The sequence below is a fragment of the Taudactylus pleione genome, unplaced genomic scaffold (genome assembly GCF_031769625.1).
Source record: "Taudactylus pleione unplaced genomic scaffold, aTauple2 ptg000707l, whole genome shotgun sequence".
Lineage (NCBI taxonomy): Eukaryota > Metazoa > Chordata > Amphibia > Anura > Myobatrachidae > Taudactylus > Taudactylus pleione.
In genome coordinates, this window is record NW_028285109.1 from 5,330,292 (window position 1) to 5,402,380 (window position 72,089).

The 72,089-nt window shown below is 42.6% G+C and overlaps 1 pseudogene; it reads left to right on the top strand.

The window, feature by feature from the left end:
• The first annotated feature begins 31,822 nt into the window (after positions 1-31,822).
• LOC148477551 (uncharacterized) lies at positions 31,823-33,587 on the top strand (annotated as a pseudogene).
• The last annotated feature ends 38,502 nt before the right edge of the window (positions 33,588-72,089 follow it).

The window sequence follows — 72,089 nt, forward strand, 5'->3', positions numbered from 1 at the left end:
AAAGTTGATACCTGTCAGTAAGAATTACCTATGGTCAGTAAAAATCATTGCAGTAATAGACAGAAATACATCAGGGATGAATTTGATATATCTGTAGGGTTGTAAACACTTTATTTAAAATTCCAGAGTATAGTTTGATGTAAACATTTCTATTTCCTGTTCAGATCAAACTTTAAACCAGCATATTAAAAAAAATAGCAGTAAACAATGCTGGCAGTCAGTAAAAAAAATATTCAAACTGTCAGTAAAAGAATGTTTTCAAGTGTTTATAGTCTTTACTTGACTGTTTCAAGGTTATTTGTAGTATTGATGCTAATGATTATATGGTTTGCGGCTTACAGTTTACAAGCACTCTAACAGCCATTATCTTATGTATTTGCCTTTATCGCTGTAGATATTAATGTGTTTATCTGTTCGTCTAAATGTTTTTGTCTGCACAGCTCTATGTGCAAGATATCGTTGCTGAATGAACATCACAGTCACTAGTACTAATCATCGTGTACTGCTAATGAGACATATCAGGAAGATGGGCTTATTGCCCGTGCCTGCGAACTCTTTGAACTGTCTCTGCAGGGGGAGGGTATTCTTTAATTAAATAAATATTGAATGAATATTCCTCTCTTTTTTTTGCCATTCAATGAAAGCTGTAAAATTGCTTAATGTGTAGCTTGGTCGGCTTGTTAGATCCAGTCTACCGTCAGCTAGTTAACCACCATGAATAATAAAAAATAAATACAAATAATAGACCTTCATAATGTATTCATAACATATGGAACAAGTTGCTTCCCACTGCATAATGATAGCATATACTACTAATATGTATAGATATGTATGTGTGCAACTTCTATTTATACAAACAAGGCCATATAATCAGACAAGTGCATAAAAAGTATCTAGAACAATTTTATTTGTTGATAAAATGCCCATGTTTTTGCACAGTAGAAGTAATTATAGATATAAAATAGGTACAAATAGTGACACAATTGAAACAAACCCACAGTGTAATAATAGTCAAGGTCTTTGCTTATGTGGGTTACAGTTTGTGTATGACAGCTACAAATATTATTGTAAGGTAATAATGAAAAAAGAACACAATTGCAGTTATCTTTTTTCATATATAAATACATACTGCTGTGTTTTTACGTCAATACAGCTTATTTTTTATTTAATTCTCTACCTAGCTACAATTAAATGAAAAACACCAGCAGAAAGTGATTGCAGGCAGCGGCTTATACTTCCAATATATTTACATAGGAAACGCACAATGCACATTTAAATCCGAGCTATTATAGTTATGTGCATATGAACGGCTGCATTGAAATGTGAAAGTCATCCACCCATAGATTAGGCTCATTAGCTTTTCCAAGCTTGGCCAGTGGCACAACACACACACACTGCAGCAGCCTTGGCACTTAATGGGTTGAAAGAAAATACAGTTTGTTCTTAAAATACATTGTTCATTTGTATTGTACATCCAGCTTCGCCAGGCTTCCAGGATCCAGTTAACTCCTTTTCTTGAATAAGCTGGAAGGGGAGCATATGTCACAGCAGCGAATAAATAGGCAGCTCAGGCGATTTCTCCTTACACGGCCTGGTATGAACAATATTCTCCGAGAAACGGCAAAGTGTATTATCCAGGAGAGAGAGAGTTGCAGCCCTGAGTCCTGCTCTCCCCATGTTGTATCTAAGAGCCGTGAATTTGGTCCCATCTCTCTAATCAGTCTTATATTGATCTCCTAAACTTGCCTCCATTCTAACCTCCTGCCATTTCCTCTGGACACTGTGTAACCAAACTGTGCTAAGTGTTGTTGATTTGCAGGCAAAAGTAGAGGGGTAAATATATATTAACAGGCCATAAACATTTTGCAAGTGGGGAGTCAATAAAAGCCAGCCTATGTCGTTCTTTAGAGGGAAATAAATGATTGCAGACGGCTTGCTAACAGCGCAGCCACTGTAATCGGAGAATAATTCTTTTCTCCTCTGTGATTAAGAATTGATCAAGCTTCAAGCCTTCAATGCCAATGAATTGGTTGTGCGCTGCTGGAGTTAAAAAAAACTCTGCAGGGCTCTGCTATTTGTTTGTGAAACTCCTATGAATCCGAGTGCATAATTGGGCTTGGGAAGTTAGTGAATAAAAAAAGGGAAAATTTGCTTTCTTTCTTCCCAGCTGGCTGAGTCCTGGCTTACAGACTTCTGTGTACAAATGTAGCCAGCAGCAGACCTCACCTCCCTAATGTAAAAAGGTGTTTTGTTACGTTTTTTTTTTTCTGTTGCTGAGAATGAAAAGCCTGCGTCCCAGACGCTCATTAAAAAGAAAAAAAAAAGTCACATTACAATAAAGGTGTATTTCTGTCACCGCATTTCTAAAAACAGTGACATGGATTAATATGTTCCTTAGGTACAGGGGAGAGAGAGCAAATAAAGCATAGCTAGACGCAATTCCCCTGTGTATATTATCATCTATGTCAGACCTGCACACAGCTCAACCTAAAATTATTTCCTGAGGTTACTGCTGCAAGGCAGAGCTGATTATTCTAGGAGCCTTGGGCGAGATAATTGTTTTATTAAACAGCAGCTCATTTATTACTAATTTATTTTACCAGGCTTTCTGCCTCTGAAAGCCTACAGTGTGTGGAGTCGCCTACAAGTTGCGGCTTAGTGACTGATGCCTGTTTATTTTGGCTGATTTATGCTCTACCTGGACACATGTTGGAATAAAAGCCATGTTTTGTTACAGCAAACACTACAACGTTTAAACAGCTTAGCGTACAATACATCGGAACACAATGTATCATGACTTTAATATTACACTATACACATGTAATTATTCTGTTTAATTCTATTGTATTTATCATCTTACAGTGTTACCTCAATAAATAAAAAAATATATATAGTATATATAAAGTTTTCAAAAAAAGGTTATCAGATTTTCAGAAATGCACACATACTGATATGATGTGCTTATTAAATCTCTGGAGTTATGCTTGTTTATAGCAAGAATATAAAGCAACAGAGAAGGTAACATGTCTCAGAATTAGTATCTGAGAAAACGGATAGAGAGGCTGCAAATGCAGATAAAAACCAGGTCATGTACATGATTAACAATCTTAGTTTGAACCTGTTCTGAGGGGAGTGCACAACGTGCCAATATGGAAATCATAACTGCATAATTAGGAATTGACAGGTAGGATACACTGTATGTTGCAAGAATGTGTAAATTGATTCTGCGTGGTGTAGTCTGGTAGATTAATGTAAGAATTTTCAATACAACAATGGTTGTTAATATTACAAACATTTTGAAAGCATTCCGCAGAAAAGGTCAGCCAGGGTCATCAGTCACAGCTTTTCACAGGATTTTGATGCTACTTGTTTTTACAACTGTTTAAATCAAGGTAGTTTTTTTTAAATCTATTATTATTATCATCATTATTAATGTATTATTATCAGTCACTGCTGCAGTTTACGGTGTAAATTCTCTAGCTTACACATGCTGAGCCACTGTGCTAAGCATATTCCATTAACAGGTTCTTAAAAGAAACCCTTCTAATTCCTAGGTTATCCTTTAAAGTCCATGGTCCGTGTTTTTGAAATGGAGGAAAGCCCTTTGCCCAATAAAAATGGAGTCTCCTCTTACCGCTGCCTGCCAGTATCGCTAGGGAGCGGAGTATCACTTAGCTGTCTGGCAAAATTTATTATTATAAGATCATAAAATACAAGATTTTCGATAAGCGCCAACAGAAAATCTTTGTAATCAATGCTTCTAGTATAAAGAGCCTCATATCATAATCCTAAAATATAGAAGAATGTTCTCAGCGTGACAATATAATACCATAGAACACCATGATTCTTACTGATGTTTTCATGTAATGATTCATTACACACAACTTAGGGTTTATAGCTGTGTCCGAAACAGAATACGCCTATCATTGAAAAATACCATATTGTTGTAATAAAGCATCAACTTCATATCACAAAGGAGACAAATCAATGATCTGATATGTCGGTGGCTGCGCACATCACAGATAATTACGGCACAGCAACATTGCTCCTTTAACTGCGCACCCCTATGGGTTTCCGTGCCATTCCAATGGCACATGGGGGCTTCACTTAAATCAGTCCCTATATGTGTGAAGGTAGCTATTCCAATTTTGGTTTATTTTTTTATCCCAACATACACCATTCTTGTAAATGTGTTTCATACATTATCACCTTAGGGGGCAGATGTACTAAGGTCTGGAAGTGATAAATTGGAGAGTGATAAACAACCAACCAATCAGCTCCTGTCATTTTTCAAATACGGCCTGTAACATGAGTTAGGAGCTGAATGGCTGGTAGTTTATAACTTTCCAATTTATCACTTTCTTAGTACGTCTCCCCCATTGTATTACATTGACAATTTATTAATAAATATTGCTTTTCTTATAGCTTTAGCATTTTGTTTTCACCAATTTTTAATCTCTCTTAGGTTGACATTTTGATCTTTGTTGTCACCACAAGAAATAGCAGGGTTTATTTCTCAAAATCACAGATTTTTTGTCATTTTCCCAGCGTTTTTTAAAACAGCAATTTTTATTCAGTTCAAAACTCGGAGTGGGATGGAAAATATAAACAACTTCTTGTAAATAATTCCCATCATCTCAGTATATGTTAGTGGACTAGTCCTTTTACATATTCATTTAATTATAGTATTATTTATTGTCTGGCACATTCTTCCTTATTATATTCATTTTTACGATGTGTTGGCAATTCGGTGTCACACATGAAAACAATTGTGGGACCTAACCGAGCAAATACCCTGTAATGTGTTTATCATTTCCTGTATTATAAATAGCATGCTAGAACTTAGAAGTAAACTAACTGGTCAGCCTTAGGCTATAGACAGCTAGGACAGTGTACTGTAAGGGCCCGACCTGTGCTGTACAACAGCTGCATAATAATCTAGGTCTTAGAGCAATGCGAGGATGAAGAAATAGTCGTTATTTTTAAGACGGATTGCAGACATTTTTACCATTGCTACTCAGAAATTGATATATACTGTGCGGCTTCAGAGTGATGTGCTCAGGATGGAAAGAAAAGGCAATTTGTGTTTTTTTGGAGGTGTACGTGGGACTCTGGCTTTGCAGAATCATTACACTTTTAGATGAGCGATGCCAAGTGAGGCCTGCCGTTACCATGGCAATTGCTCATTTCTGAATAAATGAGGCAAAGCCTAGTAGATGCAGAGACACAGCGTGGTGAAATTTATTGGAGTTAGTAGATGGAGTCCGTCTGTGATTTGAGGCTTCAGGCTCGGCTGAGAGGAAGAAGAATTAGTGAAGATTTAGCACTACATAGCAGAAGGGATGGAATGTACTCTGAGGGGCTAGTGTATCACGCAGGGTGTGCAGAGCATTGTGGGATAGGCAATGGAAGACCATATAATGGAATTTAGGGTATACTAGTGGGAGCTAAAGCAGATTTGAAATGTTCTTATTGTAAGCGCAAGACAGAAGGAGGATAGATATGAGCAGCACAGAGCAGCGTTCAGCAGCAGAATAAATGGTACTATTACAAAATGTCCTTCCAAACACCTCATTGTGCTATAAGCTGTCACCACCATGTCACTTCCATTAGGTCTTTTGTTCCTTTCTTATGTTGTAGATAAAATGCTGTTCTGTTGGTTGAGAAATAAGCAGTTTTGTCTTACAAGAAAAAATAATTCATAATAATTTTATAATGTACAATACCTGATGATAATAATACAATTAAAAGATATGATCCTCTCAAGACATGTCCCTTTAATTTACTTGGCCATGCTTCTATGTAACTAAACCTCATAGCTGTGTGGCAAAGGCACAAGGTAACTATATAGATGTCAGTTGCTTTGGCATCGTAGCCAAGTTATAGTTTTGAAATGCCCGGTGCTCTACTTTCACAATGTCCTTAAGTGATGGGTAATAGTAGAACCTCTAGATTTAGTTGACAGTCTTTATGGACAAGTGGGCTGCATGCTTCAACACATCTGCCTGGACCAACAGTCTGATTTCCAGTCCTCATGGGGTTCAGTTTATGGGAGAGATGCATCCACAGTACAACACTTTTGGAACATACCCAGTCTATCCCACTGAAGCAGCAGTCACTATGCGCCAAAAAGATTTCACTCTGCATTGCTCAGCTCTGCCCAGTCTGGATTTATCTTTTAAGAACGCCACCTGTACACCCTTTTCTTACACCCAACCTTTTGTCATTAGGGCGTTGTCCCACTAACACTCCTTGGTTGCCCCTGAGACTGCTGGTGAAGGTCTCGCTTCTCCTCGTTCTGATCATCTTCGGGGCTGCAAAGGCATTCCACTGGTTAGTGAGATAACACCTAGGCATTGGGATTTCTCCCTATCTCCATTGTGTCCAAGTAAGTAAGGTGATTATTATTGTCTGCCACAATGTCAAAGGTGACAAATAAGTTTCCAGTTACAACCAATGTAGATGTTCTTGGAACATGGTAGTTAACACAGTCGTATTGTCAAAGTGGTTTAATATGACCTGAAAATGTATTAATGCTTCGTGAAGAACTTGATCATCCCAAACAGGCTTTGCTGGAAGCTGCAGAGGCCCACTGCTATGGTGTTTTCAGTTGGCCGCATATGGCTAATGGGACATGGCAATATCCACTAACCAAATCTAATGAAGAAAAGTACTGATTGCCCAGCTACAGTATATCATTGACCTCCTAATACAACAAGGGGCAAAGTCTGTTCTGCTCCCTGACAAGTGACGCATCCCTCATAGCTTTTCATGTTTATTGTTGTTGGCGCACCATAAGTCATCTTTGTTCCATCAGAATGTGCTCTGGTTCTTCCACAACATTGATAGCAGCATTTTGTTCACAACAATCTCTCCAGGTTAGCATGTATCTGCTGGAGAATCACCCAATCATTCCAGCAGGTGGGATCAGTGTATTGCTGGGCCTTTCATCTCCATCCCAGTTTCTGCAGCAGTGTCACCCAATTTGTGTCAATAACATAGAGATAATATATCTCACTACAGAACACTGGGCCTGATTTAGCATGGATCGCTATTCTGCTTATACGCACGCAACTGCATTGCTAATATCAGCGGTGCTATGTAAATGTTTGCATCCGCATTGCAGACGCAGCCTGACATAAGAACGCCCACTTTCCCTTACATCCGTATACTTGCCCAACATAGCGAAACAATCGGTAACATCGGACCCAGACGCACAGTTAAGGAAGCCAAAACGTCACTCAGAAATTGCTAACTTCTGCACACGCTATGAGACCTCAGGAGGCGTCTGGTAGCGCAGTGGATAATTTATGCACACCCATGTAACAGTGTTAAAATGCACAGGCATGTTTGCATTCGCACGACCACCCCCCCCCGTCACCACCCACAAATGACACTTCCTGTCAATCACTCTGTCATTTGTCTGTGTGCCTCTGCGTACTCAGGGGGTCATTCAGACCCGCTCGCGAGCGCAGGACGCTCGCAAGCGGATCGATGTTCCCCCACTGCGCATGCGCACGATGGAGGGAGCTCCGTCGTGCGCATGCGCGAGACCCGGCGAGCGACGGGCTCTCCATCGCTCCGGGTCTCGCACCAAAAGGGGCGTGCTGTCGATGTTGTCTGGCGTGCCTGCCAGATGGAGGCATTCCTATGGGAACGCCTACCGTCTGAAGCCGGCCCCACTGACATCACTAGTGATGTCAGTGGGAGTGATTTTGGCTCTGATAGAGCCAAAATCACTCCAGGGCTTGCGGCAGCGAGACCCTACCGCAGGGTCTCCGTCGCAAGCCCGATGGTCGCGATGGTCAAGATCATCGCGACCATCATCATGGACGCTCGCATATGCTGTGGGTGGTCACCCACAGCTATGCGAGCGGCCAGGGGGCCGCTCCATTTTCATGAAGGAGGGCACTGATTCAGAGCGAGCGCTCTGCTCAGAGCGTTCGGCTCTGAATCAGGCCCTCAGTTCTGACCGCAGCGTCTGGTTCGCACACCTGCACTGTGATGCATACGCATTCGCAAATTAATCGACCAATTGCGTGTGCGTATACGAAACTGCATCCCTTGCTGAATTAGGCCCTCTGTGACACTGCTTCCATTGAAGGTTTGACTGATACCTGAGTAGGTCAGAATCACTTCACTGTAACAACTTCTAGCCACACTGTCCACTACGGCTACCAATAATGCCAGCTTCCAGTCCGGTCTTCTGCTCCAGAGATAGTACATTGTCTTCTGCATCACTCCATGTAACTTCTCACTGGCAGTGTATCCCAATATGACACTCTCTACTCCCTTATATCATAATAATTTATTTCACCCTTCTAAACTATGCCCACATGCTTTATACACACCTCATGCCTTCCCATGGCCTTCCCTTCTGTTTGCATGGCTTGTATTATGAAGAGGATACTAATCATAATAATTAGATGTCAACTGCAAAATAGTAATTCAAATCTAAATGTAAATAACCTACAGTAAACATTTCACATGTTCTTTAAAGCAATCCTTTCACTGCATATATATGTATCGCTGCAGGTATATTAATCTATAATGCGCTGTCTGAATATCATATCTGTATGTATGCAGACCTTTTCTGCACCATAACTCAGGTCTACAATAGGAGGTATTTACAATTGTGGATTCTGAACACGATCATCTTCTGTTTAGTACGATAATGTCAGTAGAGTGTCCATGACTGAAGGTCTCTGACAGAGTTCGATTATTAGCCCTGTGAAGAAAAGAGAGAAACAGGTTTAATAGAGGAAGTTAAGATTAATGATTTAATTGATCCTAAATCTTTTGCCTTGATAATCAAGCCATCCTGGTTTTGAGGCCAATTGCACTACAACACAGATCCTACCTTCCCCGATGCGGTGACACACTGACTCATCTGTCTCCTTCCTCTGTACGACGGGGCTCCTCCCCTACCTCTGTCTAGTGGTTCAGTACCTCCCCCCATTCCTCTGCAGGGCGGGATGTTATTCTTCCTCTAACAGCTCCCATGTGGCAGTGGAAGAGGTGTGCCAGTAAAGTGCTGGCTGGATTGACATAAGGTAATTATCTGTGGGTAGTGGGTCTGATATGTAATATGTATATATAATATAACTGAGGGAATTTAATGTTGAGGGGATCAGGTATGATCATGAAGATGAGGGGGTTAAAAATCTTAGTTATGATTATGCATGCCTGGCACTGTGTGCATTATATCCAACCCCTACAATACCTTTATTAGGTATGGCTCTGTCTCGTTATGATATACCGGCAGACAGCATGCCGGCCGTCAGAAGACCGACAACGTCATCCCGATAGTGAAGATCCCGACAGGGGCAGGTAAGTAACTTAACCCTCCCCCTATCCCTGTATAACCTTAACCCTCCCCCAGCGGTGCCTAACCCTAACCTCCCCCTGGTGGTGGAAGAAATGGAGTGTATGCGCTTGACTAATTAGCTGCTTAAAATTAAAATAGTAATAGTGCAAAAAGTGTTTAAGCGCTTGTGGTGATCTGAGCGGACAAACAAAACAAACATACAAATAACACATATATGTTTATGCTCTTTTGTTACTAATGAGAGTGGCAGCTTGCTGGTATCTTATCAGCGTTGCTGTGGGTGGGAGTCCGTATGCCCGTTCCTCTCCTAACTGTCCCTTACTATACCTCAGAATGTCCGGTGATAGTGGCGGTCTTCTCCCTTGCACGGGGTGCCTTCTCACTCCGGAACACGACTCTGCTTGCAGCGCTGTAAGTGCGACCGCGGCAGCCGGGTATCTGCAGGCTCTAGCGGTGAGGACTGTTCCACGTGACTCCAAACTCTCCTGCTCCAACGCGTTTCGGACCTCGCTGGGTCCTTTGTCAAGGATAGGGATTGGGCTGCCCTCCAGATATTAGACACCATAGAATGGAAAAACAATTACATATTATGCACGAGCGACATTAAATCTCTATATACAGTCATCAATCATAAAGATGGATGCAACGCAACCCGGCACTATTTATCAACACTAACACAAATTTCAAACAGACAAATTAACTTCATTATGGACAATATAGATTTCATATTAACAAAAAATTATTTTTGGTATGAGGACACCTACTTCCTGCAAGTGAAAGGTACCGCCATGGGCACATCATTCGCACCAAGCTATGCCAATTTATTTGTAGCTTGGTGGGAGGACAGTCATATATGGCAGAACAACCCGTTTCTAGACAAGATAAAAATATGGCGAAGATACATAGACGACCTTTTTTTCATATGGGACGGGACGGAGGAAGAACTAACGGAATTCTTCAAAATGATGAACACCAATACCCTTAACCTAGAATTCACATCGACCCACAGCAAAGAACTGGTTATCTTTTTAGATCTAGAAATTTTTGTCAAAAACGACCACCTACAAACAAGAAACCATTTGAAAGAGGTAAATGGAAATAACATTCTACCAGCCCAAAGCAACCACCACAAGAAGTGGATTAATAACATTCCGGGGGGGCAATTTCGCCGTCTTAGAAGAAACTGTACGGAAGACACAACCTTTAGACAACAAAGTACAGAAATGAAGAGTAATTTTGTTCAAAAAGGGTATAAAGAAGAATATCTGGAATCTGAAATCAACAAAGTGTCCAAACTCAATAGAAAAGATCTAATAAAGTACAAACCAAAGAAACAAGAAGATTACGGACCATTATCATTCATCACACAATATAACAGTAATCACACAATCTTTGAAAAGATTTTGCATAAACACTGGAATATTTTACTTCTGGACGAAGAGGTGAAGAAAATACTTCCGGAAAAACCAAAAATAATATATACCAAAGCAAAAAATCTAAAACAACAACTGACCAGAAGTTTTCTACCTACAAACACTTTGAATAATGGAAATAAAGAAAAAAATGGATTCTACTATTGCACAAAATGTGTAGGTTGTAGAAATCAAACAACAGGTACAAAACCTATTCTGGAATTTACTTCAAAAACAACAAAGAAACAACACAAAATTCTGAATGCAATTTCCTGTGAAACAGAGGGTGCCATATACTTACTGGAATGTCCATGCGGCATACAGTATGTGGGACAAACAAAGAGAAAAATCAAAACACGAATTTACGAACACATCAATAACATCAAGAAAGGTTTAATGACTCACAGTGTATCAGCCCATTTCCACCAACATCATAGAAGAAACCCAGAAGGCTTGAAATTTATGGGCATTCAAAAAGTGACCCCCAATTGGAGGGGTGAGGACATAATCACTTTATTGAAAAAAACTGAAACAAAATGGATCTATATGTTGAGAACTTTGGACCCATATGGGTTGAATATAGACATTGAACTAAAAGCTTTTTTATAAATTTTTAAAAATGACATAGAATTCCTAGTATATATCTTCATACATGACAATATCCTTTTAATAATTTTACACACACATAGTATTTATAGAATGAGCGGCGAAAAGGCAAGAAATACAAATGACTAATATATGGATTTTAAAGTGGATTTTATTTAAAAAAAAAAAAAAAAAGTTGACAACACATGGTTGCCACCAAAAAAAGAAGGAAGTCACAAGGTACAGACTTCCTGTTTTAACTTAGCACTTAATAAAGAACAGTATAAATAGAGGCAATGAGCAGCCCAATCCCTATCCTTGACAAAGGACCCAGCGAGGTCCGAAACGCGTTGGAGCAGGAGAGTTTGGAGTCACGTGGAACAGTCCTCACCGCTAGAGCCTGCAGATACCCGGCTGCCGCGGCCGCACTTACAGCGCTGCAAGCAGAGTCGTGTTCCGGAGTGAGAAGGCACCCCGTGCAAGGGAGAAGACCGCCGCTATCACCGGACATTCTGAGGTATAGTAAGGGACAGTTAGGAGAGGAACGGGCATACGGACTCCCACCCACAGCAACGCTGATAAGATACCAGCAAGCTGCCACTCTCATTAGTAACAAAAGAGCATAAACATATATGTGTTATTTGTATGTTTGTTTTGTTTGTCCGCTCAGATCACCACAAGCGCTTAAACACTTTTTGCACTCCCCCTGGTGGTACCTAACCCTAAACCCCCTCCCTGCAGCCTAAACCTAACCCTCCCCAGTCGGTGTCTAACCCTAAACCCCCTCGGGAGGTCCCTAAACCTAACCACCCCATCCTTGGCTTAACCGTAAGCCTAACCCGCATACTTGCCTTTGGGATGCCGGCGGTCGGGATGGTAATGATGGTTGCTGACATTGGCATTCTGATGGCCGCCGGCATGCATTCTGATGGGAGTCGGGATTCCGGCAACAGTAACCTGACGTCTGGCATACCGACTGCTGGCATCTTGAACGGATCCTTAGTATCTTCCCTCTGTATGAAGCTTGCTTCTGTCTCACTGTCCCTTTCTTATGTCTGTCTTCCATTTGTTAGTCTCTTCCCTCTGTCTGTCTGTTTCCTGTCTGTCTGTCTCTTCTTCCTGTCTGTCTCTTTCCTCTGTCTCTTCCTTCTGCCTGTCTGTTGTTTCCCTCTGTGTCTCTCTTCTTACTGTCCTCTCACATCCTATCTGTCTCTTCCTTCTGTCTCTTCCTCCCATCTGTGTGTCTCTGCCAGTATTGTGTTTCTGTTGGATACATGTATGTATTGGAGTTTTTGAGGTACTCTATCTGTGGGGTTCATGCATTTATTTACAACAAAAGATGCAAGGAAGGACGCAACTGCGTCCAACTCAGAGTCAGGCCCTCTGAGGGGGTTCCCACCCCCCTCAACAGACCCCACCCGCTCAGCAGATCCTGCCTCAATTGGGGCTGCATCCAGATGTTTCCCAGGCTGGTTTTCCATCTCAATCTGCCCCTGCTGTCAGTGCTGATTACACCCTATAATCCATGGCGATAATTTACAAATATCATAATCAGCTACATTTTACAAATATTGTAAACAATATTGATCTATGGGCTGGATTCAGAGGTTTTCGCTATTCCGAAGTTTACGGAGTTGGTCAATCGCAATACGAATGTGTCAAGGTACATTACCGTAGTCATACGCAGCCACGTTTTACTCACAGTATGATTGACAGTCAGGGGGAGGTAACGGGGAGTGGCGACAAAGAAGGCAGACATGTCCCGACCATTTCGGGGGCATGCCACACCCTGCATTTGTGATCCCTACACAATAAATATGGCTCCAACTTCTCAATTCCAACCGCCATTCTGTGGGACCTAACTATGGTAACTGAATGATCTGTGACTGATCCTGCATCTTTATAAGCAGATGCTGGGATTTGAAAAGCCGCAGGTGGGTGTCTCAAAACATATCCTGGCGGCTGTGAAATTTGCATATTTTTGCATAGCAACTGGGTGCACAGACACAGCAGTGGCAGCATTAGTGTACAACTCTAAATCAGGTCCTATGGTGTATCCCTGCATCCATACTACCATACAACATCCCTGACTTGCAGCTCTATGATTCTGGAGTGACGGAACAAAGAAGGGAAGGGGCCAAGGGCCTAATTCAGACCCGCTCGGGAGCGCATAGCACGTGGGATGATGTTTGGCCCCTGCACATGCGCCGTCTCCGGCATACTCATGCGTGAGCCCCAGCAAGCGCCGGCAGCTCCATCGCTCCGGGGCTCACTACAAGATGGGGCGGCTGTCGATGTTGATTGACAGCTCGCCTCATTTTGTAGGCGGGGACGGGGGGTGGCTGCACAAACGCAGGCGTTCCCTTAGGAACGCCTGCCGTTTGTGGGCGGCCCTACTGACATCACTCGTGATGTCAGTAGTGGACTTCCTGCTCTATTAGAGCAGGAAGTCCACTCGGGCTTGCGGGAGCCGAGACCCTCCCGCAGGGTCTTGCCACAAGCCTGATGGTCGCGATAATTGCAACCATCGCCAGGCCGCTCGCACAAGCTGTGGGTGGTCATAGCTGTGCGAGCGGCCTGGAGGCCGTAAAAAAAAGAAAAAAGAACGCCCTGATTCAGAGCGAGTGCACGCAAACAGCGTGCGCCTCTGAATCAGGCCCCAAGTACGACGAAGGCATGTTCACACACATGCTGTCTATTTAGAAATCGAGATAGTTGCAGATACACCTGTCAGGAGACATACCAGTTGTGGGTGCTGGAGCAAAGGTCCATGCTGAGGATAATGTTCAGTATACAGAGCTTATACATCTATGGCGCTGATTTCCCATTCTGTCAATCCAAGATATTCTGTGGATCTGATCCAACTAACGCTCCAGGTGGCACTACAGCAACGATACTGGATACAGGGTGCTGTTGCAGGCACCTTGCTAGCCAGAAGCAGGGGCCGTGGGGCAGCTCCGTGCGATGGCGCTACTCACACATCCCTAGTTACAGCCCTGCCTCGGACTGACTTGTGTTTAACTGTGCATCAGCCCCTTAGTCTCATTATAGACTTTCAGCTGTAAAAGTTCTATTCTCTGTGTACAGTATAATCAAAATTATGTTGCTGTAATGCTGCGAGATAGCATTAAACTCTGTTTTTTCTTGTCATCTTCATTTTACAATTGATAGTCATATTTCATATTGACCAGTGATTGAGCCACGCATTTTGCCACAGCTTTTCACAGGTCATGACATCCATGATAACATTTAGTCATTTTTCTACTAGAGAAAACATAAAATAGTTGTGATAGTTGTTTGCTTTCCACAGCTTTCATATAGCAAACAACTAGATATGAGAGAAATCTGATGCATTTTGCTGAGAAATAGGTCATTTTGTAGATGTGCTAGGTATTGGCGACATAATCTTTATATTCAGCCTTTGCCTCATCATGCCACTCTATGGAGGGGAGTTGTACCAAACCTTCGATAGAGATAACATTGACACTTTACTTTAGCAACTAATCAGCTTCTAGCCACCAGTTATCTACCACTGTCTATAAAATGACAGAAGCTGATTGGTTGCTCTGGGTAACTTCTCCATCTTCCTTGAGGTGTGATACATCTCCCCCTATGTCTGATGAAGAGGTGAACATAAGCATGTTGGCAGCACATGTCATGGGTTCTTTTTGCAAACTGTGCATGCTCCAGAACCAAGCGTACACAAGAGTCTTATGCATTTCAGTCATATTTCCACTTGTAAATGAGGGATGTAACTGGGCAGTAATGTGTGCATTTTCACATAGGCAAAGTTCAGAGCGGGCGACTTGATGGAATTGTGGGCTACAAAGAGCTGGATGAAAGCATAAATATGACTGTTTCCAGGTGTATCATTTACTACGTATAGGCTGGTAATGATGATGGCAGCTATTAATCTAAGCGTACAGCTTAATGGCCCACATCTAATGTTGTGTACAACTTTGCATATGGGAGAATATACACTTTTAGTTCCATGCACACAATGCAGTTATATGCAACTAGCATTCAACTCTGGATCAGGCATTATAGCTGTAGAATGTCATATGGAACTTTTCTCAACAATACAGATGAAAATTCTCCTTTTGACACAATTCCTTTCCTCTTTAAGGGTCTATTCATCATCACTTAATTTATACAAAAGCATGTGAAATATAACATTGCCACCAACTTTTATATAGATTTAGCACTGGGGTTCAAATATACAAAGAATAAACAAAACAGACTCCCAAGGCACAAACAATACCTATGCTGCTGCCTACAAAAGCAAGGGCCATTTTACCCTCTTACATAAATCGTACAATTCAATTTTACAGGTAACGGCACACGGTAAAGTCTATACAGGTATCAATAAATCCTGAAAAAAGGGAAACAATACTTAAATGTCCCAAATTAAGTAGATAATAGTATGTCCAATTTGAAGTGTTCAGTAATCTGTCCTGACGTCCTCTAGTGGATAGTCATAGTCATCTCATATTGTTGTTGTAAGGAAAAAACATAAAAACATATAATTGTATAGTATATCTACAACTGCCAATAGTGAACACCACCTATCAGTGATGAGGTTTAGCTCATATCTGTGATGATAGAACACTGTTTACCCAACTCACAGGAAAATAATGAAGATTCCACAAATAAAGGTTTCTTTACTTAGGTATTGTAGCATCCAACATGACACAAGCATGGAGCGTACCATACCCACTCTGCATAGAGCTGTAACCCTCCTATCTGGGTTTTTTGGGGAGTAGGGTTTCCTGCTCCCAAATACTTGAATATCCTGCTTAGCTTTCAGCCCCAATCTGGCCCACTGTCCCTATACACTAGCATGGGGACCTAAATTCATAAAGCTCCAAAATACTAAATTTTTGCAGCTTAACTGCGGGAACAGATGACATTTGTTCCCGCACCCTGCTCTTTCACTATGGGAAGGATTCCCAGGTTGCAAAAAGGGTTCCATTGGGAATTGGCAGTGCTAATTAAATGTTGATTTGCCTGCGGCAAGACAAATCGGGGGCCACCTGGTCCCTGATAATTAATATAATGAATAGGCCCCTTAGTAATGCTATATCCACATTTATGAATCATCACCATTTACTGGCTAGTATGTAAAATGTGGCTGTATTTATCTTTGTTTATAATGTGTCTTTTATGATAGTTTGGTCAGTGCCTTCTTTTCATTTCACCCTGAGATATAGAGCCTGATTCAGAGCCACTCGCTAGATGCGGCTGCTCGCTCCCTGCGTATGTAAATTAATCCAAGTGACGTCAAGGCAGGCACTCGCACAGCAAAACATAAGCACGCCCACTATGTCTTGGCGAGCGATCACTTTGTGTTTCCAGACGCCCACCAGCCTGTCTTTTGCCGCCACTAGCGTACATCATCTCCAGGAAGTATATACAACCATCGGTACATCGGGAACCATCGGAACAGACCGCAGCACTTGCGGTTGACTGTACCCTACCGCAAGCACTGCAAGCAGTTCAGTGTAAAAATCAACCAGGTGACATGTACTATGATGCTGCCTGTTAATTATGCACACCTCTGAAACGACGTTGAAACACTCAGGCACGCCTGGGTCCGCAACTCCACTCCCCCGTTACTACTGGCCTGCCCCTGTTACCACCCACAAACGGCCTCTCCTGTCACTCATTCCACTGGGCTGTCTTGAAAGGGCGAGCGAGCACATTCCGATCGCTCGTACTAGTTTTGCAAACACGCGCACTGCGAACTACATGCATGCGCACATAGCCGAACATCGTCTGCAACGAGCGGCCGCTTGCTAGCGAGCAGTTCTGAATCAGGCCCATAGTCTCAAACCTTCCTTGGGTTCTTTTACCGTCAAGGGGTGATTCAGCAAGAATTGCAATTGTAAAGTGCACGCAGGCAGCTTTGCAATTACGTCCTTGCTATTATGCAAATGCAGCAGGAGGTGTATGACACCCCCTGCTGCATTTGCAATCCCAGCACTGCGACGGAGGTTGAACACTGGGATCACCTTTGCGACCATCAGTGATCGATGCTCACGATGGTGGACGGTGCTGGGCCGCCAGCCAGCTTACTCAGTAAGCTGGCTGGCGCAGTCCCTGGGCTTGTCACTCCAGGAAAACGGGGCGGACTCGCCCCCGTTTCCGGGAACACCGGCTGACCTTGCCCCCGCACCGCCCTTTAAATGCCTCTGCCTGTCAATCAAGCAAGGGCATAGAAGGGTCTGCGTGCGACTACACAGGACCCATTCTGCACACTCGCAGAATGGGTCCTGTGCAGACGTGCACTGCTGAATCAGGCCCTCGGTCCACACTATGACGTTAAACTTGGTGCCTAAATAGTGACAGAGTAAAAATATAAATTTAGCTTCTTCAGGAGCATTTAAATGCGCCTTATTATTTCCTTCAATCATGCTTTAAAAGCACTTTCTTCTGCAAACAGACGTCAGTAAATACACACTTGCAACTGCATCCAGTTTTAACACAAATAACACTTTATAATCCCTTCTTGCCACCCGCACTTAAGGCAAAGTACAATACACTGTTTTCACGAGTTGCATTTATAAATACCACTTTTACTTTCAGAAGCATTTAGCTCAAACAACAGTTGTTGTTTCCCATTGAATATGTCTCACCGTGTGAACTTTGGCCAAAGTATAGGTTTGTAGCAGCTCAAAAAGGAACAATGAGTCATGGGGAATCTGGTGAAACAGATGCCTATGCTGCCAGGCTTTTCAGTTAGTGGATGCTACAGCAGAAATTAACCCCTTTATAATATAGAAACAGGGCTCCTATTTGGCCACAACAATTAACCTTCGCTGGTGTATTTAACACCGAAATAAAATTAAACAAACAATATAGTACTAACAAAACATCTATCTATCTATCTATCTATCTATCTATCTATCTATCTATCTATCTATCTATCTATCTATCTATCTATCTATCTATCTATCTATCTCAGTCTGATTATCTATCTATCTATCTATCTATCTATCTATCTATCTATTTATCTATCTCAGTCTATCTATCTATCTATCTATCTATCTATCTATCTATCTATCTATCTATCTATCTATCTATCTCAGTCTGACTAATTATTTATCTATCTATCTATCTATCTCAGTCTGACTATCTATCTATCTATCTATCTATCTATCTATCTATCTATCTATCTATCTATCTATCTATCTATCTATCTATCTATCTATCTATCTATCTTTCTATCTATCTAGTAAATTTACCATGTTGCGTTTTGTTAAAGTCATCTATCATCTGCAACTTTGACCAATAGTTTAAAAATGGCAATAAACCAGGCTTGTTTAGCATTCATTCCTATTGCAGTTTTAAAATTATCAGTCGTGACGCTAATGATTGGCGGCTTTGACAAATCGCGGCATAGTAAATCTACAGTATAACTATGTGTTTGTTCTGTTTTTAAGTATGATTTATTTTTTGAATGATGTGTTAAACCCACTGTCTGGTGCAGCAGAGGTTTGTGACTTCTTATAAGTAAACCATGATGATGACAATGGATGAAAAGGCAGTCAGACTCTTGTTGGCCTGAAATGACAGAGAAAAGTAACTTGCAATCAGCTGCACATCAAGTGTAAATAAAATGTAAAATATCTCATGTTCTATCTATATATGATACTGACATATAGGCTTGTAAATATTAATAACGTAGCAGCTCTCTAATATATGTCTTAATCAGTTGGACGTAAACACGACTTGTAGTTTTTTTTGTCACAAATAATTTTTTTATACTAATTTTTTTATTATTATTATTAACAGTTACTTATATAGCGTCAGCAAATTTAGTTGCGCTTTATAACTTGCACTGTTTCTTTTGCTCACTTTCGTCTTTTAACTCTGCGCATCTTTTTTAAACTTAAACGACTTTTGTCCTGGTCAAAATACAGTAATGGTGTGGTGTGAGCGTGCAGTTGTGAATTGTAACTAAAATGGGCGCCAAACATATGGGAATACATTTGTCTGAAGGGGCACGACTTGCAGGTGCACACTGATGATGATGATCACAGATGCAGCCTGCGTCTTATTGGATGAAAACGTCTCATGCACTCCTATTTAGGCAAATACAATACAATTGCTACAGCACTGTTAAAAAAGCCAAAATACAGAGCACTGAACACTTGCTTTACACAAGTAAAGTATGCTGTATACCTACGTTGGGAAGGGGAAGGCCTCTACGTAGACTTAAAAGTTTTGTAATTTAAAAAATGTGTATTTGGGTCTGGTTTACATAGTGATTCAGATGCTTCAAGTCACTTGGGTACTTATTATCTCTCTATACCACCATTAAATGGAACGTGTATGCATTGTGTACTGTGATTTTGTACCTTCTCTATACTCACAGTGAAGCTACACCTCCAGTCGCATTCCAGCTGCGTATGAACCAGATACATGAAGGGGAGGAAGCAGTTGCAAGCTTGCGAAAGTTACTTTTTCTTAATAGGTCACTAAAATGTGACTTTTTCCATTTGCATTTTGTGCCTCCATTTGTATCCAACTATGAATAAGGCAAATTACTACTTAGATATGAAGCTACTGTACCCAAGAGTATTATTTATAAATCAAGAAAATCTGTAGAAATGATGTACGCTGCAAATACAAATATTCTTTTAGTTTTGTCTCATTTATTAATTATATTTTGAATTAACCCTATAGTAGGGCAGATGAGAGTACTGTTTTACAAAATTATGATATACACTGAGATGCCAAATGGTTATGGTAACCCCTGGGATGATTAAAGATTATGCTGGGGGTGGATAGAATGACCATCCAAGGTCCTGGTTCAGGCCCCATGGTGCTATCCAATAGCTTCCTATTTGTCCTCACGGTCCCAGGACCGACTTTTGCGTAGGCTGCTCCACTTCTGCAGCCTGAGAGGCCCTAATATGCTGAAACAAAAGAATTAACATCTAATGTTGGTCTTTCTAGATTCCAGAGAACAAAAGCTTTAATTTCCAGTGATAAAGCACAATAAAAACAGTTCCACTTGGTGTAGCAGTTATCTTCAGCACTTGATAGTATCAATAGCTCACTCCCAAAGTGCACTTTAATCAGCTTATAATTCTCTCATGGCATCATCTTTTTATACTCATAGACTCAGTCACTAGCTCAATAGTAACTCAAACAGGACATATATATAACACTGTCAGCATATTCAGATCCAGGGTTACTTAGTACTTTCAATATACTTTTAATGTTCACTAGGATGTCTCGCTTTATCAGTTTTAACTCACACAGCCTCAACGGATCCCTGCTGCGGCTCCCAACATGATCACATTGTCTCCGGATCTCATACTCACTATGCTGCGGCTTCTGCTGTGGTACCCAAAAGACCATCAGTGGGTACTCAGTGGCCCTTGGCCCCACTTCAGCGTCGTTGCTGGCTCATGGTCCTCTGGTACCTCACCCTGCTCTCCTGCTCCACTCTTTTGCATTTTTCAGTCTCTACTGTGCATGTGCAATAACTGAATTCTTTCCTTTTTGCAGGCTAATCCATTTTATGCACTTTGCAGCTCCACCTAGTTTCAACCCTCTATTCCACCACAAATCTAACGACAAATAGCTGTCATTATGCAGTGGATTTAAAGCACTGAACATATCTACTGCACAGATCACTATGATCTGTGCAGGCTTAATTTTTCTAATAAGTGTTAAAAGTAGAATTTAAAAAAAAAAAAAAAACAGTGTGGGTTGTTCCCCCTAAAATCATTATCCAGCCTTGGGCCTCTGTGCCTAGGCTAGAATAAAAGGGAAGGCAAGAAGAAAGGTGTGTGGACCCCTTATTTTAAAAAAACTAGTACTAGGCTGATGCTTTAGCCTTCCAGAAGCATATGTATTATTTAGGAAGGCTTGGCTTCGGCGGGTTTGGTATAATGTCTCTAGATAGAACCCAAATGTTAGACAGCCAATAGGTAGACAGGGACAAAAGATTGACACACAAAAGGTCAACATGGATGAAGATAGACAGGTACAAAAGGCCAAAAATGTTGACACAAAAATGGTCGACACGTTTTTCTTTGTTTTCTAACCCTTATCTTGACCCCCAACCCTATCCTCCCTTTGGTGCCTAACTCTAAACCTCCCTCCTGGTGCCTAACCCTAACCATCGGGGTAAGTGCCTAACCCTAACAGTCCCACCTAGTGCCTAACCCTAACCCCCCGGTAAGTGCCTAACCCAAAAATAATATGTGGACCATTTTTGTGTCAACAATTTCAATGTCGACCTTTTGACCCTGTCAACCTTTTGTACCTGTCTATCTTCATCCATGTTGACCTTTTGTGTGTCGACCCTTTGTAATTGTCGACCTTTTGTCCATGTCTATCTATTGACTCTCTACCTTTTGGTGTTTATCTAGATACTGTCAACCTTTTTAGTGTAGATCTATTGACTGGAATCCGCAGTCAGCTTTGCAGTGGGTTCTAAACTTGCCGCATAGTAAATATGGGGTTTCCATTCTTCTAACAAAAAAAATTTGATAATAAGCCATCATTCTATTGTGTTCTAAAGTTTACATTGTTTGCAGATTCCCCTTGGGTTTGGTTTTAGTAAATTGGCGGAGAAAATAAACTGCAAGACTAATCTGGTATTTAAAAATAAATTAAATCTTGATTTCATACAGTTAAAAAATCATGTATCTGCAGTCAGTCTTTAAGCTCTTCACGAATAAGCTCTACTCCTAAACTCGCATTTCCCATGAATCTGTATGCAGTCAAGCACTGCAATTGATGGACAGCATGCTTATTTATGTTTGTTATAGGTTATAAATCTTTAACCTTTCACCTGTTTTACTTCGTCATGGGTAAGCGCCATCCCACCACCTAATACTTGTTTTCCCAGCAATGTGCAATATCTATATTCATTATAATACAGAATCCAAGGGTTGACAGAGCAGACACTGTGGGTTATTAGAGCTTTAAACTTCTATGCCTAAATCATATAAATCATATAGTGTATATTTATGCATTTATTTGATGTTGCTTTTATAAAACGTTGCTTAGTCCAATTGTAAATACTGTATTAAACTCTCTATTGACACATGATAGATGTGAACCATAAACTTAAACTATTCTTAACTAAAATAACCACACAAGACCAAAATATGCCGTTCAAAATAAATGGTCAGCTTTATTTATTGAACAATGAAAAGTATGGTGGCAGAAGAAAGAACGGCAAGCAATTAGTATCCACTTATCAAGTGTGATATTAAAACATAAAAGGGCCAACTCTGCCTTTTTAAGCAAGAGAAGTGGTATCCGAAACCCATACCAATGCACTATTCATACCCACTCGGTTAAGAGGTGCCATTGATCCCAGTAGGGTGAAATCAGCCTAACCAGTGCATTGAAAGGGAGTGCACCGCTCATACTGCCTCAAGCTGGACATTTTCATTTGCCGGTCTTTCTCGCCACATATGGTTCTCAGTAAAGAACCGTCTCACCACCATACTAACTAACTAAACCCCCAACACTGAAATAATACTCTCTAAGATCAAAAGGTTACCCTCCTCTGTAAGGTAAACCCCATCCCTACGAAAAAGATGGGCATCCTAGATTCAAATTAAAGGATGATGCACCACCAGCCCACCCAGTTCCAAAATGTGTCTAGCCACCCGCCTGTTGAAATTCTTCCTGGACCTGTCAATCACCACACCACTAGACCTATAGTGCCAGGAGCACCCGGCGACAATACAGAACCAGACCACCGAACAACTAGGCCACAACTGCACAATCTCCCTCAAGTCATGAACCATAGCGTGACGCAGTTCCAGAGAAGTCCGTTGGCACAAATCATTTCCCCCAAGATGAATGACTAAAACCAAAGGGGCCCCAAAGTCAGCTACTGATCTATGCAATCTGGGCAACAATGCCTCCCACAATATACCACTATGACCTAACCACCCAACACTGTCCCACCGTGGGAATATAGAGGTATCAGATTCGAAACACGATTGTCCTGCCCAAAAAGGTGACCAATGAACCAAATGGGCTTAGAATCCAGGAAACCACCTGCAATATACAGAAATAACAGGTGAGTAAAATAATATAACTATAGTAAACAATAAGAAGAGGGAGTACTTAACCCGAGGTAAAAAAATATAAAAAACACCTGCTGGATCTTTTAAGTTTGGAAATTTTCTTTTTGTTGTTATTTAAAACCAATTGTTGTCCTGAGCAGGGCAAAAAAAAAACAACAGGAAAAAACCCCTCGAGACCCCCACCAAAATGGTGACAAGTGGCAAAAGCTCTGAAGTCAAATGAATAAGGCATAACAAGTCAGGATTCCACATGAATATATCTCTGATAGGTGTTGGACTTCCATCTTCCTAGAGCCTGGAATTCCTCTGAGGAAAGTCGGAGGAGGCCGCAAAAGTCGTGGCACCTATTCTGAAAGAATGGGTGCCATACTCCAAAGGGGAAAGCCCGAGGTGCCAGATGCACTGTTAGAAGACTGATTGAAATTGAAATTTAGTCAGTGGAGACCATCCTCATGCATGAACCCTGCTCCTGGCAGAGAATGACAGCACATAATATACAGGGAGGCCAGGCGTACTGGACAAATCCTGTCCTCAGGACAGAATTTCAGAGAGACCCAACGACCCCTAACCACCTGGTCTATCTTAATTCTCTGTATCGGGCACATCACCATATCACACAGGAGAATATGGGTGTGAAGTAGAGGTGGAGAGGTTGCCTGTGGAAAAATGAAAGCCCCTCCTGGGGTATGACACTTGTAACCCCCTCCTGGGGAACAGCACTGGGAACTCCCTCTTGGGGTGAATGACTGGAAACTTTCATTTGAGTAGAAACACTCGAGGTCCTCTCCTGGCTGACAGACTTGAGATCCCCTCCTGGGGTATGAAAAGCCTGGGGTGCGAAACTTGCAACCTCCTTTCGGGGTGTAAAACTTAAAACACCACCTTGGGATAAGTCACTGACTTTGGAAGGACGACCTATTCCTCCTATTTTCCCTACACGAGGGAAGAAACATCTAGTAGCCGGACCCCAATTATAACCTTCTTTGGCAAGTGTTCTCTCCTTGTCTGAAGTAGAAGGAGTAGTAGTCACTAATGGAGACGGGAACGAACTGGAAGCTCTGTTTTCAGGGGACACCCTTTTATCCCCACCTTTTGAAGGACGAAGAACACAGGACCTAATTCAGAGGCGGTCGCTTGGGAGCGATCGGTCGCACCCAAAGTGACCGAGAATATGCAAAACGAGCGCTCAGTCGCAAAGCACATCGTAAGCGCGGAAACACCCACAACAATGAAAGCACACCTCCTATCTCTACGGCATCATTCAGAGTCGGTCGCAGGCGGCAACCTACGTCAGCACGATTAACACCTGTTACATTGTTAATTGCCTACAAACATCGGTTGAGGCAGTAACCATCGCCAGCACTCACAATGCTTAAGGTAGACCCTGGGCTACCCTTAGCTCTGCGAGCAGTAGCGTCGTTGTTGCAACGAGATGACGTGTGTAATGACTCGCTCAGTAATATATGCACTCCCTTAAAACGCCCTTTTTAAGGTCAACCATGCCTGCGTGCGCACCACCACACCTCCGTTCACAAGCACCTTCCCCTGTAACCACCCACAAACGGCACGAAATGTCAATCACAGCTACGACCTCGTAGTGACTAGCTAGCAAGAGGATTGTGGTCGGGAAGACAGGCTTGCGCACGCGCACTGCCAGGTACACGCATGTGCAGTTGAAAAAAACATCGCTCGCTACGTCCAATCGCTCCGTGCGACCGCCACTGAATGAGGTCCACAGTCTCTAATGAAATGATCACCAGAGCCGCAATATAAACATAACTGTAGTTCTTGGTGGCGCTGGCGTTCGTTCTCCGAACGCTTGGGGCGTAGGAAGCTTTGATGCTTGATTCCAGTCTTCTTAACAGTAATGTTGGACACATCAGTGGTAGCACTAAAAGATTTAGAAGAAACACCTAAAAACTCAGGAATTAACTTAAAAAAATTTGTAAGGGATTCCTGGACTTGTCCTAGTAAATGCTGGAATGTTGTCAGCTGACCGGAAGAAAAAATATTCGTACACTTGCTGGTGTTGAACTGATTTGTCAGCGCCTGAAAATTCTGAGAGAGTTGAAATTGTGCTATTTCCTGGTATCTCAAACGATCAAACTGTCAGGTTCGCAGGGGTGAATCCCCTGCTAAGGGGTATTCCAGGAATAAGGTATTGACACACTTTTGCACAACTGGATAGCACTTGAAAAGACTCAGGGAGTGACGTGTGGATGCCCTCTTGTCACAGGGAATGACAGTAGAAGGATTCACCGGAAATGCCGTGCAGACACACTTTAGCACCACAGGTAAACTCACAAGGAATACACAGGAAGATGGCGTGTGGATGCACTTTTGTACTGCGGGGTGGCACACAAGGGAAACACTAGGGGCTCTATTTATTAACATTATTTTCACTAAAATAAAGTGAAAAAGGGTGTTTTCACACCCTTTTCACATTATTTTAGTATCACCTATAGTTATTACAGGGCAATTGGAGTAGAATTCGTAAAATTCTACTCCAACCCCTAAGTATCACTTATTTTTAGTAAGCAGATCGCATTTCCCATAATTGTTATTATTATATAAGGACATGGAAAGTCTAAACAGTAACTGAGGCCCTAGATCAAATATTCTCATCTATAGCTATAGATACCCATTTGGCTTACCTGCCTTCTGAAGAAATTATATATATATAAAAATGGAGAAATACATCAAGGTTGTCCTTTCCTGACAACTAACTATAAGCATCTAGAATGCCAGTACTTTAAAAACAGCACCATTTTCAAATCAGCTGCTCTGGTTCCTGCAGGATATTGCACAGACACCTTGGAACCGCAAGACCATTGCTTGGAATAGGATTGTTGTATGAGAGCCAATAACTACTATAGAGGCTGTTACTCATGGCACAGCTTACTGATACGGCCGGCTTAAACACTCCTAATTAGTCTTTGGCCTATTGTTTCACTGTTGTGGAGTCTCCCAGACATTCCAGGAGAGCAGAAAATTATTTGTTAAGGTCCAAGAGAGTCCCAAATTTTGGTACTCCCAAAAGAGCAGGCCATCCTACCAAAATCCACCAACAACCCATCTTGGTGAATTGCATTATCAATGCCTGCACCCCACTGCAGGATGACATGAAATGAGACATTAAGCTTTTCATCTAAGCTTTTTAGAGTCTGCAGAGGTATTGCCTCACTATAGGTATGACTGCCCTATTGATTTGATTCCTGATGCTAAGCTGCCTAAGGGAAAACGATTCTCGCTGTCATCACCTAAGTTTAAATAGTCGGAAGAGTACATCCAAGAAAATCTGACCATCCAAGCTATTTAACAGAATTTAAAGCACATATGGGTCATTATGAATATCTTTTGATGCCACTGTGACCCTTTGAGATTTTTTTTTTCTATGGGTGAACTCACAGAAGATGGTATAGCTGTTATACTCCGCAAGGTGGTAGTCACAGGATATCCTGAGATGGTTAACACAGGCAGCACAAAAGCCATAGGTACAGTTGAGTACCCAAAGTGTGGGAATTAGGTTAAGATCCTTACAGGACTTCACCAGAGATCCCCGCAAGAATATATGGACTTTATTCAGTGAGGACCCTGGTCGCACCCCAGTGTAGTTGGTTCCCACTGTAAAAGCAACAGAGTACATAGCTGGTATGAGGACTCTGCTGGAAACACCACCGAAGGAAATGCAGATAGAGATGTGCTGTTGTTGAGAAGTCCAAACACCAGTAATTGAAACAACACTGTATGCAAACTATACTGGAAGTATAGTACTGAAACAGAGGGCCTGATTCAGAGCCGGACGCTCTGAACGAGCGCATGCTCTGAATCAGGGCGTTTTGTTTTTTTTTTGGTGCGTCCTCCTGGATGCTCGCATAGCTGTGGGTTACCACCCACAGCTTATGCGAGCTTATGCGAGCATCCATGATGATGGTCGTGATGGTCAAGACCATCGCGACCATCGGGCTTGCGACGAGACCCTGCGGTAGGGTCTCGCTTCCGCAAGCCCTGGAGTGATTTTGGCTCTCTCAGAGCCAAAATCACTCCCACTCTCACTAGTGATGTCAGTGGGGCCGGACCCAGACGGTAGGCGTTCCCATGGGAATGCCTCCGTCTGGGCAGCCACGCCCCAGCACACCCACCAAAGGGGGCGTGCTTTCACTCACCATTGACAGCACGCCACCTTTGGTGCGAGACCCCGAGCGACGGCTTCCCCGTCGCTCGCCGGGTCTCGCGCATGCGCACAACGGAGCAGCCTCCGTCGTGCGCATGCGCATTTGGGTACCATCGACCCGCTTGCGAGCGTCCTGTGCTCGCAAGCGGGTCTGAATGAGGCCTAGAAGCCTATATGGAAATGAAATTGATACTCAGGCATTGAGTAACTGCATTATGCAGGCTTTTATAGTGGTTGGCTGATAGATAAGTGAAAAAACCTGTGAGAAGTGTTATGGAAACTCTAGCCTGCAGCTTGTTGAGGATTTCTGATTAGGAAGGCCAACAATCAGTGGACTGTTGAGTGTTGAGGGCATGCAAGTGGAGTCCATGATTGCTGGTACTGACAGCCACTTGGACTTAGTAACACTCCGGCAGTCTTTCGAGATTTTATCAATTATATACTCAGAGATTTTCTGAGATGTTTTGTGGTGGTATACTTGGATAATATCCTTATTTTTCCACTTCTGGGGCAGCATTGCCAACAAGTGTGAAAACTCTTACAGAGACTACAGGACAATTGGCTATATGCCAAGCTGGAAAATGTGAATTTGAAGTCCCAATAGTGTCATTCTTGAGTATGAATTCTCTTCCCTAGGTTTTACCACAATCAGTTCTTTCCATGAACCTGAAGGCGCTTCAGAGATTTTTATGGTTTGCTAATTACTACAGGAGCTTCATTAAATCTTCTTCTTCCATTGTGGCACCTCTTACTGTCCTCACCTGGAAGTAGGTTAACCCTAAATGGTGGTCCAAGGAGGCACATCAAGCATTCAAAGCTCATAAGAAAGCTTTCCAGACTGCCCTGGTACTCCATGACCCTAAACATGGATGTAGCAATTCTGTCTCAAGTCAGTCTATCAGACATAAAGCAACATCCACATGCTTTTTTTTCAAGAAAATTATCTTAAACTGAGGTTACTTATGATGTAGTAAAAATCCTTGTGTCTTTTGAAGAATAGAGACAATGGCTGGAAGGGACTTGGCATAAGACTGTCTTCATGGACCATAAAAACCTTCTGTATATTGTAGCCACTAAAAGAATAATTCCCAGGCAGGCCAGGTGGGTTCTGTTTTTCTTTCATTTTGATTTCATCATCACGTTCATGCCTGGATTAAAACATCTTAAGGCTGATGTTCTAACCAGAAGCTTCCTGCACTAGTATAGGAATCTGCCTCCTCTGGTTTTTATTATTCAGACTGAAAAAATTATGCTGGGGCTTACCATGGATTTGGCAATTGGACTAAAGTCAAGCTTATGCAGACACCCAGCCAAAGGTAATGTGTGTCTCAAATTAGAAAGTCGGTCCTGGTATAGGCTCATAATTGTAGGATAATTGTAGGATGGAAGTACTTATGTGAGTTTCCTGCACTGTAACGACACTGCTACGCTCAATCTGCTGGCCCACAATGTGAGAAGACACAATGTGAGAAAACACTCGGAGCTTTGTCATGTCTTGTTTGGCTTGTGCCAAGAATAAGAGCAAAAGAGGTTCAGTATAGGGAAACTGATGAAACCAGTGTCAGCCTGGTGCATGAAAGGACCACCAGGGGAATGCAGTAGTAGGTGCCAATGCTTAAGGAGGTTGGCCATCCACCACAGATGCATGTCTAACTATTAGAAAGTGCATGGTCTAGACTCATTTATAAATATATATAGTAAATACTGATAGTGGATGATTGAAATGTACCAGATTGATAACAGCAATGTACTGTATTGAGTACATCATAGTCCCCGGAATTCAGTACAATGTAACTTATGTATAATAATTAAGCATGTGATGGTGATCCTATCTATATATACCACATTATTGCACTGTACATGTGATTTAGGGGTTTTCAGTACTGACCGGTCAGTGTTTAAATCTTAATAAGATCAGCATTAGGCCTAATTAAGGCAAAATATGTGACATTGTAAAAAAGATTCAACTACCTAAGCATCTACTACTGGGATGACTTAATTGTAGGGTGAATGCATGCATGCAGAGCTACAATGTCAATTACAATCAATGTCAGGAAATGTACTCATTACATTAAAATCTACAGCAAACAAGTGGTTAGGACTGGGTTGTGTAGTGATCACCTACTGTACTTTGATTGGCAGGAGGGCAAATCATGTTGTACAGTAGTTTATATAGAAGTGAACCAAGCACCCATGTTCATCAGTGGTCTAGATCAACCAAGTACTGTAACAGACTCTATAATACAATAACAGTGCATAATTTGAGTGCACAGTCTTAAACCTGACCCCTAGAGGAGAGAATGGGCCCTGAGATAGTAGGGCCCACTGGGAAATGCCTCTGTACCTCAGTGGAGCAGTCCGACCCTACATGCCACAACCCATCCCTGTTAGCCCATGGTTCCATATAGCTATTGTAATACCCCACTATGTGAGGCATTATGTCAGACACTGTGCATCACTCTACAGAGCATGTGGATGCCATTACACAGACAGACAATTTCCAGCAGCCTCTGCAACTGCTGAAGAGGTCAGGAGCTAGTCACATGACCAGTGTCAGGTGGTCAGGCCAGGGACAGTTGGATGTATGTGTCAGTTGGGGAAACTCCTGTAGGTGTCAGTTGGGGAAACTGGCTGGGAGGTTGGAGCTGCGCTGGCTGAGCACTGTCAGCTGTGGCTAATGGAGACAGCTGCTTCTGGACAGTGTCAGTGAGAGAGTAAGGGCCGGTGTTTGCCTACTGCAGGACACCTCTATAGTACTGCGGGAGACCTCTATTGTACTGCAGGAGACCACTATTGTGCTGCAGGAGAGCTGTGTCAGTGAGCTCTGTTGGAAGACAGCTCTGGTGCCACCACTGCAGGCTAGCCTTTCTATGACAGCTGAGGCTCTGCACTGAGGAGGGAGCACTGTATCAGACTCTGGTGGCGCTGAACTGCATCTCCTGCTGACGAGGACCAGCTAACAGCTTCTTTCACTGTGGCCAAGTTAACAAGCCCAGGTTTGCACCCTCCAAGCGACCATTACTGCAACATATTGAGCAGCTGGAACCTTGCCACGACCCCATTCATTCACCAATACATCAGCAAACCATTAACCAGACATATGTGCACCAACGCAAGGGTATCTGGCCAGAAAGCGTACATTTCTTCTGGAAAAATTATTGTGTCTTCATTACAATCTTAAATAGGAATTGTTTATGATAATGTAATGAAAAGTTACTTTGTTGTTAGTATAACATGTAAAATTGATTGCAAATAAAACTTTACTCTGAATGCGACAATTCTTGCATTTTTTTATGAACTGTATATTCTAACTCAATTTACCTTTCAGCCTACTTTGGAATTCCTGCTAAATAAACTGTCATAGCGTGTATTATATTGTATGTATTGTGTGAAGCTGACTTTTATTACCCAAACTGTCTAAAACATAATTTCTTTGAACAAAAGAAGTTCATTTGAAAGGAAGGATACAATCACTTATGTCTAGAATAATCCTCCTTACCTCTCTGGTGGAATAAGAAGATAACAGGAAGTGAAACCACATAGAGGAATTTCTTTCCCAAACAGCTAAGGGGGTCATTCAGACCCGTTCGCGAGCAAAGGACGCTCGCAAACGGGTCGATGTTGCCCCACTGCGCATGTGCACGACGGAGGGAGATCCGTCGTGCGCATGCGCGAGACCCGGATAGCGACGGGCTCTCCGTCACTCCGGGTCTCGCACCAAAGGGGGCATGCTGTAGATGTTGATTGACAGCACGCCCCCTTTGGTGGGCATGCCGGGGGCGTGACTGCCAGATGCAGGCGTTCCCATGGGAACGCCTACCGTCTGAGTCCGGCCCCACTGACATCAGTAATGATGTCAGTGGGAGTGATTTTGGCTCTGATAGAGCCAAAATCACTCCTGGGCTTGCGGAAGCGAGACCCTACCAAAGGGTCTCATCGCAAGCTCGATGGTCGCGATGGTCTTTGACCATCGCGACCATCTTTTTGGCCGCTCGCATAAGCTGTGGGTGGTCACCCACAGCTATGCGAGCGGCCAGGAGGCCGCTCCAAATTTAGCTGGGACGGCCCTGATTCAGAGCGAACGCTCTGGTCAGAGCGTTCAGCTCTGAATCAGGCCCTAAGTACACAAAAACTCAACTTAACACACCTATACACCGCCTGGCGAGGCAACACATTGGAGTCACGAAAAACCGAACCCAGAGTCCAAAGTAAGGAGGTATCCAGAATAAATAAGATGTCCTGTGAGCAGCAAACAATGGGGGATTCACCTGATGTAGGTGCCAGTGGCATGAGACAAAGGGCTACAATGATTACCCAATTCAACCCGATTACATTACCATACTATTTTGACATCCCTTGGCTACCCATCTATTCTGGGGATGCTTGTGATTTAGAACATAATACTTTAAGAGAATGTAAGAATTAAATGTGGCCTGTACTTTCAGAGCAGCAGCAAGTGGAGAACCTGATAGGACAACTGAAAGGAACAGCGCTGAGGGAAGTGACTTCATGGCTGGCAGAAGAAAGAAAAACAGTAGGTGTCATCCTGGACCGACTAGCTGCCACATTTAACACAAGAATATTGTCTAAGCTTAAAGTGGACTTTTATACAAGAAAGCAGCAGCCAGGAGAGACTCTGCGTGACGTTGCCCTCAGTCTACAGGCGGCCCTTCAGGAACTGCAGGTTTTTGATCCAACAGATGAAGTATTGATTCATCAGTTTATAGAGGGATCCCATGGTGAGATTTTGAAGGCACAGTTACACGTACTTCAGCTACAGTCCCCAAATACTTCATTCTTGAACTTCAAAGAAGCTGCCATTAAAGTGGTAGGGAGTTTCAGGTTCAGTAAATGTCTTTTCCTGAGATGCCAGGGTAGCTAGAATATAAATACTCCCCAGAGACTGTGCAGCAGGGAATCATGGGACCGCACACACTGCGAGAAGTTGTACAGGGTGCACAAGCACCTAGAACTGATCCACTCAGTGCTATAAAAGAACAAGTTGCTATGCTGACCCATGGGGTAACTGATATTTGCACAATTTCATGAAGCAACAAGCCCAGTGCCGAGAAGACACAGACTGGTATTTTCAGAGATGGCATAAAAATGCTTGTTCATGGGACTACCCACAGAGAACCAGAAGACGCCTCTTAGACCATGGCCAGCCTATATATAGGCATTGCAATAACAGTGGCCATATTGTAAATGCTTGCAATCAGTTGGAGTCTTTAAATGTAGAGATTCAGAGGTGATTAGAAGAAGGACATTGCAGAGATGTGGAACCTCATCCTGTAGTCCAGAAGAAAATTAAAGCTGTGGTAGCACCAGCTACAGGCTGTAATGCCCAAACCATCACAAGAAAAGTTTTGGGCAAAGTCAAATGGTTCCATGTGCGACATGGTTATGGGTTTACAAATCGTGATGACAACAAGAGAGATATATTTGTACATTACACAGCCATCCAGAAGAACAACCCAAGAAAATATCTTCGCAGTCTGGGAGATGGAGAGTAATCAATGGAGAGAAGGGTGCAAGGGCAGCTAATGTAACTGGTCCTGGTGGTATTCCAGTCCAAGGCAGCAAATACGCAGCAGATTGCAATCATTATTGGCGCCATCCATGTTGCAGAGGTCATCAATGTAACTATCAGCAAAACTACCGACACAGTGAAGGTGAAGAGAATCCAAAAGAAGTTGAAAGTGAGGCAAGGAGAAAGGGTCATAGTCAACAATGGCCATACCAGAAGTGGTGCTTCCCACCACACTATTCAAGGAGACCATATGGGCGCAGACAAGATTATCCTAATGTCCAAGTGCAGAGTTAATTATTGGGAAGATCAGATCACCAAAATATGGCAGAAACAAGTGGAGGGATACAACAGAATTTGCAAGAAATTGTCAGACCACAACTTTCCCAAGAGTTACCATATCTCTTGGGAAAGTAATCCCAACATGGATGACACCCATCTCTATTATGGTCCACTACAGCTAACCAAGGGTGTACGACTTACGCACAGTTGAGAGGTTGGGATTCCCCAAACAGGATCACCTAGCTGCTGTTATGCAAAAATTGAAATATGTTGTTCCCGGGAAATCTATTGTTGCAGCCAAGAAGCCCATAATATCTGTTCTAGCAAAGTTTGGAATCCCAGAGAACGAATATGCTGTTTTTTATTCATAGCCAATAGAGTATCTAAAAGGAAATAAGTTGTAATACATTCTTTATTAAGCAAATATGAGGACATTTGTTAAGTGAATATTTGAATATGGAATATTTTAAATTACCTAATGTGTGGGGACATGTATATCTCCAGTGGGGAAGTATATAATATCTGTCACGTCTGAGACTGGAGAAGAGGACGTGGTGGGCCTAAGTTGGGGAAAGAAGCGGAGACGAGGGGCCTGGATGTACGTTCTCCTCATCCACAGGTCTTGAGTGTTGGCGAGACCTGGGCAAAGGTGCGGAGTCTAACCCACAGGATGGTGTTCGCCAGTGACCCCCCCAATTGGGATATGGGCTTAGCTGCACCCCGTGAGCAGGTCGCGGTCCTTTGACCAGGTACCCAAGCCCTGCAGGGATAGAGACACTACACCCATGGCCCAGCGAGGATATGCCTGCTTAGGCGCCAAACAGTCCCTTAGAACACTGTATAGAAAACACCTTGACACGAGGATCAAATGTCAATAAGGATTTCAAGTGGGAAGCAACTCACGGTTACTTGAGACGTCACCAGAGATAGAAGGCACTCGGGTAGAGGTGGTATACATTGTAGCACGGATGTTCACTGGAGACATAAGGCACACAGGTGGGGATGGTAACACTGCTGCACGGGTATTCACCAGCGACGTATAGGCACACAGGTAAAGGTGGTAACACTGCTGCACGGGTATTCACCAGAGATGTATAGGCACACAGGTAAAGGTGGTAACACTGCTGCACGGGTATTCACCAGAGACATATAGGCACACAGGTAAAGGTGGTAACACTGCTGCTGTACGGGTGAATAGGAACCTGGACCGGGAACTCACTAAAGCACGCTAGGAGACAACCGTTGTTCAGGCAATTTCCCATAACCTGTGGAACAGTTTTATACCCAGGGGAACCCTTAGACAGGTGCACAGCATCAGCTGAAAACGGGCCTATCAGGGAGAAGGGTCCAGTCACATGGGCCGACTGTCATGGCGGCGCCCATGTCCGGATTTGTGATGCCGGACACTAGCCCTCCAGGAAACCACAGCATGCGGGGAGAATACTCAGCTTCTCCCCCGCCGTCGCGCAGGCCGACCGACCACCCAGGATGAGAGGGGAAGCCGGCGCCGATCCCCGGCTGAGCCCTGACAGTACCCCTTCCTTTAAGGGTGGGCACTGAACACCCATCAGGCTTATCTGGAAATCTCCTATGAAAACTCTGGATTAGTCGCGGAGCGTGTACATCAGAGGCTCTGATCCAGGCCCTTTCCTCGGGGCCGTAGCCCTTCCAATCGATGAGATATTGAAGGGTGTTGAATCTGTGCCGGGAATCCAAGATCTTCTCCACCTCAAATTCAGTGCCTTGTAATGTCTTGACTTGAGGCAATTTAGGGGAACAATTCTGAAAACGATTGAGGACCAGGGGTCGTAAGAGAGAAACGTGAAACGTATTTGAAATCCTCATTTGAGGAGGAAGTTCCAATTTATAAGTTACTGGACTGATTATCTTAAGGATACGATATGGACCAATAAAACGTGGAGCGAGTTTCATGGACGGGACTCTTAAGCGAATATTTTTGGAAGATAACCAGACCCTGTCCCCGACTCTCAACAGTGGTACCGCCAAATGTCTCCTGTCTGCAAATTTCTTGTAATTCCTAGAAGATTGCTTTAGAGATAGGTGAATTTTATTCCATAAAACTGAAAAGGATTGAATCTCTTGATTCACAGCCGGAACATCTATAGATGGAAGCTTCTGGAAATCTGGAACTCGTGGATGTCTACCAAAAACCGTAAAAAAAGGAGTGGATTTAGAGGAAGAATGAAATTTAAAATTATGAGAAAACTCTGCCCATGGCAGGAGGTCCACCCAATCATCCTGGGAAGATGACACAAAGAGCCTAATGAAGGTCTCTAGCTCTTGATTGACCCTTTCCGTTTGACCATTCGACTGTGGGTGGTAGGCAGAGGAAAAGTTCAGTTTGATTCCACAGGTATTACATAGGGCTCTCCAGAATTTAGCTGTAAACTGAACACCTCGATCAGAGACTATTTCCCTGGGGAGACCGTGTAATCTGAAGATGTCTCAAATAAAATTTTTTGCTAATTGAGGAGCAGAAGGAAGGCCAACGAGCGGGATAAAATGTGCCATTTTAGAAAAGCGATCTACGACCACCCATACCGTGTTATGCCCCTTGCACCGAGGTTATTCAGAAATAAAATCCATTGAGATGTGGGTCCATGGAGCAGTTGGGATAGACAAGGGATGAAGAGGACCAACCATCTGTCTACGCGGAGTTTTATGTTGGGCGCATTTGATACAGGAGCGGACAAACTCTGTGACATCCTTCTTCATGGTCGGCCACCAGTAAGATCGAAGTAAGAACTGGTAGGTCTTGGTGATTCCAGTTTTGACCTGCGAACAAGGATGCATGAGCCCAAACCAGCAATTCTTTACGTAAATTAGGAGGTACAAAAATTTTCCCAGGTGGCAAGGACACTACTCGAGTAGGAGCAAATACAATTGGGTCAAAAATGGAACGAACTTGAGAACACTCCTCCTCCTCCAAGTTAGTCATAAAGGAGCGAGATAATGCATCGGCCTTCTTGTTCAACACACCAGGATGAAACTGGAGTTTTAAATCAAGCCTAGAAAAAAAAAGTGACCATCGTGCCTGCCTGGCATTCAACCGGTGTGCAGTTTGCAGATAGATCAGATTCTTATGGTCTGTAATAATCGTGACAGGAAATTTGGCCCCTTCCAGAAGATACCGCCATTCCTCTAAGGCTAGGCGCATGGCTAGAAGTTCTTGGTCGCCTATAATATAATTCCTCTCAGCAGGGGAAAATTTACGGGAGAAAAATCCACAGGGATGCATCTTCCCATCTTCAGCAGACTGAGATAATACCACGCCTACTCCAACGGAGGATGCGTCCACCTCCACAATTAATGGTTTGTCTATTTGAGGCTGACAGAGAATGGGAGCTCGAGAAAAGGCACCTTTTAGGTTTTGAAAGGCTTGTACTGCTGGAACAGACCATTTAGAAGGATTGGCTCCTTTCCTTGTGAGAGAGGTAATGGGTGCTACCAGCGTAGAAAAGTGTGGAATAAACCTCCTATAATAGTTTGCGAATCCTAGGAAATGCTGAGTACCTTTTAAAGAAGTAGGCAGGGGCCATTCAGAGATTGCTTTTAGTTTATCAGGATCCATCTGGAGACTCCCCCCAGAGATAATATGGCCTAAAAAAGGTACTGAAGTTTGGTTAAACATACATTTGGAAAGTTTCCCAAAGAGGTGATGAGTGCGAAGGCGGAACAATACCTCCCGTACATGAAGACGATGGCTCTGTAAATCTCTGGAAAAGATTAAAATGTCATTGAGATAAATCACAACAAATTTATGAAGAATATCCCGGAAGATCTCGTTGACGTAACCTTGAAAAATAGCTGGTGCATTACAAAGACCGAAGGGCATTACGAGGTACTCAAAGTGTCCGTCTCTGGTATTGAACGCGGTCTTCCACTCATCCCCGGTTTTAATTCGAATCAGATTATACGCACCACGTAGATCCAGCTTGGTGAAAACCCGAGCCCCTTGAACCTTGTCAAAAAGTTCTGAAATTAAAGGTAGAGGGTACCGATTCTTTATGGTGATTTGATTTAATCCTCGATAGTCTATACAGGGGCGGAGTCCACCATCCTTTTTCCCTACGAAAAAGAAACCTGCCCCTGCAGGAGAAGAAGAAGGTCGAATGAATCCTTTAGCAAGGTTTTCCTTAATGTATTCTTCCATGGCCGCGGTCTCAGGCACGGACAAAGGGTAAACACGGCCACGTGGAGGACTTTTTCCGGGAAGCAAATCGATGGCACAATCCCAAGGTCAATGCGGAGGAAGTTTATCTGCGGCTTGTTCACAAAATACATCAGCAAAGTCTTGATAAGCCTCAAGCAACCCCGGCTGGGGGTAATGTTTAGAAGACTCTGGTCGAAGGGACTTCTTAGCCGGGTTGGAAACCGTCGCTTGGTTACATACTGGAACGACCTTGGTCAAACAATCTTGGAAACACTGTGAACCCCAGGATAGGATTTGCATAGCATCCCAGTCGAAGACAGGATTGTGTTTTCTCAACCAGGGCAGCCCAAATACCAGCTCATAGGAGGATTCGGGTAACACAAAAAATTCCAGCATTTCATGATGTAGGCACCCAATTTGAACAGACACAGGATGAGAGAGCGAAGAAATGGGTAGCCCCACCAGAGTTTTACCATCTAGACCAGACAGTAACAATTTATTAGGTAGGGAAACAACTGGAACACCCAAGGTGTGAATCAATTTATCTGCAATAAAATTACCAGCGGCTCCAGAATCAATTAAAGCGTGAACCTTTCTTGTCCTGGACTTATGGGAAAGCGACACTACTAAAAGACTCTCAGATAATTGGGATGGCTTGAGAATAACCCCCAACTGAATGCTCCCTACTTCAGTCAGGGTTTCGCATTTCCCGCAAGTAAAGGACAATTTTTCAGAATGTGGTTAGGTGCAGCGCAATAGATACACAATTTATTTTGGAAACATCTATTGCGCTCTGCCGGGGTGAGTTTGGTTCTGTTGACCTGCATCGGTTCCTCTTCACTAGCTAGGGTGGGTATAGGCGGACTAACAGCAGAAGAACGGACTGGTAGACGTTCACCTCTTCCCCTACTAGCCCATCTTTCCCGGTGGCGAAGGTCAATTTTGATACAGAGAGAGATAACGTCAGCGAAAGATTCTGGCAAATCTCTGGATGCAAGCTCATCCTTCATCCTCTCAGAGAGTCCATGAAGGAAGGACGCTTTAAGAGCTTCCTCGTTCCATTTTAATTCTGATGCCAGGGTCTGAAATTGGACTACATACTGCCCCACGGACCGTGTGCCCTGACGCACTCGGAGAAGGTCAGAAGATGCAGATGCAGAACGGCCTGGCTCATCAAAAATTCTCTTAAATGCGGAAACGAATTCCTCGTAGGTAGATACGATGGGGTCGGCCCATTCCCATAAAGGGGAGACCCAGTCTAACGCTGCTCCTGTTAATAATGAAATCACATATGCTACTTTTGCCCGAGACGTGGGAAAGTTCTGGGGAAGACATTCGAATTGGATTTCACATTGGTTGATGAACCTGCGGCACCGCCTGGGATCGCCATCAAACCTTTCTGGAGTGGCAAGCTGTAGTCGGGGTTTGGGAGTAGGAACCACTGGTGGAGGGACTGATGGGGAAGGTACAGGGACCGCAGGCGGGGGAGCCGGGAGAATCGAAGCCAACGTGGTTTGAATCGAAACCAGTTGCCTCGAGAGCTCCTGTAAATACTGAGCCACTTGTTGTTGCTGCGCCTCCTGGTTGTCCATCCGAGAGGTCAACTCTTGCAGTGACCCAGTACCTTGGGATCCTGCAGCCTCCATTGGGCCTGAACAAACTGTCACGTCTGAGACTGGAGAAGAGGACGTGGTGAGCCTAAGTTGGGGAAAGAAGCGGAGACGAGGGGCCTGGATGTACGTTCTCCTCATCCACAGGTCTTGAGTGTTGGCGAGACCTGGGCAAAGGTGCGGAGTCTAACCCACAGGATGGTGTTCGCCAGTGACCCCCCCAATTGGGATATGGGCTTAGCTGCACCCCGTGAGCAGGTCGCGGTCCTTTGACCAGGTACCCAAGCCGTGCAGGGATAGAGACACTACACCCGTGGCCCAGCGAGGATATGCCTGCTTAGGCGCCAAACTGTCCCTTAGAACACTGTATAGAAAACACCTTGACACGAGGATCAAATGTCAATAAGGATTTCAAGTGGGAAGCAACTCACGGTTACTTGAGACGTCACCAGAGATAGAAGGCACTCGGGTAGAGGTGGTATACGTTGTAGCACGGATGTTCACTGGAGACGTAAGGCACACAGGTGGGGATGGTAACACTGCTGCACGGGTATTCACCAGCGACGTATAGGCACACAGGTAAAGGTGGTAACACTGCTGCACGGGTATTCACCAGAGATGTATAGGCACACAGGTAAAGGTGGTAACACTGCTGCACGGGTATTCACCAGAGACGTATAGGCACACAGGTAAAGGTGGGTACACTGCTGCACGGGTATTCACCAAAGACGTAAAGGCACACAGGTAAAGGTGGTAACACTGCTGCACGGGTATTCACCAGAGATGTATAGGCACACAGGTAAAGGTGGTAACACTGCTGCTGTACGGGTGAATAGGAACCTGGACCGGGAACTCACTAAAGCACGCTAGGAGACAACCGTTGTTCAGGCAATTTCCCATAACCTGTGGAACAGTTTTATACCCAGGGGAACCCTTAGACAGGTGCACAGCATCAGCTGAAAACGGGCCTATCAGGGAGAAGGGTCCAGTCACATGGGCCGACTGTCATGGCGGCGCCCATGTCCGGATTTGTGATGCCGGACACTAGCCCTCCAGGAAGCCACAGCATGCGGGGAGAATACTCAGCTTCTCCCCCGCCGTCGCGCAGGCCGACCGACCACCCAGGATGAGAGGGGAAGCCGGCGGTGCGGTAAGCGGGCACCGATCCCCGGCTGAGCCCTGACAATATCCCGCTATGTGTGGCATTATATCAGACACTGTACAGAGCATGTGGATGCCATTACACAGACAGAAATTTTCAGCAGCCTCTGCAACTGCTGAAAAGGTCAGACGCAAGTCTGAGACTTTTCGCCGGCAATTGAATACAGGCCTATGTCTATGTCTATTATGAAGATTGAAATTGGGGATAATGAGGTGATATGGCCAGTGAAGTGGTATGGAGGGAATATAGACATGAATCTGGTGTCCTGGTTTAGTACTGAATGGGCTCTGACAAAATGATTGTATAGATCAGAGCTGACCCTAGGCATAGGCATTATAGGCAAATGCCTAGGGCATTTGGAATGCCTTATGGGCATCTGTGGCTCGGCCACTCGGGCAGAGGCCACAGAATTATCGGCGCTGCAGTCGGTGCATTGCCCTGGGGCCTGTGACAATAAAGGCAGTACTGATAATGAGTCAATCTAACTCATTATCACAGTACTTAATACTACCGTATGCGCTGCGGCCGGCCGCGTGCTGTACGTACCGCAGGGGGCGGGCAGTCCGGAGGAGGAGGGGGCCCTCCCCTACACGACCAGGCTGGCACTAGACTAGACTTCCCGGGATCCCAGCCCAGTCCTATCCCCCAAGTTCCCGCCCCCTGCTCTCTGTCTGTTCTACAAGCACCCTGCCTTTCCCTGACTGAGACTCCTCTCTCTAACCCAGAGTCCCCGCTCCCTAGTCTCTGTCTGTACTACAAGCACCCTGCCTTTTCCTGACCAAGACCCCGCCCCCTAACCCCGGGAACCCGCCTCTTCTTCTCCAGTCTAGCGGCTAGCGCTCTGTCATCACAGTTTCTCTTCTTCTTTCCTGGCTTTGGAGCCCAGCAGGGATCCTCTTTCTGGACAGGTAAGTGCCAGTATCATCTAGGGGGGTGGTATCTGTATGCAATGGGGAGGGGTGTTGGGAGTGTGTTTTAATACTGTATGTGGTGGGGTGTTGCATTAATGCAGTGTGTGTGTGTGTGGGGGGGTATTAATTTAATGTGTACTGTATGTGTGTGTGAGGGGCTCTATTTATCTTATCTTCGTGAATGCATAACTTATATATGGGTCACTGATGTTCTGTGCATTTTTATGAAGCTCACTGTGGTGCTCTCTGCATTATATGGCACTCACTGAAGCGCTGTGTATTATATGGCGCTCACTGCAACGCTCTCTGCATTATTTGGCGCCTCTGCATTAAATGGCACTCACTGCGACGCTCTCTAGATCAGTGATTCCCAACCTCAGTCCTCAAGGCACACTAACAGTCCTGGTTTTAGTGATATCCATGCGTAAGCACTGATGGTTAAATCAAAATAACTGGGGTACTAATTAAGTCAAATGTGCTCAACTATGGCTATCCGTAAAACCTGGACTGTTATTGTGCCTTGAGGACCGTGGTTGGGAACCCCTGCTCTAGATTATATGGTGCTCACTGCGGCGCTCTCTGCATTATATGACACCTCTGCATTATATGGCTCTCACTGTATCGCACTCTCCATTATAGGGCGATAATGCCTCTCACTGTAACGCACTCTCCATTATAGGGCGCTACTGCTACCCTATGTGCTGTGAGGCCACGCCCCTTCTCCATGCGTCCACACCTATTTTTTGACTGCGCATCTAGGGTATGTGCACTATTCACTAGTTCCGCCACTGGGCTGTGGCAAGTAAAATGGCCATGGGAGGGCATGCTATGGATGCCCAACCACAGCTACTCCTCACCCCTCACAGCTCCACCTCCATCAACTGCCCAGCGCCAACCAAGTGCAGCAGGGACGGTCCAGAAGCTGGAAAACAAGCAGGGGTGCTGCGACTGCCTCCCTGGTCCTGAAGAGAGTGAGTCTAAGGGCCCAATTTATTTATGAAGCTAAACACCAGCAACATTTTCCTTTAGTATCGCAGTGATACAAATGAAAATGCCACTGGTACAGTATTTATCTATACTTACCCCTCTGGCAAACTCCAGCAAAGTCCTCCTCGTGGGCGAGGTCCTCCGCTCAGCTGCTGGCAGCCTAATGGTACCAGTGACAGGCTTCTGTGTAATGCGCATGCGGTGCATGGTACTTAACCTGACGGGGACCCGGCAGTGCAATGCGGACAGCATCACTCTCGCCATCTAAAGATGGCGAAAGCGATGCTGTGACAAACAGCTGTAAGCTTAGATTACCGCTATCTTACAGAAAGGATGATATAAGCCTTTTAGCGAGGACATCGTTGATAAATGGGGCTCTATAATAAGTCAGCTGAGCTCTCAGCTGTTAGAGGGGTGCTGCTGGATGACTGAGTGGTGCTGACTGTGCTGGGAAAGGAGTGCATAGAGGCCAGCCTGGCCAGGGGTGCTGACTGTGCTGGATGACTGACAGGTGCTGTGCCAGGAAAGGGGTGCATAATTAATGAGGCCAGGGGTGCTGTGCTGAATGAGGGAAGCTGACTGTCCTGGAAAAGGGGAGCATAATGTGGCCAAGAGTACTGTGCTGGGAGAGGGGTGCTGGATGAGGCCAAGGGTGCTATGTTGGGAAAGGGGTACTGGATGAGGCCAGGGGTGCTGTGCTGAGAGGGGAGAGGGTTGCTGTTCTGTGAGGCTGGCAGTGAAGGGGGCAGTATGTGGTGCTGTGAGGTGGGTAGTAACTGGATCAGTGTAAGTGCTGTGTGTGTACATACATGTAGTTATATATCTATCGAGAGAGAGAGAAAGATGTAATAGATATCTTAAAATGGAGGCAAATTAATCACAATTATTTGTCCTCTGCCAGACTCCTAAAGGAAGAAAGAAGAAGAAGAAAGAAAAGGGAAGAACACCTAACAGGTAAGTGAAAATTGGGTATAATGTTTGAAGAGGTGGGGGAGAGTGTCTGAAGAGTGCAGTCTGGTGGGATTATCTGCTAGGAGGCACCTGCCAATGTCTTGCCTAGGGCATCACATTGGTTAGGGCTGGCCCTGGTATAGATGGACTATCTTTGCTATGATATTTATATAGTGCTCATTCTAAAGTGCTTACAGTATATAGAAACAAACGAACACCCTTTTATGGCAGCAGTCTCAAATCCAATTGCAGGACATGTCAATAGTAACATAAGCAGTCCTGTTCAAAGATTTTCATAGGGCTCTTTTAACCATATTCAACCTATCCATTTACTAGGGTGTTGTAAAATGACTGACACATGATGCACTACAGTATGTGAACTGATAGGCAGCATTCTTTGTGAATATTGGTTTAGCCTGTAATATTGTATCCTCTACTGTGAGCAGAAGATGGCTACTGTACGATATGTAACAATGCGCTTAATACATTTACGAGACAAACACACATTTTTTAAAAAACTATTAAAGAAGTTTACGTAATACAAAAAGCCAGGACAATGTTTCAGGGTAAAAGGAAGGCTGGTATGAGGATCCAAGAGAGGAACAGCTTTTTATATAGATCTACTGACATATCCTTCACTGGTTAGGAGTTCTAGTCCAGTTTTGAGGAGGGTATCCACTACCCGACAGTGAAAAGACTGAACGATAACGATATCGTTATCGTTCAGTCATTCACTACACTGCAGGGTGCCCACACTGAACTATATGTCGTTCAGTGCAGGCACAATCAATCATCTGCAAACATGCTTAACCTGACGATATCATAAGGTTGACCAGCATGTTTGAACGATGATAGATGTCTAAAAGATGTCTAATGGTGCGTACACACTGGGCGATAAAGTGGACGACTGAACGATAACGATATCGTTATCGTTCAGTCGTCCACTTTATCGTCCATTTTTAACATCAAAAAGATGAACGATGATGACGACGCGCGTTCCCGCGGGTCGTTCGTCATCATCGTTCATCGGGCTGACATGCAGGCCAACCTGACGATCTCGTCAGGTTGCTGCATGTCAGGGAATGGGGGAGAGAGCCCGGCGCTGAATGATATCGTTAATGATATTGTTCAGCGGCTGTGCTCAATGTCATGAACGACATTGAGCACAGACTGCCAGGGACAACACTACACGATATCGCTCAGGGAGCATATCGTGTAGTGTGTACCCACCATTAAAGACCAAATTTTCAAACGATTTTCAAATGATGTTCAAATGATGTTCAAACGATTATCGAACGATTTTATCGTTATCGTTCAATCGTTCAACTTTATCGTCTAGTGGATACCCCCCTTAAGATTTGTACTCTTAAAAAGGAATTCTAATATCAATGTCCACTTGCTACTTTCATTTCAAACATGCAAGTGTCTAATCTTTTGCTAGATACACTAGCATTACATTAGCATTATCTTGTCATGTTTATTACATTTGTTTTACATTTCTTCTAGCTTTATATATTGATTCCTTTTTTTTTATTTAGTCTCTGGCTTCATCATCTCAATATCAGCTGTTTGTTATTCAGGCTAATCTGTTTAAATCCATTGATGGCTTTTCGACCTGTCAGTGGATGGTGGTCGTTTACAGGATGACCAACCACCTGAAGAAAATTAGCTGCATACACACACAACGATTTTGTTACCAACGATTTTATGAACGATTTTATGAACGATTTTATGAACGATTTTCTGTCAGATTATCTATCAGATTATCTGTCAGATTTTTTAAAAGTGTAATGAACGATTTTTTGAACTACAAACGATTTTTGTAACTTCCCTTAAAGAAAATCGTTCAGTTGGTCAGTCAGAATGAACTACAAACTACAAACGGGAATACGCATGAACGATAATCGATCAACGTTATAACTCAGAAACTGAACGATATTTTCAACAATTGAATGATAACGACATCGTTATAGTTAAATCGTTCAAAAAATCCTTAAGTGTGTATGCACCTTAAGCGTTAGATAAACTCTACTAGATGGGTGTATTAAACCCTATAGGTATTTATGAAGTCTAAGGATCTCATTTAAAAGGTGCACTGGAACGCCCTGGTTTGCTAAGTTTGCTCTCCAGGGATATCTATGCAAACAATATGTTCACATAGGTTTGCAGAGAGGTGGAAAAATCTGAGGAGACCACTGTATGGTAGTGTGAACTTCAACATCTGACCTCCAGCTTTAGGTCCACCCCATTCATTAAGTAAATCTTTTTTGTTTTCACCTAAAATACTGCTTGGTTTAGCCTCACTTTTTGCTCCTAGCTCAGATGGAGAAGAACTGTGGTAGAGCTGGTAAGTAGTACAATCTGACTGGGGCATTACAGGGTTGCATAATGTGATTTACTGGGAACACTACAGTTTGGAATAATGTGACCTACTAGTGGCACTACTTTGTGGCATAATGTGAACTGAGGGCATTACTTAGTGGGATAATATGAACTGGGGCACTACAGTGTAGCATAAAGTGAACTCGTGGGGGCACTTCAGTGTGGCATAATGTGAACTGCAGCAACTGGAATGGGATTGAAATGCCGGCAGCTGTGTAGCCGGTTCAAATCCCGACAGTGCTAGCCCAATGCGGAGGAAATACCGACAGCGAAGGTAAGTAATCTAACCCTCCCCTCTCCCCCCCTAACCCTCCTTTAAGGGTGCCTAACCCTAACCTCCCCCCCAGTGCCTAACCCTAACCTCCCACTGTTAGTGCCTAAACCTAACCCCCCCTCCCCGCACCCTAAACCTAATCCTCCCGGGGAGATCCCTAACCTAGTGCCTAAACTTAACCCCCTCTTTCCCTAGCCTAACCCTAACCCTCCCTGGTGGGGTGCTTAACCCTATATCCCCCGGGGGGGTCCCTAAACCTAACCCTCACATTGCTACTTACCTTCGGCGCTGGACGATCGGTCCAGTGTCCTGTCGGGGTCCCAGCGTCAGGATTAACATAGGAGTTGGTATTTTGACGCCTATGTTAAATCCCCTGCCGGGATTGTAGTGTCAGGATTTAGACCGGCGGCCACCAGTCTCATAACTACTACCCACAGCAACTACAGTGTGGCATAATCTGACCTACTGGGGGCACTACATTGTGGCATTGTTATCTTGGAAAATGTGAGTGTGTTTCCTTAAACCTTTACAAAAATAGATCCAACAGTATTACAGTAGATAGTTCTTATTTCTTTTATGTATCATCCATGGGAATGGAGACTCTGTGTTCTGTATTCATTAGGAAGGAGGAAAGGCATTTCATATACATACTTTGAGAGGCTCAAACTACAGTTACATAAAGTAAAGGTATTTACACATAGTGGTTTCTCTGCATAGTGTGACCCTGTTGGCTTCTGGAATGGTGAAGCTGCTACACACACTTTTCTGTGGCTATTATTAAACACTGGGAGGTAAATGTAATAGCTTGCAAACTGCAGGCATCTGTGACTTCCTGGTAAGTCTGGCCGATGATTTAAGGGATAGTCATTTAGAAGACAAATTCAGGTTTGTTTTACCTTTCAAATTATTGCCACTTTAAAACATCGGCCATACTAGATGGGAACTCACAGATGCCTGCAATTCGCTACTATATTTACCCCCGGGTGTTTTATCGATGTTTGGAATTTATTACGCTAATTAATTTTTATTTTTTTTGTAGGTACACTAATACGAATATTTTGTGAAGATAATAAAAAGAGACATTACACAGTGTTGAATGTAAGTTACAGGTTTTTTTTTTGTTTTTGGGCTTCATATTTCGGTTTAAAAAGTGGAAACTAGGCAATTATTTTTAGCATCAGTGTTTAGGTTCTTTGCTTATGTAATTCACTAACTTCTCATAAAAGTGGTCCACCTTCTGCTGCTGTAACTCTGACTACCCATACATATTCGTTTTAGCCTTGCCTACCACTGATGTCTCTAGCAATAATGATGTGCAAATACCACCTACTTTGTGTTGGTTCCACGGTCACCTACAATGAGAGAGAGAGCGAGAGAGAGAGAGAGAGAGAGAGAGAGAGAGAGAGAGAGAAATAAAAAATAAATAAATCAATAAATAAATGAATTCTGCACTTTTGGATAGATGCAAAACCCCTGCTGTCTCTTGTACAAGGCAATTCCTGTATTGTCTTATGTTGTGGAATCAGTGACTACATATGATGATAATGAATAAACAACAGAAATGCCTGGCAAGGTTCTACACTGCCTCATTGTTAATAGATGTCCAAAATATTTACTGTTCCCTTTACCTTTTTAAGAGATGTCTTATTGATTTGGTGGAGTCATGTTACATTCTTGTTGTGCTATTTCAATTTTATTCTTTATTTTTTATTTTATAGTAAGCAGTATACTTACAGCTGTGTATTTAAATTCTAAAGGTGCATACACACATAAAGATTTTTTTAACGATTTGTCGTTAACGACGTCGTTATCGTTCAATCGTTCAAAAAATCGTTCAGTTTCTGAGTTATAACGGTGAACGATAATCGTTCAAGCGCGCTCCCGTTTGTAGTCTGTAGTTCATCGTCCATTTCAGACTGTCCAACCATAACGATTTTCATTAAGGGAAGGAACATTTTTCGTTCATCGTTGTAAAAATTGTTCATTACACTTCAAAAAATCATTCACTTTTTCAAGGGAAAATCTGACAGAAAATCATTGGTTACAAAATCGTTACGTGTGTATACACCTTAAATGTAGTTTTAATTTCCCATTGCTGTACTAAGATCAACTCAATGCACTTATTCTATTAAGTGTAAATTAAATTCTTACATATGCAACAACACAAACAGGAAATACAGTGCTTCCCACACCCATACTTCATGGCCCATTCACAGTCCAGGTACTAAGGATATCCATGCATAAACACATGTGGCTTAAGTTTTACCTCCGTCAGTTTGCTTTACCCACCTGACCTGTCCATCCCCCTAATGTCTGGATTGTGAGTGGACCAGGAGGACCTGGTTTGAGAAACACTATAATAGTATTTGCAAAGTCAAAAAGTAATTTGCAAATGTAAATGACAAGCCTGTGCATGGGCTGCTATAACTTTTACCCAATAAAACTGTAAAATATATTCCTGTAATTTTTTATTTTTCTGTATGTGTTCCTAACACGAATCATGTATTTAGTTTTCAAAGGCAGTTTTATCAGAACATGGTAACTGCTGCACCCCTGACTATTCGGTCAATTTCACATTAAAATTTCATGCATATTAGAACCACAAAAGGACACATGACAACACAAATATATATACTGCATTTTTTGCTTTCAGAAATGATCCTTACTACTGATGTTAGTGAAAAACTGTAAGTAGATAATTATATTTGGGAGTGTTCTTTCCTTGGCATATCTGGGTCCAAATTTATGTCCAGACTGATAATATTAGTTGTGTGGTGAAGGATGAGGAAATCATTTCATATCAGATTCAAGCTGAACAGCTGTCTCTGTGGCTGAAGCGCACGTTAGTGCACTGCTAATCGCAGATTCGCACACACGCAGTTCGGCAGCAGCCTGTCAGTGATTAACAGTCTGCTGCCATTTCTGGGCAGGGAGGGGGTGGTGACGGCTTCCGTTTCCCAAAATAGAGGCTTGTTGCCGCTGTTGTGGGGGAGGGAAGAGGCCAGGATCTCCATTGGCTAATGTAGATTTCCTGGCCTCTCTTCCTGAACTGCGATAGCCGGCCTGCGTGACCCCAAGGTCACTCAGCTGGCTGAGGATCATGAAGATGCTCCGATGCTGCCTCCATGAACGCAGCTCGGATTATTAATGCAACCCTGCTGCATTACCATTTTAGCAAAGACAGGATTGCAAAGCTGCTTGTGTGCGGCTTTGCAATTCCGTCCTGTGCTGAATCAGGCCCTCTGTTGATAAGCAGAGAAGTGGTAAGTACTACTCAAATGTGCCTGAAGTCGGGATATTCTCTTGATAACTCTGGACAGTCTCCCAAAACTGAGATAGTTGTGAGGCAGTATTGCTCTTCTAACTGCTTTTTCAGCTTTGACTACTGGTGACTGCTGATATCTTTTATAATTTTCTACTTTTCCTGATTCCTGAATGTTAGAGCACTAATCCGAAATGGCAAAGGTACTATTCTCCTACTAGAAAGCCAAGCACCAGGTGAACACTCTAGGACTCTGTACATTATCTGCAGCTGGGATGTAGTCGGCAGCGCCGGAATCCTGACCGCTGGCATGGGGTTAGGGGAGGGTTAGTTTAGGGTTAGGTTTAAGCAGGGCCGGATTAAGGCTTGTGGGGGCCCTGGGGCAACTAAATTGTGGGGGCCCCCACCAAGCCACATGGAGCTTACCCCCCTCACCCGCCACACATTAAACACACACATATATAATATATATGCAGCAAACATATATTTTATATAACATACACACTAACACACAATTATACAGTATACACACAAACACATACACACTAACACATATACATACACAGTATACACAAACTAGCACATACAGTATATACACATTAACACATACATACACACTAACACATATACACAATATACGCACACTAACACATACTGTATATACAATAACGCATATATACACAAACACATACACAGTATACACACACAAACACATACTGTATTAACAATCACATACACATATATGCACACACTAACACATACAGTACTGTTTATACAATAACACATACATATATACACACACTAACACATACACAGTATACACACACTAACACAAACTGTATATACAATAACACACATATACACAAACACATACACAGCATACACACACAAACTGTATATACAACACATACACATATATACACACACTAACACATACAGTACTGTATACACAATACACACTAACACATACACAGTATACACACACTAACACATACTGTATATACAATAACACATATATACACACACACAGTATACACACAAACTGTATATACAATAATATACACATATATACACACGCACTAACACATACAGTACTGTATATACAATAAAACATACACACTAACACATACACAGTATACACACACTAACACATACTGTATATACAATAACACATACACAAACACATACACAGTATACACACAAACTGTATATACAATAACACATATATACACAAACTAACACATACAGTACTGTATATACAATAACACATACTTACACACTAATACATACACAGTATACACACACTAACACATACTGTATACACAATAACACACATACACAAACACATACACAGTATACACACACAAACTGTATATACAATAACACATACACATATATATACAAACACATACATACACATATATAAATAATAAAACAGTATACTTACATTCTTTGCAGCTGCTGCTCACTTCATTAGACCCCACCCCCTCATACTGCCGCGATTCACGGGTCATATGATGGCGGGGTTTGTCATGTTGGCTCCGTCCCCATTTCGGCAACGGTAGAAGACGAAATTGGTCCGTCAGGAGGGTTTCTAGGTACTCAGAAATCCCCCCTGCATGCTCTAGTGTTGGGGACCCCTCTGTGTGCGAGGGCCCCGGGATGAACGCCCCTGTCGCCCTCCCCTTAATCCGGCCCTGGGGTTAGGCACTGGGGGGGGAGGGTTACGTTTAGGGTGCGGAGAGGGGGAGGTTAGGTTTAGGCACTAGATGAGGGAGGTTAGGTTCAGGCACTGGGGAGGGGTACAGGTTAGCATTAGGAGTACTTACCTATGGGAGTCGGGATTCTGACTGTTGGGATGTTGCTGTATGTATTCTAACCAGCAGCATCCCGACCCCTGGGAACCCATACCCACCCCTCCAACTATCCCTGACATCAAATCAATGGCATCCACGTTTAATAATTAAGCCTGTTTCCTCCCAGCCAGGCCTAACATTAAATAAATATATTTTATGTTTAATACATAGCTATCACCCCCCCCAAACTAACCACCTCTGGTATTAAATAGAATTCATACTAAATAAGTTGACCTCTTTCGTCTGAACCAGCCCTAAAATTAAATTAATAGCCTGCACAATAAATAATTTGTCCTATTTTGCCTCAACCAGACATCAGATATAATGAATAGCATTCACATTCAATAAAAAAATCCTATTTTACCACCCAAAATCAAATTTATAGTATACACTTAATCAAGATCTCTTATATTGCCCCATATTATATATTAAAACAAGACAATATCCCTGAGTATATCTGACTGGTGGAGGATTAGTCATTAGCATTCAATAGCTAAATTTACCATTGCTTTTTATGTTTGATATTTGTAAAATTGTTCTTAATTGTTTTTACTGCTATAGTTATAGCTATCTTCCACTGCCCCTCTTGACCACCAATGTTCGACAGCCTAAATTGTCCATCTCCCCCTCCCTCCCTCCAAGTTTCAAAGCCCTCTGCATTGTTTCTAAGCACTAATAGTAATAATAAATAATTTTTTTTGGAATAGTGTTTTATGAACCTTCCATGAAAATTCAGGAATAAAGTTCTAGTCAGTTTGATAATTACTTTTTCTGACAGAAATAACATGGTAAATTATTGTTTCTAGCATCAAGAAGCTGATACGATGGGTAAGATTTCTTGTACATACGCAGTTAAAAATCCTTATGGGATTTCCTAGTGCTTGTGCTCCTGGAATTTATACATATCTAAATAGTTCACATGTTTAATATATTTTTTATCCATTTATACACTATATTATTAGACTATAAAATAGACTGTTTCTGATAATTGGGTCATTATACAAAATACATTTCATCTCTCTAACTTCTTATGTCACCACTGAATAACACTGCAAGCTCCCATTTTATGAAAAACTCATGCACTGAAATATTAGCCTATCATTTTTCCTTGCACAGTCTTCTTTATTGAACACACACCTGTTAATTAAGTACATGCTGACTTTAAGGGTATTTGCAACCTGGCTAAAAACAAATATGAGCTCATGTTCTAAATGTGACCTTCTTACTGAAGTGATAGTGGAGTCTCCTCTGTGGTAGAATAAGCTTTTGTAGTTTTTTGGAGTCTCCTCTGTGGTAGAATAAGCTTTGTAGTTGTTTAGAGTCTCTTCTGTGGTAGAATAAGCTTTTTTAGTTTTTAGTATGTTTTTGATTGACTTTAAAAATCAGAACCTTTTCCACTGCACCACTAGTAACAGCACCCACTGCACAACTTAACTGTTTTTCCTCCAGTGTTTCTGAGTGCTGACCTGGCCTGACTCTTATTAGGGCCTGAGGACCAGAGGGACTATGTTATAGGGATGTTAACTCACAGCAAGGTGAAAAATGAAGCACATATTTTTAAATGTCAGAAGGTTTATAGAAACTAATGCAACAAACCCACAGTGTTATAAAAGTGCATGATAACATATAAGTGAATCACACAAACTACAACTGGGTATTATTACTGGATTTTAGCCACTTCCTGTGGCTTGAACTAGAATGAGCCCAAATGCTCCCCCCAGTTTCATAATTCACTGACTTCTCAGTTCTAGGAAGGCAGTACCAGGCACTAGAAGAGTGATGGGCAACAGGCATCACATTGGCAAAAGAAGCACACAATTAGTATATATCCTGAGGAAATTAGTTAGTAGATTAGTATTGGTTGGTCACTGGTGCCTCCGAGTGAGGGGTGAGAGGGGACATGTGGGGGATCTTAGTGGCGTAACAGGGGTAAATGAGGGAGGGGGTGGCAGCTGAGTTACATATGGAGAAACCTGATGGGAGTTGTAAAGTACCTGAGTATCTGACGACATGTGGGGCATTGTGAGGTCAGTTGCATAATTTTGTGGAAAGTGGGAAGTCTGTATAGCATGAGGGCATATTTTGTGGAAATTGGGGTTTTGTTTCATTTCATACTGAAATGAAGGCTAATGTGCAGCCCATCATTGCCCTAGAGTTTCCCCACTTTTGCTGGACCAACTCTGGATACCTGGATCCAATACATATGGTGCAGTGGTGACCAACTGTTACTTACCAGCTGCCCATAATTATTCTCACACAAATCAGCCAAATAAGATTCTCAATCCTCAGCCTCTATGAACCCCCATGAAATCTCCCCAGCCCTCCCTTTACATGGGAGTATATATATATATATATATATATATGATGCAGTGAAAAGAGTGGAGAAGTGTGCCAGTGGAGAAGTTGCTCATGGCAATCAATCAGCTTTGAGGTAGCATTTATTAAGTACATTCTATAAAATGATAGGTGGAAGCTGATTGGTTGCCATGGGTAACTTCTCCGCTGGCACACTTCTCCTCTCTTTTCACACCTTTATATCTAACCCATGGTGTTTTAACCTCACCAGCTAAAAATTCCTATACTCCCAAAATGGTCAACTTGGATATGGACGATGAGTGTTGGCTTAGGCACTTGGAGAAGGGCAGGGGTCTGGTGAATTGACCCATATCCAAACCTTCCATTATATTTGTTCCAATGTAGCTGTCAAGGAGACCTAGGGACAGTAAAATAGTTCATGCTGAGATAAATGGTCTGGATAAGATATTGGGGCTATATGCCTGCTTGAATCATTGTGTTTAACCTTTGTGTGGATTTTTTGCATTTGTCCCACAAGCCTGTCAAAAACCTACGAAAAAAACATATACAAATTGCCATGGTAGAGGTCAACAGGTTGGAACACATTGGAGAACTGTAGAAGTAACACACTATGGACAAACTGGACTAAAAACAACATATGAATTTCTGTCTTCATGTCAGGAGTAAAGTGGGTCTCAGGTGAGCTTGACCGTTGTTGGCATGATCCAGACACCTCTTTTTTCGCACTACTACAGTACATAAAGAACTGTTTTTATGCTGGCCAGCAGCCATGCTGTTATATTTATATACTGTGGTGTTAATTAGGAGTCAAGTTTTGATGCGTGTTACCTGTGATGTTCTCTCAGTGAGCAGTACTTAATCCAGAGATAACAGGCACTCTCCTGTGACAGGACAGAGAAAAGCCAGATATAAACACACGGATGTATTTGGTACATCAGGCAGTCTGTGTTATCAGATGTCTCTCTTCTTTGACAGGTGGTTTTAAGTATAGGTTTCACTGTGTTATTAGCACAAGGTGAGATTTTAATTGTGTATCCAGTGCACAATTAGAAAAGATTCAATTCTCATGCTCTCTCTGATGCACAGATGTTTGAAGAATGGATAGAGCCTTCTCTACGTTAGGTTCACGGCACATGAAAAACGCAGCATAATTATTTTGCCATCCTGTTGAGTCGTTTTTCGTATTCCCCTCGCATTAAGTCAAAATATTCAAAAGACTTGCAACAATAAATAGTACGTGAATCACATATTATAGCAAGGGATAGATGAAAATATGCATGTAATAGATAAATAAGTATTCTGGTTGCCAGTGACAGAGCAACAGCATGCTAGAATATTTAAATTAAAGAGGATTCAATTTGAATATGTTTATAATAATCCTGTTGTGCAATATTTAGGTTCATTTGATAGTCAATGATATAATAAAATGTTTTTGAATTGTCTTATATTTTAAATAGTTTGTGCAAACAGTTACATTTCACATTGTTTATGGTGAAGACTTTGGCCATATGTAGGTGTGCTCACAGATGATGTTCTGTGTGTTTTATGATCCCTCTACCATATTGTTGAAATAAGTCGTCGGTGTGAAACCTTACAAGGTCCCCCTCTCCAATTTCTGTGTCTCTAGCGGTGAGATCAAATTGATAGTATGGCCTGAATGTTATCCAGCTTGTTAGTTCTCAAATTAATATATATATTTTGTTAATAATCAACCTCCAGAGGCAAACCCTGTGAATCCTCAAATTGGGTGCCTTAAGGAACATCTCCATGCAATTAAAGCCAACAAGCAAATTGCTGCCCATCAGGGAAGAGAACAGAAGCCTGTATTGTTAAATGGGATTGAGAAAGACAGAGATGCTCACAAGAGATTTCCAGGAGGCTCACAAATGCTTCAAATGTTGCAAATGATATAGATTGGGTTATTGGCACATCAACTAGGCTCTCGCCTGCTTGCTACTGAAGTGAGATCTTTAGCAGGGTGATAAGGGTTACACAAGCTAGCTATTATAGAATAATTGCAGACACATCATAGGATTCCCAGAATAAAATGTGCACCTTAGTAAAAATGTAGATGTCACTGATGAATGGTATCTTTTTAGACACTTGAACATAGAGGGGTGGGTGCAGTAACCTGCAAATTTGTGAATGTGGCGCGATACCGATGATTTTCCGGAATGTCGCACATAGCCAGATGTAAAAGAGTGCACCTCGCTAAAACAATCGCCAGTGACCTACCATAATGAAATATGCCTCGCCACAAGTCACCGTTCCGATTTGGCTAGCATTGATGGCACAAATGTCACAGTCAGATATTTCTAAACTAACTAGAAATGCACCAGAAATGGTTGCCAGCCAATATAGGTTCCTCCGGCCGGCAAAAGGACTGCCTTAAAAACATGAGCCATATTTGCATGAACACATTCCTTACTGAACTTTGTCTGTGTGAGCACGCCACTTTCCAGCCCTATTCTGCCTCTACGGTCGTAAGGTTTGATAATATGAGTAAAATACATGTGCGGCTATATGGGCGCATATGCTTACTTTCACTTTCTCAGCATGTGCAGAACAAAATCACACGATATGATACACAAACTGGCATAAGACTCACTCTCCATCAGCCTCTATGTGGTTTTATTATAGTTCCAATACATTTTGGTATGTTTTATATTGTATTACGAATTTGTTTTATTTCTTGTTACATATGTTGTTAAACTTGACTGTAAACTTTGACAGTGTGTGTGTCTATTTAGTCCACTGTATGCTCTTGTATTGCCATCTCACTTGATGAAAGGATTTGCATTCCTCCACAGACATTGTGTGACCCAATCTTATAAAACCTAGTGATGGAAACCCCTTTGCAGCACCATCTGTCTTTTATTTGGAGGTTGCATCTCAAAGTAATAAAGTACTTAATACAATTACCACTGTTAGTTATCTCTAGAGAACATAATTCCAAATGTTGAACAGACACTGGTAATCGCCGAATGATCTACAGATCCTGAGTGGAAAGAGTGAAACAGACACAAGAGTTGGCAACCAAGAATGTAGCTTATAATAACTTGTATGTCTGTTAGTAAAGATTGCCCTCCAGCAGCAATTGCTTGTTTCATCCCTTCTGGGTCCACAGTGGCTCGTGTATATGGGAAACAGTGGTTTCTGCAGTAATAATACTTCAGTCATCTCTGAAAGTAAAAGGAGACACACGTTTAATGATAAAGAACTTTTTTTTTACTCTGAAGGTAACACGTTTTTATTGCTATGTAGCAAGGGTTAATTATAGATCACAGGTCAAGTCATCTATTCACTTATAGAATTACTTTATCTAGAACATGATAGTCCTACATTAAATATGACTTTTGTAGCTTTTGTGCCCTAAACATGACTGATAAATGGAGCAAGTTTCTGACAATAATGCATTATTCCTCCAAAAAAGAAAATACATGGTGGCCCATATTAGGTCTAGACTTAGGCATCCTTAAGATGGCATGAGACAGCCATGATAATTTTATGTGGGCTAGTTAGTTTGTTCTGGTAAAAGCTCCTTGTGACTGTTTAATGTCTCCATTGGTCCTTAGATCATGTATTTCTCAGTGAATTTGTGGCTATAATCATTGTCAACACATTTCAGTTTGTATTGAATAGCGGCCTCCCAAGTGGTTTTGTGCGTAATATAATATAAAAAAACGTTCTCTCTCTCCCTCCCTCCCTCACATAGGATAACAACGTTTTGGGGCTCACAAGCCCTTTTATCAAATACATGTTGCTTTTGCCTGCCCAAAAAATAAAGAAGCAAAGAAATATGTAGAATACAAAGTGCTCAAAAGGAACCCCTTAATACAGAAGAGGAAAAATAGAAAATGGTAAAGTGTAAAGTTCATTGAAAAAACACATTCCTGTAACAATTTAGTTGATGAAATATACTCACAAACTACTGTAATGTGTGCACCAGGTGTGTCTCATGATTACACATAAGGAAAGGCTGTACCGCAGAAAGAACAGAAAATAAAAAAAGGGGAAGCAGAAAAGTAAAACGGAGAAGAGTGTAGATAGAGGGAAAGGAAAGAAAAGAAGGAGAAAAAAACAAAATGAGGGAAATATGAATGAAAAAGAGATGAAATAAAAGAAATCCAAAACAGAGAGAACTGAAACTGAGTTCACTGTAAATGGTGAATCACTAAATAGAAAGAAAAAAAAAATCTACAAATCGACAATCATCCTAAAATGTGATTAATAACTAAAATAAGATAGTTATTCCCTAAAAGCAGTAGACAAGTTGGGTATTTGTCATCAAGGGGAACACTGACAAGGAAGAGGAGCTAGGGTCCAGAGCTTAATTAATGAAAGACGATGAGGCCATTCGGACTAATGGTGTTGAGGTTGAATATTCATCTGGCCTCCAATTGGAGATTTCGGCACATGGTCAATAGCCATGTGGTTGAATGCAGTCAGAGGGTGATTCTTCTCGGCAAAGTGCCTACACACTGGTTGGTCAGATGGTTCCTACTATCTTACCGTACTATTGAAACAATTATGATGAATAGTAACTCCTAATAGGAACACATAGGAGATATTAGAGATCAGCTTATTCTTCTCCCACAAAAGAATCTATAATATTTAAGTACTGGTATTAGTGTGGAAGATTATTATATTCTGAGATCAAATACAACCAATCTTTATATTGGTACAGCAGCTGTAAAGAACCCCTGTAGGATATATAGTTTTTATATGCAATCATGTATGAGTATGGAATATGTGGCATTAATTAATATAAGAAGAATAAAGAACAACAAGCACCAGCAAAATAATTGTTTTAAAACACATATTTATTTTTCTTGCACACTCTATTTTTGTTTGTTTTATTTTACTTGCTTCTCCTTTGTTTTATGAGTTTCGAAATTTGGATCATGATTTTATTTGGTATTATAATAAAAGTTAAATTTTAACACAATATTTGATACACTACCTGTGTGCACCAATAACAAAGATTTATTTTCCTGCTATCCCCATCCCTTGTTTATTGTTATATATCAATATACTATCTTTTGGTAGTACCCCTTCCTATAGATTCTCTAAATTATACAATATACTGTTCCATCATATTCTGACGTATCCTTACGAAGGTGAGGTATTTTTCTCATTTGATATATATTTAGGCTCCAGTGCAGTGGACACATTTGTGGTTTCCCGGACAGAGCAGATCTAATAGCTGGCCGATGTAGTGACATCCGTTCCCTCATAGTCCTAGTGGTCTTCCCGGCATAATTTAGTCCACAAGGACAAATAATCAAATAAATGATAAATGTGGAAGTACAGGTCAAAGTCTATTTGATATTATAAATTTGCCTGGAATGTGGATGGTGAAAGGAAGAGCCTATGACCATGTGGCGACATGTCATGCAGCCCAGGCACTTGTAGCAGCCTGGGGATTTGGATAGGAATGGAGACACGTTACAGGTGTTAAGGATAAAGGTACCTCAATAACTCAGTCCAGCAACAGACTTGAGGGCTGGATAACTTGGCTTGCTGCGGCTTTGTAGCAGCGTCGAGGGCTGATTATTCCTGGCTGGTAGTGACCTTTGGGTAGTGACCCATATAATAAGTTGCGGCCTTTGGGCCGTGAAACAGCCTTGTGGGCTGGAAGGCCTTGGCTGGTAGTGGCCTGTGGGCCGTAGGTTAAGATGCGGCCTTTGGGCGGTGAAGCAGCCTTGAGGGCTGGTAACTCTTGGCTAGAAGCGGACTGTGAGACGTAGATCATGATGCAGCCTTTGGGCCATGAAGCAGCCTTGAGGCTGGTAGTCGCTGAGATGTGACTTATGCCGCCAGGTTGGCACAAGCGGTGGTACACAACATTGTGTACTTTGGACGCTGGAGTGTGGCCTGTCCCGCCAGGTTGACACAAGCAGTGGTACACAAGATTGCGTACTTTGGACGCTGGAGTGCCGCCTGTGCCACCAGGTTGACACAAGCAGTGGTACACAAGATTGCGTACTTTGGACACTGGAGTGTGGCCTGTGCCGCCAGGTTGACACAAGCAGCCAGATGCTAGTTAGCGCACACTGGACTCAGTAGTGCGATCCGTGCTGCTTGGATGACACAAACAGCAGGAAGTTGGTATGCAGACAGTGCCTCCTGGATGACACAAATGGAAGGTAGTATGTATGTGGACCATACCGCCTGGATGACAAATGGCAGGATAATCAAAGCTGACAGGAGGACTGTGTACTCGACTGAACAACAGGAGACTAAGCCAGAACCGGAAACACGAAACAACGCTATCACCGGCATCAGAGCAGCCTTCACACCCACAGGAAATAGTCACAGGATCCATTCCGGAACAAACCAGGGATGATTGACAACTGATGGGGAGGAGTTCAGTGAACGATTGCCCGGCGTTCGCCTCGCCCTGCATTCGCAGTGTTTCAGCTTGTGACAACAGGAACTCCTGGACTCAAAGTTGGTGATGTCTGAATGGACCACCATGTCCTTTATATTTCTGCCTCTAGGGAAGTCTTATTTCTCATAAAGAGTAGTGCCCTATCTGTCAAGACAATAGGCCAAAGGGCCCTGGTAGCCCTCTGGATCACTGCACTGGAAGTGCTATACGGAATCTTCCATGGAATAACTTCTTTGGAATCTCGATTCTTTGGTTGAAGTAAGTTGTATCTCGGAATAGACAATACCTCCTGTTTCTCTAATAGGGAGGGATAGTATCCTTGCTGTAGCTGTAATCTCCTCTAACTCATTCTGCAGATCAGCTGGCGATTTGGTAATCCTAGCAACGCTAATCATCTGAGACCTTGGGAGTCCTCTCTTAAGGGCCACAGGATGGTAACTGTTGGCCTGTAAAAGTGTGTTTAGTATAAACCCCAGTGTAGATCACCATAGGGACAAGATGATACCCCGTGGGTTCAGGGTACAGAATGTTCTGACTATTGGCTGGTACAGTCCGGAATTATGTAAAAAATGGATTGGTATATTAAATAACTGTAATCTGGATTTGATCCTGCTCGTCATAGAAGAGGTCGAGCGAGATCTCCAAGCCACTAGAGATAAACTCACCGCTTTCAAATTGGAGCATAAACAGGCTTTACAACAGGACCAATCACAGGATTGGTTATCCAAACTACAAACACAGAGTGATAATTATCACAAGCAACTGATCAAGTTCAAGAGAAACAAACATCAAATTAAGAATGATTATGACGATAACAGAGTCTATCGGTGGCTTATGGGAGGTGAGACCTTATCACAGCAACAGAGGACCTTTAGATCCAGGCCGAGCTGGCAGAAATGCAGAGAGGGTCCCCAACAGGCCATGGCCTTGTCAAATAGTGACAGCAAGTTCTATCAGGCTGATTCAGAAGATCCAAAACAGGGTCCTTTGGTCACTTTGGAACCACCCACAACCATCACCAAGGAGTGAAAAACAGGGGACGCCCAATCATAGGGTGGGCCAAAACAAGAGGATTAGCAGGACTAACAAGCAAGAAGAAAGCCTGATTTTCAATCTCTCATTGAGACATTTTAGTACAGTCGAACTCCAGGTACTCAATAAAGGACTCTCCTTTATTCTGACTAATCAACACGATGATCTTTCATGGAAGATTGCACTACATAATTTTTCTCATAAACTTTGATTAAAGGAATATTTCCATTCCAAACAAGTCGAACCCATCCCTGAAGTTCACAATAGTTTTATCAGGAGTAGATCAAAGTCCACTTTTGACCCACAATTCTCTAACCCATCCTTGAAGTCATTTTCCCGCCTCCTTGATGATGCGGTATCGAAATATGGCAATGCAACACAGGTGAGACACTATAATTTGTCAAGAAGCGAGTGGCAGGCCGATAAGGGGAGCGGATTTGTGATCCAGGATCTAGACGACTACAAGCACAAAATTTACCAGCAACCAACGGATTCCAATACTTATCAAGCTCTGAGTAGTGACCCAATCACGGTTTACAAAAAAGAACTAGATGATGTATTACAACAAGCTAGAATCAAATGAACCGTCTCGGACCAGCTCTGGAAGGGCCTTATGCAGGAAAATCCATTAGTGCTTATCCTTTTTACGGTCCCCAAAATCCATAAAAGACTGGACAAGTGACCTGGCAGGCCCATCATATCGGCCAGAGACTCGTTGTACCATCCGGTGTCTCAATTCCTGGACAGTATCCTGCAGCATTTAATAGTGAAACAATCCACATTCATAAAGGACACCACCGCTTTTATAACATTACTGGACAAGGTTGGTGTAGTTCCTGACAATATCCTAACCTGTGTTATGGACATCTGTAGCTCATACACTAGCATACCCCATGGACTAGGGTTGGAAGCTATGAAATCATTCCTGTGCGATGAAAGAGGGGAAATTATTGATCAAGTTTTCTTTCTGCAACTCCTGGAATTGACTCTCACTAGGAACTACTTCCTTTTCTATGACAACGTCTTCCTCCAACAGAGGGTTACTGCCCTGGGAAGTAACGTGGCCCCACCTATGCTAACATTTTTACGTTCAAGGAGGAGCCACATATGTTCTTTGACAACCCTGACACTTCCAAGAACATCATAATGTTTGCACGCTACATCGGTGACCTATTCATGTTATGGTCCGGCAGAGAAGACAGCTTTAAGAACCTCATGGATATCATCAACTCCAGAGAATCTTCTATCAAGCTGACATATCAGTGTAGCTTCCACTCTCTCAATTATCTGGATGTCTAAGTTTCGATAAAGAATGGTGTGATCTAAACCCACTGATAAAAAAACTTTTACAGGCCAACAGTCACCATCCTGTGGCCCTTAAGAGAGAACTTCCAAGGTCTCAGATGATTAGAATCACTAGGATTACCAACTCCCCAGCTGATCTGGAGAATGAGTTAGAGAAGATTACAGCTACATTTTTACAGTTGGGATATGATCCCTCCCTATTACAGAAACAAAAATAGGAGGTCTTGTCTCTTCCGAGAGACAACTTACTTCAACCACAGAATCGAGATTCCAAAGAAATGATTCAATGGAAGATTCCATAAAGCAGTTCCAGTGCAGTGATCCAGAGGACCACCAGGGCCCTTTGGCCTATTGTCTCCACAGATAGGGAACTACTCTTTTTGAGAAATAAGAGACTATTGGCTTGCTTCACTAGAGGCAGAAATATAAAGGACATGGTGGTCCATTCAGACATCACCAACTTTGAGTCCAGAAGTTTCTATATGGTGTCTCCATTCCTAACCAGCAAGTGCCTGGTTGCACGACCTGTCATCACATGGTCATAGGCTCTTCCTTTCACCATCCACATTCCAGGCAAATTTATAATATCAAATATGCTTTGACCTGTACTTCCACATTTATCATTTATTAGATCATTTTTCCTTGTGGACTAAATTATGTCAGGAAGACGAATAGGACTATGAAGGAATGGATGGCACTACGTCGGCTATTAAATCTGCCCTGTCTGGGAAACCATCTGACCAACCGGTGGCTAGGCACTTTGCCGGGAAGAATCACCCTCTGACTGCACTCAAACACATGGCTATTTACCATGTGCCGAAATCTCTTAGAGGTGGAGATAGAGCAGGCCGTCTCCTCCAGTTGGAGGCCAGATGGATATTCAACCTCAACACCATTAGTCCGAATGGCCTCAATGGCATACTCTCCTGGAGCGTCTGTCATTAATTAAGTTCTGGACCCTAGCTCATCATCCTTGTCAGTGTTCCCCTTGACGAGAAATACCCAACTTGTCTACTGCTTTTAGGGAATAAAAAGTATATAATATTACCGCGCTTATTTGTATGGAGCAGCTCTATTATATAGAATACAACAAATTAAAATACAGAGCGCTGTGAATATTATACATGCAATAACAATAATGAATAAACAGAAAATTAATATTAATGTTTATAGCTCTCTTATGAGAATTGTGTGATTCCGGTGTTCAGTTTATAAGGATGGATTCCTGTAGAGCCGGGGTATGTAGGTACATCCAGGGTAAACTGCGCTAACTGTCCCTAAGCTCCTACCTCTGGATATGGTTTTGCAGCACTAAGTCCCGCAAATAATTACGTCTTCACACTGAACAGGAACCGGAAGTTCAGAGAGCACCGACTGAAGATCTTACCAGCGGGCAAGGAGGAACCAGCTGTTTTCTGTTTATTCATTACTGTTATTGCACGTATAATATTCACAGCGCTCTGTATTTTAATTTGTTGCTTTTAGGGAATAACTGTATCTTATTTAGATATTAATCACATTTTAGGGTGATTGTCGATATGTAGATTTTTTTCTTTTCTTTCTATTTAGTGATTCACCATTTATAGCTGTCAGTTTCAGTCATCTCTATGCTAGATTTCTTTTATTCCATCTCTTTTTCATTCATCTTACTTTCCTTTTTGTTTTTTTCTCCTTTTCTTTCCTTTTCCTTTTCCTCTATCTACACCCTTCTGTGTTTTTCTTTTCTGCTTCCCCTTTTTTTATCTTTCCGTTTTTTCTGCGGTAGAGCCTTATGTGTAATCATGAGACTCACCTGGTGCACACATTACAGTAGTTTGTGAGTGTATTTCAGCAACTAAATTGTTTTCATGTTACAGGAATGTGGTTTTTTTAATGAACGTTACACTTTACCATTTTCTATTTTTCCTCTACTGTATTAAGAGGTTCCTTTTGAGCACTTTGTATTCTACATATTTCTGCGCATCTTTATTTTTCGTGCAGGCATGCAAGTCGCATTCTCCCGCTGGCATCCAGAGTTCCTAGACAACTAGAGGGCGTCTGCAGGAGGATGTCATCAATGCAGCACTCCGACTGTGATTACAGGAGTCCCGGGTGGTGTCCGGTCCCTTCACTTCGCAGGCTTCTCCCTTGATAAGGTAAGAACATTGCAACATATATTTGTATTCACCTTGATAAGGGGCGTGTGAGCCCTGAAATGTCAGTGTCCTATGTGATATTAAAAACTCCTCATCAAGTCCCCTAGTGCCGCTGGTTTGTCGAGGAATTATATATATATATATATATATGTGTGTGTGTTATTTGATCACTTATCTACTCTGAGGATCAACATGTGAACGTGTATATATGGAACGAATCATTAATTATCAGTTGGTTAAAATATCACACAAAAGACAACAGGATAAACAGTCTTATGTTAAGTCACACGGAGTCTTTCCTCACTACCGGCTAAACTAAACCAAATACCACCCTACGCGTTTCAAGAAAATTTACTTAAATATAAATCCACCGGAACTTCAGTCCAGTTTCTTGCATGTACCACTGTTCTTTTAATACACTATAATGTTCTTTTCCCCCATCAGTTTTGATTGTCTTCTAGTTCTTAAATGTAACTTTACCTTTTAATATTTCAAACATGCACACACACATGCAAACACACAATGTAACTTTTGTTCTCTGGAGAATGTATGATGGAAAATAGACATACATCATAATGGCACCTAGGAACACATCTTGGAAAAAAGTAATAATGGAAGTTTTACATTTATTTTGGAAATAGCTAATTTAGGTAATATTTTGGGGAAATGGCATAACTAAAGTTGAGCAAGTTGTTAGGAAAGCTCACTTTGTCCTTTACCTTTCAGCACTAATCTGAGCTCTCCTGACAGAAACTCTAAGCCTTGGCTAGCCTCAACATGTTCGTGCCCAGTGACTCTTATCAGCTTAGTGACAGTGAGAAGAGAACAAGGTGATCTTCTTTTCTCTGTTCTTATTATCACCTTCTCCCACACAATTAGAGAACAGACAAGGTACTCGACAGGTCAACACTAGAATGATTATAATCCCATCTCAAAAACATCCTTTTCTGATGGCTCAAGTGGGACTGTCTGTCTTTCTCTGTATAACATCCACACTTAGCATTCCTTTGACATATTGTCAAAAGTGCTGGTAGAAAAGGGGGTTTAAATTGTACCCATGTGGTACATAAAATAATTGACTTGGAAGTATTAAAGCAAACTGCTTATTAGATGTGCTGCATAGCTATATTGTATGGGCACAACTTTAGTAGGGCTGTTATGATTCAAGGCCTCATTTATCAAGGAGTTTTATCATTCACAATGAGTGATAAAACTTGTTGCATATGATAATGGTGCTCCAGCCAATCAGCTCCCAATTGTCAACAGTTTGAAAAATGACAGTTGGGATCTGATTGGCTGTAGCACCATTTATCATATGCAGCAAGTTTTATCACTCGTTTTGAATGATAAAACCTGTTGATAAATGTGGCCCTCATTTAGTAAAGACTGTATTGGTCCAAAAACATAACTGAGAGTAATTACTTTGGGAGTGAAAAGAAGTCATTAGCATCTTGGCAATGTTTACATATCAATTTTCACTCACAGAAAACCAGTGCTATTGTTTAGGTCTCCACCCTCTCAGTGCATAATGTGTGATATAAAATGACTTATTTGCTTGCATTTGGTAACTTTTACACTTTTCTGGGTCAGAGGGTCCAATTTATCAACGAGTTTTATCATTCACAATGAGTGATAAAACTTGTTGCAAATGATAAATGGTTCTCCAGCCAATCAGCTGCCAACTGTCTTGTTTGAAACAGATGACAGTTGGAAGCTTATTGGCTGGAGCATTATTTATCATACACAAAGAGTTTTATCACTGGTTGTGAATGAAAAAACTTGTCGATAAATTAGGCCCTATGGGGTCTATGTACTAAGCCTTAGAGAAAGTTAAAGTGGAAGGAGATAAAGTACCAATCAGCTCCTAACTTTCATTTTTCAAACACAGCCTGTAAAGTGACAGGAGCTGATTGGTTGATACTTTGGAGCTCATTCAGAGCCACTCACTAGATGCGTATGCTCGCACCCAAAGTATGCAAATTCAGCTAAATGACGGCATGGCAGGTGATCGCACGGCAAGGCATCAGCACGCCCACTATGTCCTGGCGTGCAATCACTTTGTGTATGTAGACACCCACCAGCCTGTCTTAAGACACCCACTTGCGCACGTCGTCTCCAGGAAGTGTATGCAACCATCGGTACATCGAGTACCATCGGAAGCGAACGCAGCGCTTGAGGTTGACTATACCCAACAGCAAGCACTGTGAGCACTGCAGTGTGAAATACAACCAGGTGACGTGTACTATGACGCTGCTTGTTAATTATGCATGCCTCTACAACGGCGTTAAGATGCTCAGGCACGCCTGCGTTCGCACCTTTTGTCCCCTGTTTCTAGTGGCCTGTCCCTGTCACCACCCACAAACGGCCTCTCTTGTCACTCACACTGCTGGGCAGTCTATGCGCAGCGAGCGAACACTTCCCGAGCTTTCGCACTGGTTTGCACACGCACACTGCAATGCATACACATGCGCAGAATGCGAACATCAGCCAGCTACGAGAAAACTCTTCTTAGCATCCGGGTCTGAATCAGGTCCTTTATCTCCGTCCACTTTATCTCTCTCCAAGGCTTAGTACATCTCCTCCTTTGTTTTGCTAGTCATGCTACCTATTATGGTCTGTTTCACTGAGGTGAAGGTTTGTCAAAAACCTATTTTTCTCTCTAAGGGGCCTATTTATGAAGCCTTAAGTCATATGGACAGGACTGTTTCAGCATGACAAATGTAAGTTACATGGCTATTTACCAATAGCCTAATGCAAACATTCACAGAATATCACAGTCCCCATAATTCTCAATGAGGACTGCAAAGTGGAGCTAATTCTCAGTTTCCAAAAAGCTTAACCTTTCAGAGCTTGTCTCCGATTGTCACGTCATCTGCACCCTCCTCCCCTTCTTCCTTCTAACAATATGTCTATGACATGCACTGGCTGATGGCCCCCGCATGCGAAATGCAGACACCCAATCAGAAACTGGAAGTTCATTCTTTTGGCGCAATCAGAAACATTACACCCATCTGCTAGATTCGTGTTTCCCAACCTCGGTCCTCAAGGCACACTAACAGTCCAGGGTTTAGTGATATTCATGCTTGAGCACAGATGGTCAAATTAAAATAACTGAGGTACTAATTAAGACACCTGTGCTCCAGTATGGCTTTCCTTAAAACCCGGACTTGTGCCTTGAGGACTGTGGTTGGGAACCCCTGTGCTAGGTGTTGGCAAGCAGTAGGCAGATGTGAATGGATATGCAAAATCAACATGAACTTATTATGTTCTTTATGGGGGACATTTTAAAAGGTTCTCTATACAGCAGTATAACACATTTCATTTTAATATGCTCATTTATATATTGTTTGCTCAAATAACCATAGAATGTTGGCCAAACAGCTGCCGTGATATCTGCACTCACCAATCAAAGGTCTGGAGGAGGAGGAGAAAGGAAATGCTATACACATCCCCAGAGATGTACTTATGTCCCTAACGTGACTTGACCACACCATCTCCAAGAAGAATTGTTTTGTCGTTTAGGCTTTTTAGTTGTTGGGTGCATGTTAATGTGTAATTGTGTGAAAGTATTCCTTCTAATTAAAGAGAATACTAAATTAGGCACATGCCAAATGCCAAATTTGTCCAGAAGTTCTCCCATTTTATTTTAACAAGTAAAATTCAAAACTATAAAACATGAAAAATTTAATAAAATAAATAATAACAAAAAGACTAAACTAACGGAGGACTGTATAGACTGGACGGCTTTAAACCACTAATCAGGGTCAGAGAGTGTTAATAAAGTGGATTGGGTCTTGTTACAGAAGGTGAGTAAAGGTCTGATGTTTATTATTGCACAATGATTGTTGAGAAGTGGTGTGTTATGTGTGGGTGAATTCAGTATAGTTTTGTTTTAGTTCTGCTTCATTTTTGCAGACTTTCCCGCCCTCCCTGCCCTTTTGTATCTTGTTTGTCAAACTTATTTTAGGTAAGAGTGTCAGTACAGTGGCCATCTTGCTGCAGGCTGGTACATTCCACTGTAATACTTTACCCCACTGGGGTCAGCAGCACCTCTTGTCCAAGGGGGCTTGATAAGTGTATTGAATTGGTGTTTGATACCTCCAATTGCATAGAAAGGATAGTTGCCTCTTGCAAGTTTTGTTATCCTACACTTGCCATTGAGGAAGGGATAGTTGGGCCCTTACAAGTTGTGGTGTTATTATTGGATAAGTCAAAAGGTCACTGAACTGCTGGCCATTCTTTCTTCTGCCACCATACATTGTATTCAAATAAAGCTATCCATTTTTGAACACGACAGAGTTGTCTTGTGAGTTTATTTTAGTTAAGTATTAAGTTAAGGTAAAGTTTAGGGTGCATTTATTATTTATTGTCTGACTTGAATGTACCACTTTAATTAGCAATTCATTTATAGTATGTTGTGTATAATTTCATATATAATTAATGTAAAGTTGGGTCTAAGGAGACCACTGAAAATGTATAAGAAGTCACAATAAAACTGTGTGGCTCAAATGTGTTTTTTGGATTGAGGGAGGAAAGTAGAGTACCTTGGTCCTAATCAAACCCATGACTCCAGCGCTGTGAGGCTGCGATACTGTTATTGCCTGGGTATGTCAATACGATGCCTGGCTAAGGAGGTCCTGATGCACATTTTTGCCTGAGAACTGTGCCCCTTGTGCAGAAGGGCCTCCTATCAATCACATGGGCTTCTATAGCTATATGTATGGCCTTGTTTTAGTTTTAACAAACTGTACACTTCTATTATCCTGAAAGAGAGCAATGACAAGGCATCCACAGTTCTATGCCAATTCCAGTTTCATTCTGCACCTCTGCTTGTATTCCTGGGAGGGCAACACCAGGAGATAATATTTTTTACTGTTTTTCTCCTGCTATTCCTGACAGCAAGCCCTCCAATTTTGACAGCTTTTTAAAAGTAATTTTAACAGACAAGTGATTTCTTTGCTGAGAGATGTCAGAATCTGGAAAGTGTCAATGTAAAAGCTACACACCATGACATGTAATCACTTAACCCCCTTCTCTAGAAGCTGAGGCAGTTTGTTATACAACTATGATAAGGTTTGTGCCAGACAAAGTCATGAAACACATTGGGGGTGTCTGTACAAATGACACTCTGTTTTAAATAGCAAGTTTGGCAAATCTTATAGATTGAATTAGATATGACACGTGGGTCACTTATATATTATGTTAACATGTCAGCTATGTCAAAGACCACAGAGAAATATGAAATGAGAACTTATCAATAGTGGCTATAGGGTTATGGCTCTAACTAGGGGTGCTGCCGTACAGGGCACAGGGTCTAGCGGGCGGCACCATCACTGCCCCCTGACACCTGCATACCTCCTAACATATTGGAGTGTGGAGTTGGGACCCCGTGTTCGCTTCATTGCGCACCTGAGAAAGACCTTGTGGGAAGGGAGAGTGGCCTTGTGTCACTCCCCCATTACTTTCACTCTGGGAAGTGTGGCCAGCACTCCACAAGCTGGACTGCCTGCAGGCTCTCCCCCACACTGTGTAAATACCGCATCTATTCACTTACTGCTTTGCATAGAAAGTGCTCCCCCAAGCTCCTCCTTCCCCCACGGCATAGTGTAGTCTGCAAGTAGGATGGCTGAGCAGTGCCCAAAAAACTGGACAGTCCCACCAAAAGCAGGATGGTTGGGGGGTATGCACCTGTAGTTGGATTGCAGGGTGTCTAGAATGGCACTCTGCAGTAGAGAAAGCCACCATATGGAGCATAGTAAGGATAGCTTCTCCCTGGTTCTGGCACCAAGTTGTCGAAAGGCTGCCTGGAAGCATCATTTAATGCTCCGGGTGCTTGGCTTTTCCTTGGTCCCCATGGACCCTCATTGCAACATCATGACATCATATGTTTATGGGGTGAGGGCTGCACTGGGTGCATTTTGCTCTGTATAGGTTAATGAATAGGTAAGTGACATCATGCTACTAAAATTACATTTATGTTAGAATATTGAATCATGGTGAAATCCCTAATTTTTTCCTCCATCATCCAGGTAAAATTGGAATGTTTAAGTAATTTTGTCAATTACCAGAGAAGGAGCAAATCAAAGTCAAATGCAGGAATAGATCCAGTAAAAATGTGCTCTGTTTTTTCCCTCTGATTAAATACTATATACAACTACATGTAACTCTGTAACATAGGCCAAGGCATCTAACACATAAGAGTTATTACTCTTGATACACGGGTGTAGTAGGTATCACATCCCGACAGCGGCAGCCCGGCAAGGGTGAAGATCCCGATTGTCACTAAGGTAAGTATCGCTAACCTAATTCTACCGCCTAACCCTCCCTTACGGGTGCCTAACCCTAACCTCCCCCCCAAGTGCCTAACCCTAATCCCCCTCTAAGTGCCTAAACCTAACCCCCCTTCCCCGCTGCCTAAACCTAACTCTTCCGGGGGGGTGCCTAACCCTAAGTCCCCCAGGGAGCTCTAAACCTAACCCTCCCCCCCATGGCTGTCCGCACCCGGCTTACCTTCGTTCGGTATGCCGGGTGTAAGTCTTCTGGCGTATGGTTAATGACAGACGTCGAGTTTTCAATGCATGTCATTAGTACCACGCCGGGAGTAGAGAGTCTGGAAGCAGTCTGTCGGCATTTAGACCGTCGGCTTCCAGACTACATCCCTAATACACAGTAGACAAAACGTTTTATTTTCCCCTATTCCTCACTGGAGCTCCCATAGAATTCTACTGTGTTATATCGTATTAATGATTCTAAAAGCTGCAGGCAATGTTGAAATTCATGAGAAGCAAAGCGAATGCTTGTCAGAAAGTATGTGTATGGTCTATTCACTTACCTTATTTTCCAGACTAACAGCATTAAAGAGCATTTAGTAGGAAGAGTAGAACATATGTTGAATATGTAAAATTAACTTCCAAGTACACAAACCCATAGGGAGATTTTAGTGACAACATATGTATCATTCTGCACTTTATGGCCTGTTTGTTAATGAGATTTCATAATTTTAGGCTACTTAGTATAATCAAAATTATTTTTAAAATGACAGACCATTAAAACTACAGTTTGTACTATAAAGCAGTTTGTTTTTTCTCCAAGTTTCCATGTTATAGTGCAGTGGTTCTCAAACTCGGTCCTCAGGACCCCACACAGTTCATGTTTTCCAGGTCACCCAGCAGAAGCACAGGTGTATACATTACTCACTGACACATTTTAAAAGATCCACAGGTGGAGCTAATTATTACACTTGTGATTCTGTGAGGAGACCTGGAAATCATGCACCGTTTGGGGTCCTGAGGACCGAGGGCCTGATTCAGACCCGGACGCAAGTGGCCGTTCGCTCGTCCGCCGTACGAGCGGAAAAATTTAAATTTAAGCGCTCGCTCGTATGTTCGCTCGTAGCTAACCTTCCGCCCCATATTCTCCCAACCCCTCCTCTAGCTAGCGAGCGTTCAAAATAGCAAGCGTCCGTCTCCTCTTTGGTTGCATTGAGCGCTCACACAAGTCAATTCCGGAAGTGTCCCTGTCAGTTTTCGATTGCCTGCTATTTCATTCTGCCCACATACTTGAATCGATTACTGGCAATCACTATATTATTTACCTTAATTGTTATTCACATGTTTGCAATCCTGTTTTTTTTTCAATGTCAATAAACTTTATTCTTGTTAGTGTGTGTCATTTCTTCCGCAGAATACGTACGGTGTGACCAAGGGGATGGTTTTTCGAAATTAATAGTTTGTTAGAATGCTACTATTGTTTTGCGTTTTTTTTTTTTATAGGCAGATTTTAATACTTTAATTTTTAGATTTAAATTAGCTTACGCATGTCACTGCATCAAGCCTATCATATCTCACATTATATTTGTGAGGGTGTAGGTCACATTACTCATACAATAACCAATAAAATTGTTCCTGTTAATTTACAAAGTACATTAGCCAATCAAATTTTTTCTAGGACCTTTATTAAAAC